This window comes from Netta rufina, assembly GCF_964035555.1.
Source record: "Netta rufina genome assembly, chromosome: 13".
Classification (NCBI taxonomy): domain Eukaryota; kingdom Metazoa; phylum Chordata; class Aves; order Anseriformes; family Anatidae; genus Netta; species Netta rufina.
In genome coordinates, this window is record NC_140136.1 from 14,351,057 (window position 1) to 14,423,145 (window position 72,089).

Sequence of the window (72,089 nt, forward strand, 5' to 3'; positions counted from 1 at the left end):
TTTACAGATTAATTTAAAATATTTTCATCATTTGAATTGTAATTGCATGCCACGTTTCTTTTTATATGACAATAATTTTCACTTGGCCTTGAGTTTCCTAGCTAGAAACATTTATTTATGTATGTATTTTAATTAAATTCAGGAAAAAGGGAAGATAAGAAAAGTTGTCCTCAAACGTAGTTTCAAATGCTGGGTCTTCTTATCCTTAAATAAATTGCAAATCACTTTCATTGACAAGGAGACAAAACAGTGTTAAGTTTTGTTGTTTAATTGAAGTTAACATCACATATTCAAAGTCTGTAAGCTACCAATACTCTGGAGCTCATTTATAAGGGCCTTCCAATGCATGTACTACATCCCCTTGTGAGGAATAAGTCAGACTATTTGGTACTGTAATATTTTCAGCTGATATTAATTCTGTGTTCATTTTTTCCTAGGATGACTATAGGAGCACCACACCAGAACCTGTGAATTGTCGTCTGGCAGGGACTGGATAAAAAACTTGTAAGTCAACTGCCAGCATGGTGTGCAGCCACTATCTCATGCTGGGCCGTAAAGGCCAAGCTGACTGCCTTTTTTTTTTTTTTTTTTCCTTTTTCTTTAATACTTGAGTGGTATCACCTGTAATAAAAGGTGTTCAAGGTATCTTGCTTGCCAGCCCTGAGGATTTATAGCAGGGTCTTCAGCAGTTTACTAAACTACCCTTCCAGAAGACTCAGAGTTTCTCATACAGCTTTTTTCTGAGTTGAATAACGGTTTTTATTGTGAAAGCATAGTGACCTTTCAGCTGGAAGCTTATACCTTCTTGAAGTAGTTCATGATTACACAGTGACTTAGTAAACAGGAACTATATAGTGTCTCTGCTTATATAATTTGTAGATAATCATTTCAAAAAGCAGTTCTTGATGGTTTGTCACAGAGGAAATGATCATGGAGTTGCTGATCTTAAGGCTGCTGACTTCACTGATGCTGTTAACTAGAGTACCAAAATTCAGGCCTTTTCTTACCTAATGAGACTTGATTCTGCTGTGCCGGTCTCAACATTTTTCCCAGTGAAACCACCAGACTGTTTTTCAGCAGAGCAATTTTTCTGTTTCATTGAGAGAAGGGAAATTAATATTATTCTCTCTGCTCTTTTTTTGGTTTGTTTTCACTGACCAGTGTGTACCCAAAACTGTAATCCCAAATTCTATTTAGCTTTGTTGCAAGCAGGTAATTTTAATCCGTTATTTAATGGAAGATAACAACATTGTCTCATGTAAACGCTGTAGAATTCTAGATTACCTTGTTTCATTCCAGTTCATGTTTGCATCAGAGGGCTCTTAAGCTTTTGATGGCTACTCATACTATTTAGAAGTAACAATCAGTATTCATACTCAGAAAAAAAAAAAAAGTCGATTATCCAACTTGAAATTTTTATCTTGCAACCCAAATACTAAAAACCGAAGTTGATATGGACAGATAACTTCTCATCTTTAAATATGGACCATCTACAAGCCAGAAGAGTCATTGTCTTTAGACAAAAGAAATATTTTGCTTCAATAAAGTTGAATAGTTTCCTAGGGCCAAATTCTCTCCTAAGACATTTGGATACAGTTTCCATTCCAGAGAGGGGAGTTGCCAGTATATGTGGAGAAGCTTGATTTTTTTTTTTCCTCATGGGGTACAATTCTATTGATTTCATGATACTAAACTAATCTGTAGTGGCCAGAATGCATTTTGGTACCCAAAGACAGACAGCTCCTTGCCAAACCTGCTTTCACATGCAAGATGAGAAGTGCCCAGTTTAATTCTTCCTCCTGAATAAACATGACTGCAAAAACCTTAACTCTTCAGGCAAGCTTCTTATAATCCCCGTCTCCTTTTTCTAGAGAGTTTACTGAGACCAGAGCCTTTCACTCAAAAGCTTTAGAAAGTCGAAAACAGGAAAGAAGACAGAAGACTCAGCATGAACTAAGTTGCTTAATGGTAAGTTCTCATCTTGCTTATCTATATAAATTTCTCTGTTCCCTATCAAGTAATAATTTTTCCACCTGTTTTCTTGGTGGACTCTAGATTATTATATTGTACTTACAAACACTAATGAGACATAAATCAGCCTCAGGGTGTTAAACAGAAAATGTTACTATTTGGTCAATTGTTCTGCATTCCTGTGAGAGAAAAAGTATTGCTGGAAATAAGACAGTGGACTAAGTGGAAACACCAGTGTGTTTCCAGCCTGTCAGTGGTAATGCTTCTAACATCAACAGAAATGCTTTCTAAAATCTCAAAATTGGTCTACCTTGCCTACCCACAGAAATTGCTAGTAAACCTCACAGACCTCAGTGCGATCATATTCACAGATGTACTAATTTTAGGGCTACTGGAAAAAAAGAATCTCACCCTTGATCATAGAGATAATCATGAGTTTTGAATAGAAGAAAATGTTTTGTTTCTCCCCCAAAACTATCAGGGCTTTTACTGGTATACATAGTTAAATGAAGATACATCGTTGTCTTTCTTAACTGAGCAAAAAGACACCAGTAAAAATGTAGGTTATATGAAAAAACACAGAAGTATTAGAAGTCTTTCCACCTGTCTGATCAATGCTAGGAGGTGTAATTGTTCTGGCTTTCCCCAGAGGTGGTCTAAGTGAACTGAGAGACCTGTAACCTCTTGGCAGCAGTCACTCCACAGCACGGATCCTCCTTGTTTATTTCAAACCCCACCTAATTGAGAGTAGACCTATTAATTGTGAACAAGGCACTTTCTCTCTTGGTTGTTTCTCTCTTGCTCATTACTCATTTTTCTTTCCCCAGGTGACCTGGGGGTTGCTTTGTGAAAAAGGCAGGACAAATTCCAAAAGCTAGAGAAAAGGTTCTTTTGAGTACAGGAAATTCTGAAATAGTCTTATCCTCTTCCTCTGCTCTAGGGATTATATCCTCCCAGAGACTCCCATACATTTTGAGAACAAAACTTCCATCAGCACTGGACTGACTTGTCACTGTACACAGATTTCTTGAATAAGGCTTATTGCTAATCAAAATTCTACAGAATTAGTTTGAGTTGATAGCCCAGAGAAAAATGCATGAACTGTTCTCTAGAGCTTTTTTCCTCCGGTGATTACATAACGCATTAAGAAGGGATCCTTTTACTTTCAAGGCTAGCTCTCAAACGCAGACAATAAATAGCATTATCAACTATTAATTCATCTTTAAACGCCACGCGAAGGCTGCCCTATGCGAAACGAAGGCCAAGATACCCAGCCCTGGCGCCAGTGCTCTTTCAAATGTGAAGGCCAAATTGAATTTTGCTCCCTGAGGGACGAGGGGTTGAGGGGCAGGCATGCCCAGGGCTTTACAGCCCCTGCCGCCACCCAGGCGTCCGGCGGGGCTGCCGGGGGGCTGGCAGACCCCACTGCCCCCAAGAGTGGGACATAACAATGGGGCAGCCCTGGCTCCCAGGCCCTGTTTCAGCAGCAGGGACACACTTCATCTGCCCCGGCAGTCTGCTGCCTTAGCAACTGTCTGCTTTGCATGTGGCTGGAAATACGCTGGGTCTAGCTGGCGTTCAGCTCTCCCAAGGGGAGTATTTCACTGCTCGGCCCCTCCAGCCCCTTTTGTGCAGTCATGCTTCCCGTCTCCCTCGGGCTTGCCTCGTTATTTCCGAGCACTTCACAGCCAGAGCAGGGAGCGAGGCGGAGAGGGGCAAGCCCAGGAACCACCCCGCGGCCACCCCCAGCACAGGAAGCGGGGACAGGGACAGCTGCCGCATCCGTGCCTGGCGACAGCTCCTGTAGAGGCTCTCGATGTGCTTCTAATTAAGTCGATGCCTTTAATTAAGCCGCTGCCGATGGGTTGAGGACCGGGGCTTCCACCCCAGCCGCCCCCCGGGCCGGCCGCCGCCCTCCCCTCATGGCTCCCGCCCAGCAAATGGCGGCCAGGCGGGGGGGGCGGTGAAACCCCCCCGGTGCCGAGCCCACACCGCGCCCCGCCGCCCTCAGGGCCCGGCTCCTATCAGGACACCCCCTTCTTCTTCTTCTTCCTCCTCCTCCTCTTCCTCCTCGTCCTCCTCTCCCTCCTCCGCGCCGCCCCCGGCCCCTCCTCCGCGCCCAGCCCTCGCTGCGGGGCGGCCCCGGCCCTCCCGCCGGCCCCGGGGGCGGCGGCCGCCGCTCCGCCTCGCTTCGCTTCGCCTCTCCTCGCCTCGCTTCTCCTCGCCGCCCCGGCGCTTCGGAGGGGAATGGGTGGAGTTGAGGAGCGCGGTTTCCTGAGAGGAAGTGACCGCACGGGGCAGGAATGCGCCGCCGGCTCCGCGCCGCGTCCCGCCTGCCTGGCCGCCGTGCCGCGGGGAGCCCCGGCAGCCATGCCGCACTTCACCGTGGTGCCGGTGGAGGACAAGCACCGCGCCGACTACGACAGCGTGGAGGGGCTCAGCTGGGTGGACTACCGAGAGCCGGCCGCCGCCCCAGCCGCCGCGGACTCCTACGACACCGTCAGCTCCGACGGTGAGCGGCCAGGGCCGGGCTGCGGCTGCCGGGGCCGCTGCCGGTCCCCGGCGGGGCGAGCGCGGTTCCCCCGCCCGGCTCCGCCTCGCCGCGGCACACAAAGGCGGCCCCCGGCTGCTCCGGCACCGCCGGCCGCGGGGATCCTCCCCGGAGATCCTCCCCGGGGAGATCCACCCTCGGGATCCACCCCGGGGGCTCCCCCTCGCTAGCCCGGGGCGCCGCCGTTATCGGGCCTCCCGCAGGCGATGAGGGTGCGGGGAGATAGGCGCCGATAGCTGCGGTCCCGGGGAGAGCAGGGATGGGGAACGCGGCGAGGGCACCGCTTCTCCTGCTGCTGGCACCCCGAGGGAGGCTCCTGGCCAGCGAGGGCTGACACCGGGCCCTGGATGCTACAGCAAGTGTGTGGTGGCGGGGAGGCTGCGCTGGGGCAGAGCTTTTTGTTAGCGGTTCGTGCATTCCGCTTGCAGAAGGGAGCCGTGTCTCGGGAAGGGATCTGGGGCTGTGAGCACCGTGTTTGGTTATCTGGGTAACTGGTGGCAGCGCTCAGCCTGCCGTGGTGTTTTTTAGTGTAAGTGCAGCGAGTGTTTCCAGCCAGCAAAGGAAGAACACTTAGATGTGGAGAGCGGGGCGGTTCTTCTAAAAGGTTATTTCAGCTCTTTGTGGTGTCTGTAATGTTTTCTCTGCTTTAGTTATGTTTAGTCTTGTAGCCTTTGCGAGGAGGATCTTCCCATGGGCTCAGCACGTGAATCTGACTTGCCCTCTGTGAATCACGCAGGATTCTAGGCAACAAAAGAAAAATCAGTAAACACCTGGCCTGCTCCTCCTTGCCTGTGCAGTCAAACCTTTCATAATGCAAATGTTATGGGATGCACGATAATCCCTAAAGGGAGCCTGCGCTATTCAGGCCTGCGCTCAAGGAGAAAAGGGTTGTTTTGCTGAGTGATACTCAGATGTCATGAGATCAATATCCAGTTTCTGGCTTGGCATTCTCTTTGGTTCTCTGTGAATTTGTTATCCAATCTCCAATATATACTTTGTCTCTTTTTTTTTTTTTCCCATAGTTCTCAAATGAATTTTAGATTTCATATAGATCTAATGTCTGTTATGTTTGCTTTTTTTCTAGCATGCACGTTTTGGGCTCGTGGAACGCAAGTGTCCTTCCTGACTTGTCAGTTTTCACAGACAAGTTGAGATGCTAGCCCTAAAGGCTGTGTAGGGCCTTGACTTCACTTTATAAACAGGTGTACTTGAAGTCCGGGTTACTTGACATATAGTTAATGTGTATGACAATAATAGATGATTTTTACCCATCTGAGCAGGTTGTTTCTCTGCTCATTAGTTTTGGCTGGTAAGAGGGACCTGTGGAAGCTGCTGCCGTGGGGGATAAAGGAAGGTCAGCTCAAGCTGCCTGTTGTCTGGCTATCAGAGTGCCTGTAGGGTGTGGGCAAGCAGCGCACGGAAAGATGTTCAGCTCCCTGTCCCAGTCTGCTGGTACTTGGCAAGCTCTGGTCTCTGCAGCACACAGAGCCACGCTGCTGGAAGTTAGCTCAGTCTCTTTATTTTAAAACCGATAAATATCTGGTAACATCTCCATTAATGTACAGTAGTTAAGTCCTGTTTCTGTTTGAACTATAACTGTCTTCTATTTTTTAATTTACTTTCACAGTAATTAAGTGTTGTTTCATATCCTCAGGGTATGCGTATACAGATACGTTTCGTACCTACCTGTACTGACAAGAGTGTTCTTCCCCACTGCCTTGTCGATCTCCTCCTAGGCTTCCTGGGTTTATGGCTCTGCAGAGGGGAATCTAAACTCCCCCCCACCCCGTGTTATTCTTGGTGCTTCCTTCCGTATCCTATGCAGAGAGCAGGAGCCTCGCCTACCGGGGGAAGAGTCGAAAATAGGACCTGGTAGGGATGGGAAACTCCTGTTGGAGGCCAAATATCTTACAGCTGCTTAGCACCTGCATTGTGGAGCAAAGAGGGGGACCTTCCAGAGCTTTCTGTGGCAGCAGATTGAGGGACTCACGGTGGGACCGGTTGATGTTGGTGATCTCTCTGATTTTAGATAAGGTAAAGTTTGTTTGACTTAAATGCAGGTTGTCAGTTCTGGGTTGTGGCCCCATCAAAGTGCACATGATTCATGTTGGCACTGCAAGAATGCACGCAGAGCTGCCCGAACAACGCCAATTGTCCAGGCTTTATCTGCAGTCAAGTAGTGCCACAGCCAGTATAAGGGACTGCTGAATTTTCTTCAGGGAAATCTTTAAGTGGCTTGCTACTCAGAACATTATTTCAAGACATTTAAAGACTTGTTTGGGTTGCTCAGTTGATTGGGGATGGGTTAAAGTGACTGAGTAATGATATGGCCCTTCAAGCCTGTGATTTATCACGGTAATATAACTGCTTATAGCTGGTCTCTAGACGCAAAGTAGCTGATCTGTTGTTCAGATACTCCTTGCACAATGTCGTAAGCTTACAATTCTGATGGATTCTCATTTCCCTCTGACCTTCTTACTCTAACATTTTTCATGGTCTTGTTTGTGAATGCTTTTTCTCTGAGTTCTGCATTATTTGGGATATTAAGTGATGTGGTGTCACCTAAGCAACACAGAGGTGAAGCCATTCTGCAATAAGAATTTCTCATCAAACCCTTGCATAAGACAATATTGGTCAGTGCATAACAATTCACCCTTCCCAGATAGCTTCACTGCTGGCTTGTGAGTAAAACCAGCATTTTTCTTCTAAGCAGGTCCTTCCTACAGTTAGTGCTTGTAATAGAATTTGACATCTTCCATTTAGAAAAAGAAGCACAAAGAATTATCCTGTGATCCTATGACAAACATGTGAATCCTGCTTTATGGTTTGACAGGGATGAGAAATGTGAATTTGGCATCTCTTCAGTCTTTGAAACAACGCAAGCGTGTTAGCTTGGGTACACAGAGTAAGAAAAGGGAAGGGGGCACTGAATAGTGGTTAAAAACCCTACAAAAAACAACTAAGCTTTGCTTTAACAGGAATCTCAGCTTTACAGTGGTTGCACACCATGTTAACCAAAGTACAACAGCGTCATGTGGCCCAAGGGAAGTTATTTATCCTCCTGTGACTTTTGTTTGTGGAAATGAGACACTAATCAGCTTGGTGTCACTAACCAACCTTGGTCAGCTGCCACCCTTGGGTTTTGCCAATGAATTGCTCTGCTTATGTTCCAATTATCACATGGCTTTCTTTCAGCCCACGGTTTTCTAACTAGACTTGAGACCTTTTCCTCATGCTTACAGTCTGCATCGGTACGTACAGCATCCTTGTGCAGCAGCAGGTTATGCTGGTCAGTTTTAACAGGCTGGTTTGGAACCGGAGTAGATGGATGAAGGAGGTTCTGCTGTGAAAGCAGTGAATTTTTACTTCTTCCCAAGTCACTGCTTTTTAATATGCGGTAACTGAATAGTGAAGGTTTTAAGTTGTTTGCAAGAGTTGAATTGAAGCTTGCATAAAGTATATCTAAAGATACCTTTAATGGAGATGCATAAATCATTCAAAAATCCCTCTGCAAAGCTCTTAATTCTTATACATAAATGTTTTGGCAAAGTCCAGAGACAAGATAAAATTAGTCAATAACAAATTAGATATTGCAGCTAAACAGCAGTGATAAAAATATGTGTCCAAATATATTTTAGGTTCTCTTAAGTTCAAACCAGGACTTGTGCTAGTAGCACTGTGGGTAAACGATGCTGTTACAGTAGACATAACAGTGTATTTTTGCATAACCTCTGTAACACGTGCATCTTCAGCGTTATTTCTGTTGCCTCTAAACTGTAGAAAGAAGTCATGCAAGAGGGGACCTGGGGAGGAGTCAAGGCAGAAACTCATAACAGTTTGGGAGAAAAGTCACTTGAGAAGAGAAATACACCAATGTCAGTCATCTGTCTTCTCTGGTGATTTGTTCACTATTGTCTGATGAAAATGATACAGATTTCTCTGTATCTTATTCAATCTAATTGTATTTTGATGAGGAAAGGTGGTTTTGTTTCTTTTTTCCTGTTCTGCCAAGCTTTGCATCACATTTTTCTTTCTCTGTGTGAATTTGGAGATTTTAAAGGTCTCTCATGAGTGCTGAATATGTTGGTATTTGTTCTTTTTATTTAAAAGTGGTTTTGAGATACTTTGACCTGAGTTATTACCCTCTACTATAAACATAATTAGGATACACAGCAATTGTTATCATTGGAAACACGGATCCTGAAAGGGGTCTTAGCAGCAGTTATCCTTGTGAAGCCCAGTATTTTTTTTCAGCTTGTGCAATTGGCAATTAGCACAACACAGATAGCAGTGCCAAACTCCAGCGTGCTTTTTCAGTATACAGGTGCATAGATAAGTGGCCTGTTGCTTCAGATAAGAAAAGATAAGCATGTGGAATGTGAAAAATGAAAGTGGAGAGAGAAGTGCTTTGTGAGATGATTAGCTGTGTATAACACTTGGGTGGGGGAAAGGGATTGCAACCTGAAAGCAAAACCATTTCTCTGAGATTTGCTGCGAAATCTGGTGTGACTTGTTTTCATGGAGTTCCAGGTGGATACCTCAAGTTTCTTGATCTTTTTTAGTAGCGTGTGGTCTTGTCAGGTTTAACTCATCCATAAAAATCCTTGCCAGGGAAAGAAAAGATTCACATTACTCCATGAACTTTTAATTTTGCTAAGCGTGTCTCTCATACCTCCAACTAGTGCCGTGATTAAGACAGAGCTGGTGAGGCAGCAGCTGTCCGGCACTAAAGGGACCTTGGTGCTAGCTGCCGGCTGCCAGGAGACTTTAACTAAATATAGAAAAACATAGCCCTTTTTGTGGGTTCTCTGGTATTTGAGTTATTTGGAAAAGCTCAGTGAAGGCTGTGTCTAAGTAAGCTGAAGGCAACTCCTGTAGCTGTGTGTGGGTCTGTAGGTCGCAAAAAATAAGAGAAGATAGGAAAAAAAAAAAAATAGCCAACAACCATCTTTTGTAGCTGCTGACATTTTTGTGCTTAGGAGAACACCTGTATCAGAAGGCTAAGCAGCTGTACATGAAAAGACGTGGATTTTCTATCTTTACCTGCAAATGCTTGCTCCTTTTGACTTGCTGAGCTTCAAACTAAGTCTCAATGAAGCTCTTTTTCTAACCTTTTTTTTTTTCAGTGTGCTGGAGCTCTGTCTTTTATTCAATTTCTGCACTCTCCTAATGGAATTCAGATCAGGTTTTGGGTTTCCTACATTGTATTTGTGGTACCTGTCTCTCTCACAAGTAAAACTGATTTGTGTTGTTTATTCCATTTGCCCTTGCAAATTTCTGCAGCATTTCACTTCCTTAAAGAAAATAGTGACTCTTCCTTTCTCCCCCAGTCCTCGGCTACAGCAAAATGAAAGAATACGTTTCTGCATGCTCTTAACTGTAAAGTTTAAATTTGACTTTTGCTCTAAAGTTACATGTGGAATGGTGACTAAGTAACTTTGCAGCTTCATTGAGGAGGAAATGTAGCCAAACACACTAAGTGCCATTCACTGAAGTAGAAGAACAAAAACTTGGAAGAAAATCACTCTTGGTGATCAGTGCTTTCTTTTTAAGTGCATGTAAGAGAATGGGGACACACAGTGCCACAGAGAGAGCAAGGCTGCATTTGGTGAGTTTTTCCATTCCAAGACCAGGTTAAAAATTTACATCTGCTCTTGACTACAATGTAAGAAATAACTTAATATGCAGACTGATTTTGTATTTCAGCAAAATTGCTATTACCAATCCACTGGTGCAAGACTTACTTGATCAAGGGTTTTGTATCTTTAACCCATTGGTTAAAGTTTTTTTTCATTTGTTTTTGGAAATACTTTGTTATATGAGCTACAGATAACTAAAAAAAAAAAAAAAAAAGGCACCATTTTAAGACATGATCTGAAGCCTACTGGAATTACATTTTAGGAATGTTTGTGTTGTCTTCAGTAACCTTTGAATCAGAAATTTTGGATGTCGTGCTGTACTGAGCTGATTTGCATTTTCACAGTTAAGAAAGTTTCAGTATTTTTGCTGTTTGATTTTGTAAATCCCTTTTCCTGCTTATTTGCTTTCAATAGGCATCTGTTTAAGTGATGCCAAGTGGTCCCTTAGTGGTGAGTAGTACTATCTTTTGTTCATTCAGCTGAGCTGCTTTGGATGACTTCTTTCAGTATACTTGGATTTTTGTCACACATGGAGAACTGCATCTTTCCCGCTGGCTGCTGTAGTCAGTGCAAAGACGACAAAACCTTCTTTTGATGCATGTAAAATAACAACACCATACACCAAAAACACCAGCAATATCAAATATTTGAGATACATTAAATATGTTGTCTTTAAATATAAAATAGCTACATGACCAGGAAAAATACAGATCTTATAATCCATGTGTGGTTAGCTTCTCTTCAGGGTTTTGGATGTGATAACATCTTACATGCTGTTATGTGGCACGGGTCCCCTCTCTTCTGTCATCCAGTGCACACCTATCCAGAGGTTGTTCTGTTGGCTGCAAACTGCCTCTTTGTCCTGAGTGGCCCTTTCAAACTGTCTCTTTTGGGCCATAAAAAGAAGTTCGTGAGTTAAAGGGGTAGGTTTATTTTTGTGGTAGGTATTAGGTTTGGCCTGGAAAAAATAAACCTTTTTTTTTTTTTTTTTTTTTTTTCCTCAGCAGTCTTAATTCATGTCTGAGCAACAGAGGTGTTGGTTAGGACGGCGCTAGGAATTCTTCCCCCCCCCTCCAATATTTGCTGAAATATTTGCTGCTATTAAAGGTACTTGGTGGAATATTTTGAATCATCTTTTGATCTTCATTCTGCTCTGTAGAACAGAGAGGTGGGGTTAGATGTGCAGGATAAAGCACTAATTGACCAAAAAGAGCTTTGGCTCCATTCATTAGCTTATGGATGAACAGGGAAGGTTGATCGGTTGGCAAAACTGCCAAGTTAGCTGTCTTTGCTCATGGGAGGCAGCCTAAGACTTGTTGGAGATGTAAGTGAAATGGCATTTTGCTAAGCAGATGGTGCAAGGCCAGTGCCAGGCTGTGCAGGGCAGCTGGGGGGAGAGGTGAGGGAGAAGATGCCGGTGCTAGCGAGAGGACAGACATCATCCCAGCTTTGTCCTGGTGGTCAGAGTACAATGGCAAGAAGCTGGTCTGCTTAGGGCATGCCATAACAGCATTTCCAGAGCTACTCAGGTTCTGGCTTTGCCTGATGTCACCTGGAAATGTGCCCCATGGGTCTATCCACTTGAATCCAGAACCCTTAATTTGCCTCCCGAGTGACCTGTGTTCTCCTAGTAGCCGAACTCCCATTGACTGCCACGTGGTCTGTCATATAACTAGGATGCAATCCATTGATCACTTAGAAAATTAGAATCAAAGCTGCAAGCTGATGTTGGAAGCTGGCTTACAGGGAACTGCAGCAGAGATTGTATAACAAGATCCTGGGAGAGGAGGGATGACGCAGGCTGTTTCGGACAGAGGCATGCAGTACTACATACAGATTCAAGCTAATTACGCCTGAATTAAACTGTATTTGTTTTCTACAGCTTATTTGCTATCCTTCATTTTTCCTTTTCCAGTATCCAGCAATTTTTTGTTTGAAAAGTTTAGAACAGCATCTAGTCTTCACAGTTATCTCCTTACGGTAAGGCAACAGAGTGAACGTTTGCCTTTCACTTCCGTGTCAAAGGGAGAAAAGCACTCTTCTGGTGTGCCATTAGAAGCTGCCCATCTGCTGAGTTAGGGTAACTCCTAAGGAAACTTGTTAAGGCTTGCTCTTGCATACTTTAAATTGCTGATTGCGGCAGTAAAACACAAATCTTATGCCCTGGAGTACAATTGCTTTTCATAGAATTATCTATAGCAGTGCTACCTTGTGTCATGACTCTGTCTGTGCTTGCAGGCTGAGCAGCCCTGAGCTTAATCACTGTGTGCAAAGTCCACCTCTGGATTTTCATGGAGGAAGTCAGGTCTGGGTTGGGACTTGGAGTAATTCAAGGTGACAGTGTAGCTGCTGCACCCTCTCTGATGGAGAATAGCACATTACTGTTTCTCTTCTGCTTTCTACCTTTGTATTCAGGAGTTTTGCAGTCCTGATCCACCTTTAAGTAATATATCTGACTTCCCTTTCACTGCTGTTGCCATAGTATATATTTGTTTTCAAACTTGATGCATAGGATATAAAGTAGGGGTTCCCTAACCGATTTGCAAGTCTCATTTCAGAACTTACTGTTCACAAACATTTTCTGCTTTTTTTTTCTGTTCCAGTTATCACTGTTCAGTCTGTTGTCTTATGATATGAAGTGTTCAGCACCAAAACTGGTTTAGGGTATTCTATCACCTCCCTCCAGGATCCCTTCCTTTCCCTACATTCATAATTTGTATTCTTCACTCTGTACTGGGACATGATCTCCAGAGCAGAGCTGTTTCTAGAGCATCATCAGCAAAACCTTGCCAACCTTAGCCAAATTCAATTCCTGCATGAATGTAACTTAAATCCAAGTTATATTGCCCCAGCAGAAACAAACCATTTACTTTTGATGTGGCTATATGTCCCAGAGAATGTAGGGGCGATGTCATGGATTAGTTTCAGGGGCATTGCAGCTGGACGTGTCAGGAAGTCTAGCTGAGCTTTATTTGCTACATCCCAATGCTGTCTAACCAGACGGCGGGATGATTATCTGCCTTTTTGTACAGTGCCCTTTAGTGTACATGCAGGGAGCTTTAACGCTGTAACTGAAGGCAACACGCAGATAATAATTTTAATGGTGGTGCTTTGCCCTTGCCCTTTTGAAGACACAGTATCTTTTGTGGTGGAAGCACGTGTTTGGCAGGTAGGCTAAGCTCACTTTTAGATGTCCGTGAGTTTCCTCTGACTTACCTTCTGTTGCTTGTGCTTTATTTAATTCCTGACCAGTGGAGCAGAAGCGAAGTGATCCCACGTTACCTGTTGCCACACGAAGAATTTCGGTGAGCTACACGCTGTTCTTATTTTGCTCTGATGCTTTTGCAAACTGATAGACTTCCTGTAAAATGATAATAAAAGCCACTGTGGCTTTTCCAGGTATTTGGCTTTGTGTTGCTCTGTGCTGCGTTACACAGTGTGCAGTATGTTGTGCTATTTTGGAAGACCTGTGAGCTGTTCATAATTGTGTGTTTGAATAACCGCAGTTTGTTATTTATCCTATGTGTTATCGTATGTGCAATGCCAGAGTGCTCTCCACCCCCAAAAATTTTGTTTGGGATGGAGTGACTTCCTTTGTTTAGAAAGTCTCAGGCTGAATTTGATGTTTTCAGAGTTCTTTAAGTAATGTGACCATGGTTGCAAGTGAGTTTTGGACATTTGCAGCCCTTCACGCTGAAAGATCGACTCTTCGTCCTTGGAGCATATACATGCGTACATCTTTTTTGTCTTTCTCCTTTTTTTCTTTCCCTTAGTTTAAAAAAAAAAAAAAAAAGTCTCTTGCATGCTCTGTTTTCACATGGAACAAAGTCCTACTCAAATGCAAGAAAAATCTAATAGTTTCCACTTTCTGTATGAGTTATCTGACAACAAATAAAGCATTCAGGAGTTCACAGTAAACTGACAGATAAAATAGATATCTTCTCATTGTCTTCTAGGAATGGATAGTAAATGTCTGTTACATTGTGTAGTATGTAATGTGTAATGTATACACACATTGAAATTCTCAAAGTAATTTAAACCTTTAATTGAAACCTTTTTTCAGTTACTTTCTGTATGTCTGGAGATATTCAGCACTCTTGCTTCCATCTCCTCCAGTTCTACTTGCTCTCTGTAGGACATTTTGTGAGCTGGTGACAATACTGACTTAATGGTCACTGTTCCAGCTGCTTGTTCTCACTTAGTGGCTTGTGCAGTTGGCTTTTATTCTTGGTGTGCTTTCTTTCTAATGTATGTTCATCTTTCTTACTGCACAGACACGCTTAGCGGAATGGGTACAGGGCTGGAAACCATTTCCATTTTTTGATATCAGAGAGAAAAGTGAATTGAATATCCCATAGAAGCTGTATGCCAGACTCGTAGACGTAGCTTGGTGCCTTTCAGAGAAATTCAGAATGTATTTTAGCATTTTCCCTGCAGAAAAACATTCTTCCTATGTTTTGACACAGGGCGTGTCTTATCTGAGATGCCTTCATGCATGCGAGGGGACTGAGTTTCAGGGAGGATAGTCGTGAGAAACGATTTGGAGTTGTTCCACATGAAAGAACCTCTGAAGTGGATTACAGTGAAGTACAAAGGTTGTTTTTATAGTGTTTTTCAGCTGGCGATGAAGAGTTCTACATTATGAAAGCTCTTAAGCAACGTGAGTTCCTAAATCCATTTCTCAAAAGTGACTTGGCATTTTTAATCGCCGAGGCGTTCTTGGTGGTTACAGCTACTGGGTAATGTAGATAGTTTCAGTGTGGTATGTGTGGTTTAAGGACCTCCTTCTAAACAAGCAGAATGTATAGCGTTCTGGTAATTATGAACTACTTAGAATCATTAAGTTAGTATCTGCCTCTGTATCTTATATAAACCTCCATTTCATCATACAGATGCTGTGTGTATGTGTATGTGATCTTCCATATGATTCATCCACTAATGGGTAATCATAGTAAAAAATTATTGAAGATGGAAAGAAATACATCACTGTTTTCACTTGAAGTGCCTGGAGGGCAAACGTCACAGAGCAATACTCTTCACGGCATTAGCAGCTTTAAAATGCTGTCTGATTCCGCACTCAGCAAGCAGCAGATCTGTGGCAAACGCTTTTCTGAGTAAGTGTGCAAACAGCTGGCAAAGTGCCTCTTAGATGTGGCTGGATTCGGATTTCACGAATAGCATTTTCAGTGAGAACTTGACATTTGTATATTTTCTCAGTGTTGAAAGGATTATAATGCCAGGAGTATATCAATGTTGGCTTAGCTTTCTCTAAGAAGCCCTCTTGCTTCCTGAAAGAGATCAGTCCCACAGAGCACTGCAGCCAGCAGTCAGTTTGTCAGAGGTAGGAAAAGTTCTTTTGGGAATACGATATTAAACTTGTCTGATCCTTAGGACTTCACAGAGAAGGCGTTTACTAGAGCATGTGCTAAGAGCAGAAGGAAGAATAATGGTAAACCAAATAACTGCAAATGGCAAAGAGTTACTGCTGAAGGGTAAGTACTTCATGTTGGTGTTAATATCCACAAAGGATTACACTGTTATGAAGCTATCAGCGTATCTTTACTGAGGAGTAAAATCATTGCATTTTCTGAAACAGGGTTATTATTATTAAATTGCTAAATCCTCTGAGTTGTGTAGTGTAAGTCAACTTGTTTGGTAAAGCTGTTCCCTAATGTAGTTCTGCAAAGTACAGTGAAAGTCTGATAGTAACTTCATGGATGTTTATTTAGGGAGAAATCAAAGATCTCTGCTTAGCTCTACATCTAATTCTTTACTCTGCTACAGACAAACCGTAGTCTGGGTTGTCTGGGTAAGCTTTGGCTGTTTCTTTCATGCAGAGCACAACCAAAACTCTGAAGTGTTTTAGAGGAACTAATATATTATCAACAATATGGAATTTTATTTATTTTGGTAAAACTATGCTTTGTGTAGCTTTTGCAGATGCCAAAGCTGTTGCTGACTGTAAGCATGTGCATGGTATCTGCAGAGTAGCGCCAAAGAAACACGCTTTACTTGTTGGGTAAAATCCAGTAAACGCAAAATTTTAATGACAGTGGTAATCCACAGTGAAGTAAATGCTATGTGTTAGTCTTAAAATGGTGAGTGAGCATCTTACGTTTTTAAAATCCCCATCCACGTCAGTAGTTTGGCCCTAAGCTGCGTTTTTTGATGGAAGCGTGTGTCTGGCTGTGGTATGTAGGAGCTCAGTGCTGTCAGTGTAGCAGTGATAGTTTGAGCCTGTGTTTAAAGTACAGAGGGTCTTTTTGCTGCCTAAAAGCTGTCCAGGTTAAAATAATCGATCTGCACTTTCATTCTGCTCTTCTCTCCTCTCACAGAACTTATTGTTGTATGGTTTGGTACCTAGTGTGCCTTTTGCCTTTATTTTCATAAAATCCTGGGCAGCCTGGGATTTATGGCTCATGCTTTCTGCCACCTGCAGTGAAAATCGACTCAGTGGTCCAAGGTCTTAAGTGAACTGGCATTAACAGTTATCAGTTATTTCACTGCCAATGCATGCTTTGTAGTGTGAATGATTTTTTTCTCACTTGATACAATGCGGTTTTTTTCCAGTTTCTCCTATTTCTGATGTAAACGTGCTCCTACTCAAAAAGGAAAAAATAAACTGAAAAGAAACCCAGACAAAACAACAACGCACTTAGAAGCAAACAATAAAAGAATAACTGAAAATTTAGCAAGGTTTTCAAAATACTTTGAGTTTTTTTTTTTTTTTTTTTTAATCTGGGAAGGTCTCTATAAACCTTTTGCTATTGCAAAGCAATGAAATTCTCATTTTCAGTTTTTGAAAAAAACTTAAGCTAAATATTAAATACATACTAAAAAGCTATATATTAAAAGCTGAATATTACAAAGTGTCCTTTGATTTATTTTTTTTACATTTTAAAAAAATCTTTTAGATAATATTGGTTACTTTGTAGATAAAGCGCAAATAAATTAATATTCCTTATCAGATTTGTGATGTGAGCTGCCAGTGCTACTTCAGTGAATGAGTTTATAATCAGAATTTGTATTTAAAAAATGTTTCTTACTTCTGGCTAGCTGTGTGCTGTCCATGGAGAAACAAACATTTTTAATAGGTTGTCTCTATTACTATTATTTTGAATAAGATCTCTTTGGACTATATCTAACATTGGATTAGGATTTTTGCGAAGTAGTTGATCATGAGTGATTCAAGAAAAGAACCCATATCTGAATTTTATTTATGAAATTTACGGGTTATAATCTGTGCAAAAACAAAATATATAATTGTAAGTTGAATTATTTGTTATAGTTCCCAAATTCTCTAAGAAGGAGGTTTCATGACAGTCCTAAGAGCAGAAGTTTTGTTGAGCCCATGTGAGGGGCCACATAAGTAAAGAACATAAACAGATTTAGAATGTATTTGAAGTGCTGTCATCTGTGTTTTTCTTAGGCTATCTAAACATGGTGGTCTCTTGATACACATCAACAATACTCTAGAATGCTTTGCTGCCAAATGTGGAGATATCAGGGTTCTTGAACTACTAGGAAAGGCCAAGAAATTTATTTAGGGCTTTCTATTCTTCAGCAATACTCAGTTCTGCAAAACTTTACTGTCTCTGCTAAGAATGCTATCTGAACACTGCACAGCCTTTTCAAGGGAACCACGTTTTATCTTAAGATGCAAGTGTTTGGAAAAGTAATATCACTATTACCATCTGGACAGTGCTTTGTCAAAAAACTGTGTTACAACAGTTCCTTTTTGTAAAAACAAGCAAACAAAGAAACAAACAAACCCCAAAGTATAATGAAAATGGGCCTTGGCAGCTTTTTGTGTTAAAATTTGATCCTTAAGGCTGTGAACAGATGTCTTCATTAAAATGTGTTGACTAATGAAACTATTTGGTTCTGCAAGAAAGAAATACTTAACCTGAAAATAATGTTTGCATCAATCCCATTGTTTCTGCAACTTTTTCTGCTGTAGAATCTGCTGTAGAGTATCTGTCTTGTGTGTATTCATTTGCTTCCAGATCTTGTGAGAACAGTAAGTCTAGCAAACTTATTTTGTTTTATGGGCAAAAATTCAAACTGAGTTCAGGCCTCATGATCTCTTGTATAGAAGTTTGTGAAGATCCTGACACACAAAAATCTACAAAAGCCAAAATGGATCATCCAAAAAGAACAAACGTGTTTTCTTCTGGGGGATCAGCTTTGCATGTCTTCAATCTTTAAATTAGGTTTTTAGTGAAGTTAAGGTTCTCTGCAGCAGTGTAATTTTCAGCATGCCAAGATGTATGTACAGGAGACATAGTTCAGGGATCTGCTAATTCAGCCATTTGTTTCTGACTGAAGAGCAAGCCGACACGATTAGTTGAACATAACTGCCTACTGCTCAGAGAGCTGAAATTAGGTTAAAGGAATCCCTCAGCAGCTGCAGGGTTATTAGCCACTCTACCTTTTAATGTTCAAATCCAGTGTCATTTGTAGATGGAATATTAAAATATGATGGAATATTAAAAAATATTTGTAAAATTTTATTAAATCTTAGATTAAGTTACATTTATTTATTTTTAATGTTCTCTGTGCATGAAAACCTCTCAGCCTGTCCCTCACTGTCACAGGCTTTGTGACCAGCGATGCTTGTAAAACGTGGTGCTAGCTGCTTTGCAGCCGATTTCATTACAAAAATATTTTTACTGTGGTGTGCACGAGGGAGGCTGTGCATGCACAGTGCAATTACAAAGAAGATATTAGCTCCTACGCTGCTCCAGAAATTCAATTATCTTGTGGGGAGGGTCACAGGGTTTTCTTTGAATGTCTGGTTTTCTAGTGAATCTCTGCTCAGAGCTCTGTCCCTGAGCAAAAGGGATGTAGTTAAGGTTTAGGTCTGAATATCTCAGGCAGGGAGCTGCAGGAACGCTACATATCATCGTCACAGGCTGTATCAAAGTACAGCCCTCTTGGGAATCCTTTTTTAACATTTTAAGCCTAACTGCAGCTTAATTTGCATTACTATATTTTTCCTGTTATTGGTGCTGGCTAGACGAAAGCCTGTCCATCCGTGCCTTCAGCACGCCTTAACTTGTCACATAGGTAAAGCCTCCATAAGAACTAGTGAGTATCTGGCTTAGTCATGTCCAAATGGAAAGATCTGAGGGTGTTTTAAGATGTACTAATTTCCATTTATTTAACCAAGCGTGATGAAGAACGGGAGTGGTAGTTTTCTTTAAGGGAGTTCAGAAACTGACGATAGGGAACAAAACCTCGACAGGTCGAGTCACGCAGCCGCTCCTGCCGGCTTCTCCCAGGGATGATTATCGTCCTAGTCTGGCTGAGTACACCTTACCACTGCAAAGCTTCCTGGTCTGCCTTTACAGTAGTTGTGCCGTGCCTAATTGTTCAGCTTTCATTTATCCTCACTAATCTGGCTTGCTTATAGTTGTTTTAAAGTAGGTGTTTTGTCTGTAAATTTCCTTGATTCCTGGTGTTCATCCCTCAGCAAAGAAAACAGGATGGCTTGCAGGCTTGCACAAAAGGCTTGCACACACGGTGCTCTAGCAGGGGAGCTGGCTCTCTAGCCTAACCATCTTCCAAAAAGAAAGCAGTTTTGTGAACACCATCCTCTGTTCTTTGTCTTTTTGCTTTTTTTAAAGACAACCTAAAGTTTTTGGAGAACACAGTACAACCAGCCCACAGACTGTCTGGTACAGTTTTGCTACCGTGTTTTTTCCTGGCAATAAGATAAAAGCAAGGCAAAGGTTTGGACATGCATTTATCATTTTATCCTATCTCCTGGGCTGGTGTGTTTGCACACTTCCATATATGCACAGTCGGGGTGTTTAGGTGGCGTTCCATGGAGCATCTTCGCTATTTTATGGAACCCAGTTGAACCACACAGTGAATGTTGTTCTCTAGACCTGTGCCTGTACCTGTGTCAGGGAGCCTTAAAAAGTGCAGGGATCTACATGTATGCTGGAGATTTAGCCATACTGCATAGTTGTAGTGGTGGCTGTAAATAGAATTATTTGGTTTGGAAGAGAATTGGCAGCATTCAGAAGTTATTAATAATAACTTAATAATTAAGAACCCTTAATTATTGAAACATAATGAAGACTGAGAAGCAGTGAAACAAGTGAGGAGGAAACATTAGCCTACTTGGCGTACAGCTTTCCTATCTCACAAATTGAGATTAATTAGGGACTAAGGCAAATAAATTATTCTCTGTTGCAGAGTATATAGCTCCCTCTTTATGAAATGTTCCTTGCAAAACAATCTTGCATCATGAAAACTAACATCACATAGCTGCTGTCCAAGACCAAAGGCCTGATAACTAAGAATGTGGAAAACTCTGCCCATGTCACGGGATGGTGCTCGCCCAGGAGACTTCATGCTTCAGAGTGTAAACTGTCCTCGTGAGAAGCTGGGGCGAGAATTCCCCAGAGTATCTTTCCGAGGTCACCTCTGCACTCTTCCAAAACTGATGGAGATAACAAGCTCTTCCTGTTCAAGTAAGTCTGTGTGAAGATGCTGCTGTTGCTCATTGGCAGACAGAATATACCGTACAAATATTTTATTGCAATATGTGTCACGCTGTGCTGTACTCTGTTCTGTTGGAGTGTGGTCACCTGTTGATTCTTGTGCGATTCTTGTTGAGCAAATGGAGTCATTCACCATGGGTTTTATTCCTGAAATCAGGAACAGAATATAGAAATAGAGAAGCTGAGATTAATACCTTGGTGTTGTTTTACAACATGTATGAAAAGTAGAGATTACACCAAACATACAACTGTAGTGAAGGTGATTTTGGCTATCATTTAATTAGCCATTTTTAACTATTCAGTGTACTACTCTACTCCTCTTGATGCAGGGCGCATCTCTGTAGCACCCAGATCCATGTAATGGTGAAATTAAAATATGTTCTTTGAAAGAACTTGAATGTAAACATACAGTGCCAAGCAGTGGAGTATAAGTGACCAGTGTTTGAGAGGGGGTTTAATGTGGTATTTTGTTGGATTGGTAGAATCATGGAGTTTGAAAATTCATTATTATTTTGAGTAGCTGGCAGTAATCCATAATCTGTACGTACTTCCAGGATAATGGAGCTAGTGCTGTGAATGTGGTAAAAAGCCAGCTGTATCTCTCTATCATCTGAACTGTTCTATAGAGAGAAAAGCGTGCCCTAGCAATCGCAAAAACAATGCTCTAATTCCAGTCACTAGTGTTGCTGATTTTCTTTCGCAGTTAGCTTTGTTTGAGCTTCCTGTGTGCAGGAAGATGTATAGAGCAAGCACACCAAGGACTTAAATTCAGAAGGGAAGCCAATGGGAAGGAATTTGGTGATACTGGAAAATGCAAATGGTGACTGAGAGAGGAGCCAGGTGCTCTTTCTGAGAAGGACACAGAGCTTTTGAAGAGACCAGTGATGAAAAATGTACTGCAGTAAAATGAAGATCCATTTAAAAAATAATGCCACTTATCTTGATTGATCTTAAGTCACTGTCTTTGTGTCAGGCTTAGGGAGAAGGTATGAAGTAATGTTTCTTAACCAAGGGCAAGTTACACTGATGACAGTAATGAGAGGCTTGGCATTTTGAAAGAGCAAAGCAATTGTCATCTTCTATAAAAATCTGGGATTGGATGTATGAGCTATCTTGACAACAGTATGATTTTTATACATAAAAAGAGAGAGATTGTGTAAGCATTACAAATGATGGAACACCCACTATACTTTTTTTGAAGTGGTAAACTGCTTCTATAAGCTAAGAACAAAGAAAATTACAACAGCAAAGAATTAATTTAAAAATCACTGTTTGACTTTTTTTTAAGCTTTGAATTACCAAAGCAAGTAAAAGCAAGTATATAGGAGATAAGAAGAAGGAGAGGGGGAAAAAACAAACAAACAAAAAAAAACATGTTAATTGTGACCCTGCTACATTTGGTAAGTGTAATGAGGAGCTACTGCATAGACCAAAGTTTTCAATTTTTGTGGTCAAACACACCCCGCCTATTTTCAATTTCATAAGTAAAATCTATGGCAGATGACTCAATTTCCTCAGCAAGACTTGCAAATGTACTTTGACCAAAATAGAATAGAATGGACTGCAGAATAGCAAGCAATATGAACTGCAATAAAATTGGTCTAGTACACTCCCTCTGCCAATGAAAGACCTAATGTTTACAGAAAGCAAGTAGTTCTTACCATTTGTTTAGTAAGTATTTGTCTTTATTTAAATAAACATGTTATTTTGATTGTGGTGTTAAACCTACAGATACTTTTTTTCTTAGTCATGCAAAAGTTTGACAATATACAGCAATGTGAACATCCCTTACGTGTAGGTAGGGTCAGCAAATAGGCTGAGACAAGTGCAAGGCAGCTGCTAATCCACGCTTCGGTGTTAATCCTCAGAGCAGTGAGAAAAGCAGTAGGCATGTAAAAACAGCCGACTGCTATCTACCAATATTTTCAGTCTGCTAAGTGATTACTTCCAGAAACTTACAAAGACATCTGTTGTTTGTGAGTTTTTCCCCACCAGTTTTGCTCGAAGCACCTGTGAGCAATTTCCAGCAAACAGTGCTTCCTCATGTGCATTGCTTCCCTTCAGCAAGAATAGCACTGAAATTTCTCATATTATTTTGCTAGAAACAATAATGTTGGTAACGGTGGGGTATGTGCTGATCAGTGTGTGTAGGGGAGGAGTCTTCTACTTGCCTGCCCTGTTAATTTTGTAAGTTGATTCAGATCTCACAATGCAGAAATAATTACACTTCCATGGTATTAAAATAATTTAGCATAGCCTTGTTGAATTGATTACTTTAATCAGTGAAAATATGCACCCCAAAATCCAGCTATTTAATCTCGTTTTTTTTTTTTCCTAGTCAGCGTACAAGGCTTCTTTAACTTGCCATCTTTTCATTTGAGATAATCTGTTTTTCCTTTCATTTTCAGTTTCTTTAGTGGTTACTTTTTTTTTTCTTGGTAAATAGAGAGAGTATTCCTTGGATTGACCTTCTCTTAAGGAGATACTTTTGGAAATCTCTTTAGTTTCTGTTGGCTGAAAGAGGAGGGAGTGAAGAGTTACAAGCAAAAGAAAGGAACTGAAAGGAATTGTTCGTCAAGCAGATGATAATGGGAGCCACATGTCAGAGAACTTCTGATTACTGGAATCGACTTAATTTTAAATTTTCTTAAATTTATTTATTTTTTCATTTGGCAGAAATTATTTTGTACTATAGTGCCCTTTTTTAATTTTTAAATTTATACTTTCTAAAGAAAGTTTCTGCTCTCCCAGATAATCTTTTTATTTTCATGGTTTGTTGCATATGTGAATGCTTTGTTTTTACTGTACCTGCTGTTAGGTTTTAATTTAAAAGCGTAAGAGGACTCTGAAGAATGCACGGTCTGTTTAAAACAAAAGTGGTAAGGGTTCGTGAAGTCTGTGTGGTTTTATGTCTAGGACTTCGTGGGCGGCGGGGTGGAGGAGCTTTTTGGTTGATATTTTCCGGTATTGTAGCAACAGAGTTTAGTTTTTGAATTGTTCAGTCTTACTATATTGACCCGATCTGTTTGGACATGCTGCTCACAAGTTACTCTCAGTGTTAGGAGAGATTTCCGGGTGCAGAAGTACTGTATCTCGACTTGTCACAGTTTGGTGTAAGGAGTAGTCATCTAAGGAAACGTTAGAGAACAAAGGCCCAGCTGGGGGTTAGCTGGGACCCTACTTGTACGTTTTGCTTTGCAGTGACTTTTTAGTCTGCTTTGATAGAAACTGAGGAATAGAAAGAGCAAAACCTCCCCTGACAGAGTCACGTCTCTGATATCGATATCGTGGCATAACATTAGATACTGAAAGAAACGGATTTGGTTGAACAAACAAGTTTATTCCCTGTGGATTTTTTTTTTTGTCAAGGTTACAAAGTTTCCTTGGGATTTCTCTCTATCTTTTTTTTTACCAAAATCTGCTTCGTTTTTCTTTGCAGGTCATGGCAACCATAAAGAAAACAGTCCTTTCCTCAACAGTTCAGAAGCTGGCAAGGGAGGTGATTACTATGACAGAAATCTGGCCTTGTTTGAGGTAATTTCTAAGTGTTTTTCAGACTTTTGATGTGATTTGTGATCTTTTGAGCTGGGAGGGGTTGAATATATATTATTTATCATTCAGTGGAAGGTAGAGCATTGCAAAGATCCAGGTGGATTGGTATCTAACTCTCACTCAGTGGGAGTCTGGTATCTAAAAACCTGTCGGTGTGTTTAAGGGTAAGTCTATAACGCAGCAAAGTATAATGGTACCAGAGGTGACTTGAGGAATTTAAATAGTGAAGCTGTGGCTCTGTGGGCTGAGCAGTGTGGAAAATGAGACTCAGCTGATTTGCTGTGTTGAGAATCACTGCATTGTCCTGCAGGAGTGTGCCTAAATTCAGGTATGCGAATTAGCCCGGGTGTCCTGTATTACACCTGCAGTATATCAGTAATAGGGATTTCTTCACCACTTGTGGTTGTGGGTATGTGTTTGCTGTCTGAGGTAATGGTGGGACGTTCTCTGGGATGGAATAGCTCAGATACTGCGGGGCAGAGAGAGGTGACTGGTTCCATGCAGAAGTGAGGAGGACCAGACTCCTATACAGGAGGCCATCTGGACCCACACCAAGCCCAGCAGAATCCTTCTTCTCATTTCATTGGCACTGCATTAAGTGAAAATATCTCATGGTGTGCTAAGACCAAGCTTCTAAAAAATGTTTTCAGAAGCTCAGGTTCTGGGGAGTGGTGCAGAGAGTTTATGCATGGCTCTGCAGCTGCTTTCCAGCTGGGCTCCTGAGTTACTGCTTCCCAGTGATCCTGGTTAACTACACCCAGCCAGGCTGGCCTCTGCAAAGTCCAGCTGTGTGGCATAGAGCCTGACATGTATAATTAGCCTGCTAGATAGCAACTCACCCTGGAATTCCTACAAAAGTGTTTGCATGGCAGAGTGCTTGAGCTAAAGACTTGGAAGCATGCTCCCAGCTCCAGTGTCTCATTCCTCCAAGGCACAGTGATTCCATGACCAGGATAAACTGGTTTGCAGGTCATGGTTAGTCTGCCATTTGTGGCATTAGTGCTGCTACTTACATGCCCGCCTCCTTCCTAAGCAATAGCACAGTACCACACCAATGCTGCAGGCTGTTTCTGTAGTGCTAAAGAGGAGGAGGAGCAGGTAACACAAAGGCTATGCTGCTCAGCTGAATGGGGAGCACATTACTCCAACCAGGTTTTTAAAGATGGGAAATGTTGCATCTCTAGGAAATCTCATACATAAGATTTGTGGAAAGAATAAGAAAAGGGATGCTTAGCTCATGGCATTACCTTTTTACTGTTTGGGGTCAGTTTCTGCATCAGCTGCAAAGCATTGATCCTCCCAGAAACTGTTCATGACAATACATGAAGATATGGTAGAACTTCAGACAGTCAAATCTTTCATAATCAGCTTTGATTTTCTGTGTAGAAAGCTGTTTCTCTTTGCCATGCATTGCTTATTGTGCAATTAGACATGTAAGGCATTTCAGCTTCAGAGAGAAAAGGGAAGAGAATGACTTTGTCCTACTTTTGTTTCTTTGCAGGCTAGCTGTTTCATTGAGCTGCAGATTTTCTTTTTTTTTTTTTCTTTCTTTTTCCTTCTTGGTCTGAGGAAAGTATGTGTTTGCATGGGGAAGCCACTGGTTTGTTCTTGAAATTACTTTCAGAAACAGAGGTTGGATGGGAAGAATCTAAAACTGTGAGGCTCTATACGTATGGCTTCTGGGATTTTATCTAGTTCCACATGAATTAGATTACACAGTTGAAAAGTGTAATAAAGTGATTCAGAATTCACATGTGTGTGCAACGACTGGACTTCAAGTATTAGACTGGCTTATTCGTAAACTTGAATCTTTTAAAACTATATCTGTTGTTGTACGTTAATGTTAGAGATTCATGAAAGGCACATGTTCATTTTTGTACAGTCCTGAAGCTCAAAGTTCTGCTTTATTGCTGTAAATTGTGTTTTCCAGTACATAAGGAGAAGGGTGCATACAGTGCATACGTGTTGCTATGGCCTTTTCCTGTCAGTTGCTCTCATTTCAGAAATAAGCCCTCTCCTCAGTGGTTCATGCACAATGAAATATTCCATTCTCCCCTTGTTGATTTTACTGGTGTGTTCCTTGGCAGCCTCATGCCAAGGAAGGCATGACCCCACCTCCTCTCCACAAATGCTGTGGCTTGCAGAAGCTGACTTATTGCTTTCTTCCACAGGAAGAACTCGATATACGACCAAAAGTGTCATCTCTGCTTGGCAAGTTGGTCAACTACACAAACCTTACCCAGGGTGTTAAGGAACACGAAGAAGCAGAAAGCACCGATGGCTCCAAGAAGAAAGTATCAAAAGTAAGTAAAAATTCTCTCTGTGGCCAGCTAACAAACTGAATAGTTCCCTATGTGAATTTGGAGAGCTGGATTCCTTTACACTTTATCTTAACTTCTGTAGCTGTGAGGTGCTGTGGCAGTGTTGCCAAGAAGACTGTAGAACTCAGTGGTAGGTAATCAGATGGCATCAAAAAATGGGAACTGATCCAGTGGTTGAGGAGGGTTCGCTACTCTGCAGTTATATACACTTGGAATGGGGTTAGGTAGGGTAAGCTTTTAGCTGTGAATCGAAGTACAAAACAAACAAAAACCAACGGCTTTCCCTACTGCTGTTTGAGGTGCTGGGTAATATCAGAGATCTCTGCAAGCCTGTTAGGTATGACACAGGGCTTGAAGGAGACAACGCCCTTAAAGAGTGGTGGGTGGAGGTCAGATTGGACACCCCAGGGCAGCTCAAGTGTCATTGTGGTTGATAGGCTCTTAAGCAACTGAATTCCACCCCGAAGGATCTGCAGTTAGATGGTTAGCCCATTTGGGCTGGCCTTGTAATAAGTAAGTAGAAGGTGAGGTTGGATTGTTGGTAGTTTGATTTCTATCGCAAGGGCTATGTTCTAACTGCTGTTGTCAGTGCTCTGGCAGTCAGGCAAGTGTTTTAGTTGGTGCTAAAACTAAGTGGTAGGGCTGCATTTTATGACACTTGCAGGCCTGTCAGTTTTTTCAAAGGAAAGTTTTCCAGAAAATGAAGATAGTGTTTGAATTCTACAGATTTCATAATATTGTCCTGTCAAAATTTTTTGATCCATTTCAAAAGGAGATGGAAGTGATAATGCTGAAAAACAGCACATTGTTCTCAAAGAGAATGCACATTACGCCATGCTGAATGCTGGATTCCAGCTCTCTTGCTCACACTGTTTCCTTACTCTGCTTGTTTAGTCAACATGAAGCTTAAAGTTCAGTTTTATCTGGGACTAAAGTGCTGCAGTGTTGGGGTTAATATGACATTGTTACAAGACTGAGTGAAGGTTGTGTAGGTGCTGTACTGCATTTCGGTACTTCAACCTTAAATCAAAAAAGTAATTTAAACTTTTTAACTGTAAGTTTCTTTTGCATGATATTTGTAGTATGCTAATTATTGAGTCTGTGTAAAGTTTTTACCTTGACATTGCTAATATGAAATCTCATCTGTATCTCTGTTTTAGCATGCTGTTGAGGGGAATAAGGTGAGGTATCTGCTGTTAACTTGGTGATATTGCATAAGCTAAAAAAAATATTTCCACCTCTTGTTACCAGAAGCAGATTGATTGTTATCCTAGCAAAGACAGAGTGGAAGGAGATGCAATAGGCAAGTCCTTACTGTTCAGATAAAGTTCTAATCATTTTTGCTATTAGTTTCCTTACTGATTGCCCAGGGAGGATACCAGCGTATGATGCAGTCTGATCTGAAAGCCAGTTGCTTATTTCCCTGTTGAGAAAGAATTAAGAGAATTTGGTGATGCAGTGTAATACTGGTTAAGACAGTATAGCTTCCTATGGAAGAAACTCAGCAAAATAACAGTAAAGTGAGAAGTTGTTCTAACTCCTCAGTAGAGTAACATGTAAAGTTTGTTAGTGTTTCTGTGTCTACACATGATACATGTAAACACTTAAATATTTTGAAACTGTTGACGGCTATAAAAAAAAAAAAAAAGAAATACTGTCCTCATGAAAGCTATGCTTCTATGGTAAAATGCACTTTGGGCTTCTAATTGTCTAGAGTTCTGTCTTACTATGCCCCTAAAATGTGTGTTTACAGACTTCTCAGATTTTTATTTTTTTTTTGTCGAATGAGTTGGGTAACTATTCCAAAAGTGATAGTATTACCCTGTGTTAATATCTCAGTGTTTTTTGTGTAAACACTGCTGTTTCCTTAAGTGAATCTTTGCCTAGCATGTCTGTCTCTGAGATAAATTACATCAATTGCAATATCATAACAGTACTTTGAATTTCTTCTCCCTGTCTTGCCATAAGCAATACAAAAGTTTAAACATCTCATAGAGTATAATGAAGTCAAATAATAACTTGGCCAATAATTATATCATTAAAAATGGGAAACTGTACAACGCTGTGCATTGAAATTATCTAGCCACTGTACAAATGAGATTCTTCCATGGATTTTCAGAACTTCTTAAAACATTTGGTTTTAGTCATTTTTGAAGCATGAACTGATGCACTGCTGACACCCTGTTCTTCCTATCTGAGCGTTAGCACGGGAGCAGGTGGCCCATATAGTTTATGAGTGGCAGCTTTGGTAACTGACTCATTGCTGAATGTTCTCCTGGGTTTGTTCAGCTGATACATGCCCAGCTAACTTGACAAAAGGTGAGCTGCCTGTCCTGTTGTGTTACTTACTGAATTGGCATCTTATTGACAAAAACTTGAGCAAGGAGGGTTAGCAGACTCCAGATCTGGTATTCAAAAATTGAAAGAAGAAAGCAGTCCTTTCAGTAAGTGAATATATTTCTATCTGAGCTGGTAAGGCAGGTCTCTGAATGAGAACTCCTTTGTGAGCTGGCACACCACTCTCCCCCCGATCAGATCCTTTCAAATTAAAGAGGAGAGCATGAGAGAGCACACACAGTTGTGCACACGTAAAGTGATGAAATCTCTGAGTGGTGGGTATCAAAAAAATGAGATCTTTCTTCAAATTTTAAGTTTAAATGAGTAGATAATGAGGTGCTTTGCCTTGTTGAAGATCATTGTTATTGACTCCTGCTTTCCAAAGTGACAAGACCAAAACAGATTTGTTATTTCTATGAACTCTGGAAAATGCCTAATCCCCCTTCTAATCTCTTGGAATAATTAATGCAGAGTTTGTGGAAGGTACAAGTAAAGATCAGGACAATTTCAGTGCAAAACAGGTCAATATAAATATATTACCCTGCTTCAGCATTCCCATCAGATATTTTTGATGGTATCATCCTGTGTTAGATATACATCAGAAAAAAATTGATGCTACTGCATTGTAACAGGGTAGAGATTTGGGTTGCTTTTTCTGTGTTATAAATACAGTCTCGTATTAAAGCACTTAGTAGTCACAGTGCTATAAAATATCCCTTTCTCATGGTGGAAATTAGATTAAGTATTTTAGCTCATGTATTTTTAACAAGGCAGAGCATTTCTGTGCTGCTGTTTGTCCTCATGCTACAGAGCAGCCCCAAGAGCTGTCATTACTGATCAATGTCCCTGAGCCCTGCAGGCAAGTGCTTTGATGACCCGTCATACTGGCACAATGGAAATAATGTCCTTCAGCCTCAGATCAATATTTGTATCAATTATGTGTCTGCAGCTGATAAGAGAGAATGCCACACATGCAGAAACATGATCTGCATCACTGAAACTGAGATTTTTGAGATTGTTCTGTCCTTTCTCAGTTGAACTAAACTAAACCAGTGTTTTTCAGAATGCCTTTGTTTTATTTCCGTTGTGCAGCCTGGGTTATTTAATTAGTTTCATTTGACAGCTGCAGAGGCTGAATGTAATGCCCTTCTTATTTCAGTTTGCATTCTGTTAAAGCTTCAGTACTGGTTTAGTATCACTTACTCCAATTAATGTTGATTAAAAAAATGGATAAAAAGGGTTAAGTTGCTGAAGATTACTGGCGTTAAATATTTCTCTGAACAAGCTGGTGCAAGCAATATTTGTGCATCATTCATTTCATGGCTGTATTTTTTTTATTCCACAGGGTAAGAAAATACAGAGTAAACTCTTATGCCTCAGGTGCACTTAGTAATGCTGTGGTTTGGGTTTCATCTGCTGGCAGACGCTGGTGCATCTCCTAGGCTAGGCTGCTGTGCTCTGCAGTAGTCTCATAGCTATGCAATTAATGCGCAGTTCCTCTGTGGCTGGAGCTGGCTTGTCACTTGATACACAAAAAGGGCTTCTCCAGAGGGATGGGGAAGGGATGATGAACACTAGAGCAAAACTGCCAAGTAGAACAGATAAGAAAGAGCTGAGTGAAGGCAAATTCTTATGCAAATGAAACAGATGTTGAGAGATGTATAACAGGCTGAAAACTCACCTGCTTTGCTAGTGCTTGGCACACTGTATGTAGAATATACAGCTGTGCTGCCCCTGCTGTGTAATGGCAATAAGTTGGGCTTCTGAGGAAACAAGGGTGGTATTAAAAAGAATAGCCTGAGAAAATTCTCCTCTGCTGAGTCATTGGAACAACTCATTTCAAAATCCTTACCCTGATCAAAATACTTCTGTACAAGTGTCATTTCTGGTAGTATCAGAAGACAGCAATTCCTTTCATCCTTGTACATTGTTCTGAGAAAGCTTTCAGTCCTGTAGGGTGGTAATTTTTGTAGAAATGGCAAATCTAGGGACTTCTTTGTACTGCATTGGAGCAGCCAAGTAAGAGCGCTCTGGATCCATTCTGACCCTTCTGGTCCTGCAGGGTAAGCCCATTGCTGACCACCAGCACACAGTCCCATTGCCCACTTTATTTCAGGAGGTTTAGCTTCAGTCACAGAGGGAATTCAAAGCTGACGTAAAAAAATTAAAAAATAAAAAAAATTGGTTAGCAGTTCCTGGTATTTCTAACAATGAAATGTTGGGATCCTGTTCTGAAGTATGGCTTTCTTTCATCTCAGACACAGCAAATTACAAATGCAGATGGGGAAATTCCAAATTGTAACATGCAATTGCAAGTTGCACTGAATTCCTTCGGATACTTATTTTAACCTGGTGATACTATAACCACTGTATTTTCTAGGATTTTGCTTTGCGTGCCAAAATATACTTTTGCCTTACCTTAGCTAATTCATTCTTTCCTAAGTGAAGGCAAGGCAAGAATGAAGTTAGCTGCTTTATTGCTTTGATAGAAATATGCATGTCCTAAGTACCATTGCTTTTGATTCATGACTGATATGTTTACAGGAATGCATGTTATGGCTTCTTACTTTTGCATTTTGTTACTGCTATGTGGAGTCAAATGTCAACAAGTTTTGTTACCTCCCTTTAATATCCTTGTCATTTAGGTGATTATATATGGGTTTCTTTGGATGCTGCCCGTTGGTAATATGGTTTGGAATTCAAGTTTATTAATGCAAAGAAGTGTGAAAAGGGATGAACCTTTGAGAAGTTAGGTTCCCCCTATGTTTCAGCATTCTGTGTGATTTTAAATGAATAACAAAACCTTAAAATATGGAAGCAATGAAATGTCTTGGCAGGAAACCACAGAGATTTTGGACTCTGAATTGCTGCCAGTGCCAGGTGTGCCAATGCAGGGACCACTTTTATTCCTTGAAACTAAACCTTTCCCAGTGGCACTTCGATATCGTTGTGTGAGACCTGACTGTCCTTTGACAATAACTATTGAGGCAAAGGAGAATTCTGGAAGATACTGTGTTGAATGCCAGTAGTGTGCAGTCACTGTGAACTCACGTAAACAATTTTCATTTTCACAGTCACTGTCAAAAGCAATTCAGAGTCTGATGCTACTATTATTTAAGTATAGGAAAGGTAAAATCATTCCTTTTATATGGAATATGAAAAAAAAACAAAAAACACAAAAAACTAACACATTAAGATTGCCTGTAGATTGCTTCCAAATTGTTTGTGGTTATAACAGCACAAAAGTATATTTTCCAGGAAGCTAATTTATAAACTCTGGGGAGTAGGGTAGGTTATGTCCTACTCTGAATCTGCAGCCCTCCCCTGGTTCCATTCTAGAAACTCTGTGGTTCTGCAGTAAAACAGATGAATATGGTTAGCTGTTAGTGACTAGTGTTAAATGCTGAATATAATGACTTCAAACATGAAGATGTGATAGGGTCAGCATCTTGTTTATAAATTGAGGGTTTTGGTGTTAGCAGTTTGCTTCATGTTTTGTGGAAGTGGAGGATAATAGTACTTGTGTGTGCATACTTTATGTTTTGCAGATTTTTTATCATATAAAAAACTGAAGTTGTATGTTTTTTGATTACCTATGCTTTGAATACCTCCAGATAATGAATGCCAACATACTTTTTTTTTTTTTTTTTTTTTTTTTTTTTCAGTCACCCAGCATGGGCACCCTGATGGGGGTGTATTTACCATGCATGCAGAATATCTTTGGGGTTATTCTCTTCCTTCGGCTGACATGGATGGTAGGAATGGCCGGAGTTCTCCAGTCCTTCCTGATTGTATTACTTTGCTGCTGTTGTGTAAGTATATAGCTAAAATAACACCTGTTACATAACACCTTTGAAACTAGTGAGAATCTTGGAGAGGCTGCATTGTAGCTGCATGTGTAATGAACAGCCACGTTTTTGTAGGCATGTGACTTTTTTTTCAAATTCGTGTTTGATCGTATTTCTAAACTGGCAAACCATTTCTAGTGTAGATACAGTCAGAAAAATGGTGTTCGTTCAGCAAAAGGCTGTTTTATGTGTCCATCTTAGGTCACGGCTGCCTGGTTTGCTGGACAAGCCTTTGTTGGAATTTCAGCTCTGCAGAGGGAGTGACACCTGCACTCTTTTATCATGCCTTGTCTGCAGACAGACATTGTTTGACCTGATAAAGCAGCCATCTCTCAGGCAAAAGTCTCAACAGCTTGATTAAATTCCTGCTCCCCTTGTTTTCTTTCAGATAATGACCTGTCAGGGCAGAATAAATAGAAATACTGTATTGTTTGTTCCCTGGCAGGTTTACTCTAACAAGGAATAAGTTACAATTTTAAAAAATGTTGTTGACACCATTGCTTCCATTTTCTTGTTCTCACAGACCATGTTGACAACCATATCAATGAGTGCTATTGCCACAAATGGCGTTGTTCCAGGTAAGTGTAGTTAGCAAACTACTACTAAAATATGGTTTTAATCCAGAGAAACTTGTTTAAGCCAGGTTACAAAGCCTGAATTCATATCTAGTATTTCATTTTAATATCATTTAGGCTAAATACTATATATTTTTTTGGTTTTACTTACCACCTTACTAACAAAAAGATGCTTTAATTTAAGCCCTAGAAAAGCAGATACACACTGTAGTTTTGGTACATTCTTTTTGTGATTGTTTAAAAATACATAACAACCAACAAATGACAATTTTACCCTCTCTTTTCTTGTTTCATAGCTGGTGGCTCCTATTTCATGATATCCAGGTCATTAGGCCCAGAGTTTGGTGGAGCTGTAGGGCTGTGCTTTTATTTGGGAACAACATTTGCAGGAGCAATGTATATCCTTGGTGCCATTGAGATTTTATTGGTGAGTAATACTGGGGCAGCCGTGCTTTTAAGGCAACTGGTAAATAGAAATACTGCAGTATTCCTGTCCCGTATTCATATGCACGTTCACATGTCAGACCAGAAGGTCTCCAGTTCTGTAGTGCTAGTGTTGCACTTTAAGAGTTACATGCTCTGTGGGTATCTAGAATGCAAATTCTCATGGAAATGTGGACAGAAGCATGACTTAATCAAATATATGTGCTCATCGTTGATAAAGTTGTCTGAGTTGTACTACTGAAATAGAATGAGCTGTTACCCTTTGACTTTTCCTATAAACTGAAGGTTCCTGGTGAAATTGGAGAGTGATTTGCATTTCTTGTATAGGGACAAGATCACTACAGTAGTGTAGACAGAGTTGTGGTTCTGTGCTCCTTCAGCTTGCTTTCTTCTTATTTCAGACATATATTGTGCCACAAGCAGCAATTTTTTATCCATCCGGTGCCCATGATGCATCCAGTGCTATGCTAAACAACATGAGGGTGTATGGAACTGTATTCCTCATCTTAATGGCAGTGGTGGTCTTTGTAGGTGTGAAATATGTTAACAAATTTGCTTCCCTCTTCTTGGCCTGCGTAGTAATATCTATACTGTCCATTTACGCTGGAGCTATCAAGTCCATCTTCGATCCACCTGAATTTCCGTGAGTAGTATTTCTGGACTGGGGTGGGGTGGGGGTATAGCTTTGACTACAGATTTGGAAGATGGGATTCAATAGAAGTTACTTAAAACTTGTGCCTAATATGTTGTCAAAGCTCTTCTTTTTTTGTGTGTCTGAATTATTTCAGATTTTTTAGCTGTATATAGTAGCACTGATAGCCTTCTGCCTGCAGAGCTCATGGAATAGAGACTCCTTGGGTGAAAACAAATGCATTGTCACATTCTTTAACTGCTTCAGTAGAGCAAAGTCTCGTGAGTGTACCAGATTGATGGAGGCTGACATTCCTCTGCTTCCCACAAAGACGATCCATTTAGCCTACGGCTGCTGAGTTACTTTTGAGCAAGGATTGGGCTGGGTTATTTATGCAGCCCTTCTCAGCAGAAAGCAGCGTGGCAGCTCTGTTTTGTGCAGGCCAGTCAGACGTGATGTGCTGCCTTCGTGGCTGGAAACTAGTGGTGTGATGCTGCTGCTCCCTGAGAAACAGAGCATCTCTCAGGAATGTGGGAGGTGTGATGGGGCCGTGCTGGAGCCCCAGTGGAACTTCCCCTTGGTTTGAAGGCAGATTAGTCTACTGTATGAGTAGCTCTGCTCTGAACACAGCGCACGCTCCTTGGCATGTTAAACGTGTAATAAGGTTTCTTAAACTCAGCTGGAGCAGCGGTTACGTGGATACACGTGTTGTACCAAAAATGCAAACGATATTTCCTGATACTGCTGACAAGAAAAGAATGGAATGGAAATAGAGGAGTTGAGTCTGCGTAATTATTCACATTTCAAAATGTTGTGACCATAAATAAGCAGTCACAACCCACAAGTGCTCCCTTTAGATATTTAGGGCCCAATGATTATAATATTTTACAACAGCAGCAGGTTTACGGCAGTAAAAATAAGAGTGTCGTTACCTCCCCCTCATTATCTCTTCTATTGTTCTTGAATGTTCCCTATCTTTCTTCCTTGTGGTGTGCTCCTTTCTCTTTTGCTTCAGTAATCAGATATTGTACTTATTTTTAATACTGGAGGAGAAGGCTTCTCTGAAGTTACAATTCACAGGCTTACCAATCCTAAAGGAATGGCCCTATCTCTTTCATTTTCCTGGCTTTACAGCTTGTTGAGGCCTGTGAATCAATGTAACTTATTAAAATGTCTGAAAATAATAAACTTTTTTATTTTTAAGTCCCCTTTTGGGCATTTCCTGGCAGTAGGAGGAGAGGCTGAATGAACTTTTCAGTGGCAGCAAGCTGTAATGTTGCATCACCCTCTCTGTGGAACCATCTTTGGAGATGCAGGTTAAAAATCTCCACTGCTGGGATAAAGCTGTGTTTGTGGAGAGGTGAATCACATCAGGAACTGGATGATTTCAGCAGTGATGCATAGTATCTTCTGACAAGAAGAAACTTTGTTTATTGGGACTGAATTGCATGTTTCTAATTCTGAAGCTAAAAGCTATCAGGGATTATTTAAGTGCTTCTGTACAGAAACTGGTGTAATGCTTTTCTAAATATTTTTAGATCTGTGAAATATTTTCCATTCTTATAGTTTTATTTAACTGGAAACTAAAATATTGCTTAATACTTCACTTCCTTTGTTTAAGGTAAATTTACCACTGACATCAAAATCTTTGAATCACTCTTATGTAGCTTGCTATACCTCTCCCAGAATCAGTGAAAAAGTAGCTTTATATTTCTGACTTCCAAGCAAAACAGATGCCTAGTTTCCATCGTGCTACCACCACCTTTCTGAAGTTGAGAGTTAATGTAGCAGACTAAAGCCACTTGAAGCTTCCATGATAGGAAAGGCAGCTGATGGGGAAAGATGTATTTCATTTTCCGGGTGCCATGCAATTATACTGCTTTTTACATTTCCCTTCCAGGATTTGCATGTTGGGCAACAGGACTTTGATAAGAGATCAGTTTGATGTTTGTGCCAAAACCATAGTTAAGGATAACATTACCGTGGCTTCTAAGCTTTGGGAGAACTTCTGCCACAATACAAACTTAACCACTGAGAACTGTGATGAATATTTCCTACTAAACAATGTCTCCGAGATAGCAGGAATTCCTGGAGCTGCTAGTGGTATTTTAAAAGGTATGGATTTTTTTTTTTTCCCTTAAAGAGGAGGCATCCAGAGCAGTTGAAACAGTTCCCTGGTGGATCGGAAAGAAAAATGGAAAAAATAATATTATGGCAAAGAACATTATCTTCAATAAAGAAACCAAAGGCTTATAATCCTTAAAAGAGCAGATGACACATAGCTCTTGATATACAGTACTTGTGTGCTGTAAAACTAAATTTGCCTTGCACATCTCATAATTTCAGTCAAAAGTCAACTATAATTAGAGCTATACTAATGTGAGTAAATTGTTACAATTTTTCAAAACTCTTTGTAGCTATGACTCTCCAGTTTAGACAGGTTAAAACTATGTCCTGAAGGATTAAGAACACTTGTCTAAAAATTAGTTTAGCTCTTTTGTCCAGTCCTGTAAATAATACAATTGAAAAGTGTTCATTATTGAAATGAACTCTGGACAACAGATGTTGTGTGTAGGTGCTGAGTGCCTGTTTGCACAGGAACTGGTAATCTAATTACTAAAGTGGACTTAGCATTTATTAGTGCAATTTCAAATCCCAACCATCTAATTTTATAATTCTTCCACTGTCTAAAGGACAATTGCTTTTCTCTCAGTTCCTCAAAAAGAAAAGTTTATGTCCAAAAATCTAGTTAATGTTGCTGCTTTGGATTCTCAGGAGTGTGTGGATATCACAGTTAATTAAAAATACTCAGAGTAATTCTGGGGGTTAAAATAGATATAAAGTTAAAAGAACGTTACATTTTATAATTTTAAAGGAGAGAAAGTGCCTAGACCTCTGTAGATCATTCACATATATTTATTTTTGGTACAGATTCCCTTGAAAGCATGAAACAGAAACTTTGTCATGTAACCTGCATGTCTTAATTTGTGTTGATCACCAAATTTCATGAATTGCATTTTTAATCATCAGTTTAGACTCATTATAATGAGAAGTTTGAACCAAAATAATGCTTTTCTTTTCTGGGATGTTTGAAGACAATTTATGGAGCAATTATTTGGAGAAGGGAGAGATACTGGAGAAAGAACATCACCCATCTGTTGATGCAACAGGCCAGAAGAACAACCTTCATCTATATGTGCTTTCGGATATATCTACTTCATTCATGGTGCTGGTTGGCATCTTCTTCCCGTCAGTGACCGGTGAGAATACTGGGAAAAGAGGAGAGGGCATCTTGGGTTTCTGAGGTTTCTTCACTCCCTTGATCTTGCATCCAAAATTTATTTTCAGGCATCATGGCTGGTTCAAATAGATCAGGGGACCTAAAAGATGCACAAAAATCCATTCCTGTTGGAACAATTCTCGCTATTGTCACCACATCACTTGTCTGTATCCTTTTAAAATTCATGGAGTCCTACTGTGTTATAGTTGACTCACTTGAATGATTGTGTGTTTGATTTGTGGGACTGCTTTCGGGTGACTAAATTATTGTGAGTATGATTGGTTAACAAAACCAAAAAGGAAAGCACTTCTTGGGCTGAAAGCATCTGAATTGATATCCTGTTGTTTTCCAATAAAATCTGGGTGTGCAGGTTTTCAGGCTGGTTGAATATGGGTATATATCTAGCTTAGGATGTTGTGGACTGTTAAGTTTAGGGAAAGCTTTAAACACAGATCACAAATTTTAAGTCCTTAAAAAAGTATTTTTAGCTTAAATGACAAGAAGGAGCGTATGCTTTCTTGAACATTTTAAGGCAAGACAAACCAGACTTACACTAGATGCTTAGCACACACCCCCAGCTGGCATGTGTAGAAGTGTTACAAACACTCGGTAGCGAGCTCCATGTAGCTATGAATGACTTGCCATTTCCAGCCTGTTTCCACTGAGACTGGAGCACCTAATTTGCAAAATATGAGGATGTTCCAGATCGTATCAGATTTCCAGGTGCTGAGTGTGTACTCGCAGGAAAAACCTTTGTCACAGTTGAAGATGGCAGGTTAAACTCTTGAGGGCTTAGGACCACAGAAGCTCTGCTTAGAAAAGTCTTTTTTTAATCTCCTCCCTCCTGCTAGAGGGATGTCTTCAGCTTCAGGTAGCCATTGAGATCCTAAACAGCCAATTATGAAGGGGTTTTCTGAAGAAAATGAACAAAAAACCCACCCCTCCAAAAACAACCAAACAACAAACAAAAAACATATTATGAGCAAGACCTAAAAATAAATAAATAAATAAATAAATAAATAAATAAAGAGCTTTCTGAATAAATCCCACCCAAAAGTCAGCTGGCTCAGAAGGTGCCTCTTCTGGAACTTTTGCTGTTTGGAACCTGTGTTTTTTTTTTTTTTTTTTTGCCAAACCTTGCAAAGCTGCCAGTCAGAATCCCAGCTCACTTGTCTCAGCTTCTTAGGAGCGCAGGCGTTTCCAGATGTTACTTGGAACTGACTCCGTACCATAAAAACTGTTCCCTCTGCATGTAATACTTATTAAAACAGGTTACAGATGTAACCCCTGACTTTAGTGTTATAATATTTATAGCTCAAAACTTTTTTCATGAGCGATAACGTTATACATAGCTATTAATACGCCACCCAGTGGAAGGCTCACACCATAATTTTAAGGAGCAATCCGTTTTTCCCCTTTTATTATTCCTTTTATTTCATAATTACATTTTGGAATTGGAGGGTAGAGCTTAGAATTTAAACAATCAAACTAAAATCACAAGATCAAAACCTTTACTGGAATGCCAGAACTAAGAAACTTGAATTATTTTATATTCCCTGATGCAGAAATAGTACAGTTTAATAATAAACCAAATATTCAAAGATACATTGGTGATGTGAATGCTGTCAGACTGGAAAATGAGAAAGTGCAAGGTAATAGTTAGCTGTACATTCAAAATAACTTCAAAGGAAGTGGTTTACATGTAAACATCAATTTGATCTGCTACTGTAGAACAGAAATTGGTATTGAAATCTTTCCTACTTCTCTCCTTCTCTTGTATTTGAAGGTATCTCCTCTACTGTAACATTTAAAGCAATCTTAGTTTAAAAAATCAAAGCTTAGAATAATAACTGTTTGTCACTAACAGTAGAAGGTATATATGAGCAGTGAGGTATTAATTTACTCATCAGCTTTGCCATGTGTTTTTGAAGATGCTGCAGTGCAAATGCTGTAGGACAGAGGCAGAGATTGAACTTTTCACAATACTTCTTGTTTTTATCTGCCATGCTTAAATAAATACTACTTCCTTAGCATACTCTGTACTCAAGACTTCAGTTGTGTATTATTATTTGGAGCCTGCATAGAAGGTGTAGTCCTGAGAGATAAGTAAGTAACCATTAAGTTTTCCTGCTTCAATGCTCTACTTTCTTTTTCTTTTCTTTTTTCTTTTATTTTTTCCTTTACTTTTGGATGCCTTTCAATCTGTAGGAGTGTCTGATACTGGTTTGTGTTGGGTGTTTTAAACATTAAAACTTTGATTTTTTTTTAAAGAACTGTGTAATTCCAGATGAAAGTATGGAATCATAATTCTGATAATAAAACAAGAATTTTATTAAAAAAATGGTAGAAAACATTTCAAATGGCTTAAATCAGGTTGCAGACACTTCCTACGTGTGTATTAGAAGTAACTAAGATCGTTTACAAATTCCTGTATTTCCTATTGTAGAGAATATTTAATAGTATTTAAATGACAGCTTAAAATTGACCAAGAAAATCAAATATGAGTATCAAAATACTTTTTAAAACATGAATGTCTTGTTCCTCTCTGCAGGTACGGCGACGCAGTGAACAAGAACTTAGTGGTGGGCACCCTTTCATGGCCCTCGCCGTGGGTCATTGTGATAGGATCCTTCTTCTCTACCTGTGGAGCAGGTTTACAGAGCCTTACTGGAGCCCCCCGGCTGCTGCAGGCAATAGCAAAGGACAACATTATTCCTTTCCTCTGGGTTTGTACATTTTCTATTTTTTTAATAAAAGGCATTCTGTACGTAGTTACTAACTAACCAGTTACTTGACTTTATGCTCTTGGAAATTAGATCTATTTATTATTAGATCCATTAGATCTCCTTAGCTTGCCCAGTGTTGAAGTGAAGGTCTATATTTTTTTTTAAGTGCTTTGTTTTCATTTGTTAAAAACTAGGAATATTTTTGAAGGATTTTGAATAAACATATTTGGTAATTTTATGAAGAAATCTAACATCTAATTCAGTGAAGTAGAGAAAGCCATTAGAATTTTCTCCTTGTTCAAGAAGAAAATACATAGGAAAGTTACTATTATCTAAATGGATTTATTTTTTCTTTTCATTTTAACTTTGAGATACTTAGAAGATATGTTTAATATCTAATGATAAAAGCTGAAAATGTTTATGTTTCTTCAGGTTTTTGGCCATGGCAAAGCAAATGGTGAACCAACATGGGCTCTTCTGTTAACAGCATTAATTGCTGAGCTGGGAATCCTTATTGCCTCCCTTGACATGGTGGCTCCAATTCTCTCAATGTAAGGAACAGGGTGGATGCTATAAAAACAAATGAACAAAACCCCCAAAATATGCTTTTTAGTTTTACTATCTTGATTGATTTAATTGTCTTTTTTTTTTTTTTTTTAATTTTCTGAGTTCCACTTTTATTGTTTCTGTGAATTCTCTGACCTGTGGCTCTATATATAAATCCATTTGTTTCTGCTTTGGAATATTCTCTGAATAAAAAGGTTTTTGGTATGGGTAGACTGCTACTTCATGCAGGAAAATATTATTTTTAACACAGAATGATGTAAAAGATATGGTTGATGTTGCAGATGCACCTAGCTTGATCCAATTAAAAGTTCTAACTACTTTATACTGATATTTCAGACTAACGAAAATTAATGGGTAGGCACACATAATATTTTGACTAAATAATTATTGTAATTATAATCTGTAAATGTGTATGCTAAAAAGTTTGTTTGTTTGTTCCTGCAGGTTTTTCTTGATGTGCTACCTCTTTGTTAATCTAGCATGTGCAGTACAAACACTTCTCAGAACTCCAAACTGGCGGCCCCGATTTAAATACTATCACTGGTAAGCAAAAGGCCAGCATGTTCAGTGCCTCGTCTGTGATCTGCAGCATGTGTTTGGGGAGAGCCCTCTCCATGAAGGCTGTGAACATGTCTTGCTTCTCTGGATATTGGTTCTAGACAAGGAGACATCAGTGTAATATTCTTAGTGGGCCAGACACAAATATTTAATGGGATGAGAGTTTTATTCCTACAACAGGATACTAAAACTGTGGAGTACGAGGGAGATTTAATGGAAATATTATTTTGCCAGTTCACAATAGACAATTTTGCCAGTTCACAATAGACAACTTCAAAGAAAAAAGAACAAGAGAATAATTGAAGTTACTTACTTAATTGCTTTTCTGCACTACTACTCACTAATATCTTTGCTTTTTCTTTCAGGGCTCTCTCATTTTTAGGCATGAGTATTTGCCTGGCACTGATGTTCATTTCATCTTGGTATTATGCTTTGGTAGCTATGCTTATTGCAGGCATGATTTACAAGTACATTGAATATCAAGGGTAAGTATTAAATGAACAGAAGAGCGTAGGAAGGAGATTGGATCTATTATTTATGAATTATCTCCAGCCTTTACGACAATTAGTGAAGGAATGGACACTCTCCAGAGATCTGAATTAGAAGGTTTCCCTTAGCAATACTTTTTTTATTTTCTTCTCTCATTGTTTTATTGCGTCACTGCTAAACAAAAGCCCCTGAAATCTCAGGGACATGCTTTTTTAAGCCCCTGAACGTGTTTGGTGAAATTTGTGAATTACAGGAAGCAGAAACCCTGGTTATGGTCTTTTATTTCTGTTATCACACACAATTACCTCAGGCCCAGAACACCTGAAGGCCGCCATCTTATTTCAGTTTATTTGACACAAAGGTCTGTCTAGAACAGGCATTGAAAAGCTGATTATGCAGGTTAGGTTGCCTGAGATGGTTAATATGTGATGGAGTTTGGCTGTGGTATGGCTGTATAACCTGATTTTAACAAATGATGTATTAAAATTCCTTATTCCAAGTTTGATTATGCTTGGGAAACCTCTGGAGCAGAGTGTTGATTACAAATTAAATCCAGGAAGGTGGTGGTGTCTTATAGATTTGACTGAAATATTTGCATTTTGCTTCTGTGATATGTATCACATACATATATGTACCTGATACATGTGCATGTGACACATGCTGTATCAATCCATGAAGAATGGATTGAGAGCAGCCCTGAGGAGAAGGACCTGGGGGTGTTGGTTGATGAGAAGCTCGACATGAGCCAGCAAAGTGCACCTGCAGCCCAGAAAGCCACCCTTGTCCTGGGCTGCACCAAAAGCAGCATGGCAGCAGGATGAGGGAAGGGGTGGTCCCCCTCTGCTCTGCTCTTGTGAGACCCCACCTGGAGCCCTGCTATCAGCTCTGGGGTTTGAGCACCAGAAGGACAGGGACCTATTAGAATGAGCCCAGAACAGGGCCACAAAGATGATCAAGGGGCTGGGGCCCCTCTCCTATGAGGAGAGGCTGAGGGAGTTGGGGTTGTTCAGCCTGGAGAATAAAAGGCCCTGGGGAAACCTTACAGCAGCCTTCTAGTACCTAAAGGGGACCTACAGGAAAGCTGGGGAGGGACTCTGTCACGGAGCGCAGTGATAGGACAAGGGGAAATGGCTTGAAACTAGAAGAGGGTAGATTTAGATCAGATATTAGAAAGAAATTCTTTACTCTGAGGGTGTTAAGGCACTGAACAGGCTGCCCAGAGAAGCTGTGGATTCCCCATTCCTGGAGGTGTTCAGGGCCAGGCTGGATGGGGCTTTGGGCAGCCTGGGCTGGTGGGAGGTGTTCCTGCCCATGGCAGGGGGCTGGAACTTGGATGATCCTTTAAATGCTCGTAAATAATTTAAATGCTCATAAAACTGAATGATGGCTAAATGATGTCCTTCACAGTGCAGAGAAGGAATGGGGTGATGGTATCCGGGGTCTTTCGCTCAGCGCGGCAAGATACGCCTTACTCAGACTGGAGGAGGGCCCTCCGCACACAAAGAACTGGAGGTACTCATTTTAGACTAGTAACGTGCCCTGTTGTGTTTATCTTCTTACATGTAAAGTTTTAACGGGATTCCAAACAGATTTTGGGAATCTGTGCTTGAATCTAAATGCCAAGAAAATAAATAAATGCAATACATTGATATCATAATATAATATCAAATATATATATAAATGTAAAATCATAAGTGGAAATTGGGGAAACTGTAAAGATGGCTGAGAGCAGAGGGCCGTTGTAATTTGCACTGGGGGCATGAAGAAGTCGCTGCTATCATTCTAGACTTAAAAACTGGAAGAATAACCTACATTTCTCCCTCTGGCTTTGTGTCAAGCCAGATTACAGAATCCTCCTCACAGTTATGCATTGCAAAATTCTTGTTAGGCTCTGAACAAGAGGACAAGCATCTACCTTAAGAATTCTATAAATCTTTTGGAACTTGCTTAACCATAGCTTGAGAGAGAAAGAGAAAATAGTGTAGCAGATGTGTAATGATATCTTAAGGGACGGAGAGCAAGTGGGATCTATGTTTAGGTAAAAGCATTCATGTTTCCCAATGTTTTGGCTCAAGACGGATCTGCAGGGACAGGCTTACTCTTCTGAACACAGCATGTGCTCTACTTGTGCCTAACAGAGCCTTGAAAAATCAACCATGTAATAAAACACTAATGCAAGTCTCTTAAGCTGAGTACATGAATGGGTTTTATGACTGTCAAAACAATACAGCAGAACAATTCCCTCAGTGCTTCAAATCAAGAGAAAGAAAATATTAATTAAAACCCTCCAAATGTAGGAGATATAGAAAGAGTGTACTGTATCAGGGCTAATATTCAAGCACAATTAAAGTATTGAAAGAAACAGTTTTTTAGAAGTGCTTTTGCAAAGCATTAATACAAAAATGCATTCCCTTTTTATTTTATCCAGGCCTCAGTTGCTGGTGCTTCTGAAACTTGATGAAGATTTGCATGTGAAATACCCTAGATTGTTAACATTTGCATCCCAGCTGAAAGCTGGCAAAGGTTTAACTATCATAGGATCAGTGATCCAAGGGAATTTCTTGGAAACTTATGGAGAAGCCCAGGCTGCTGAACAGGTCAGTGCTTTAAACCAATTCCTAAAGGAAAGAGAGGAGTCAGTGGGCAGGTAATGTAAAAGTTTAATAAACTTTTGGAGAAAGGCGTATCAGTAAGACTTCCATGAAATACAGTACTAGTTGAGTAGTACTACTTTTGTTTGGTAAAGAGCTTGCAAAAGTTTCAGCTGCCAGTTGTAGCTTTGAGAACATAAGATAAATGCTTGCAACCTATAGAAAAAGCCTCTTCATTTATAAGAAATAATAAAAAAGCATAAAGCTCTTCATTTATAAGAAATAATTGCTGTGGGAGTTTATACATGCTGACTAATGGAGGGAAGGCGACTATTTAGTTTCTGAACACACCAAGGAACATTTCAGTGACTTTAAATTGTTAAAAATTTAGCAAATGTGCTGTGTTCTTTTCATCGCTGTATGGTGGTAATTTTATCACAAAAAGCGTTAAAGGGTAGTCTTGAAAATTTGCTAATAAATCATTTCATCTTCCTTAATGTGTAAAACATGACGTCATAGCCCTGCTTACATCTGTGCAGCATCTGCCCATCGTTGTTGTTTTCCCTGAAGGGTTTTTGTGCAGGAACACGGTTACAAAGGAAAAACTAATTCATAGGCCTGTGGTTGAGCGAGTTTATTTTTTAAACAAATAAAGGGCCTGGTATTCTTGTGTGGGGTGTTAGTGGTTTTTGAGTGGGGGTTTAGTGCTCATATTTGTAAGTTGAATATAATAACACAGCAAGTTACATAGATACCTGAATCTGGAAATCCAAGGGAAGCTAATTAAGTGTATTTAGTAAGTCGGTTGTTTTAAAATTAGAGAATGGAAAGTGAGATAGGAACACAGATATCACTAACTGCTACAATTTTTGTGTGTAAGAGATTATTACACAAACAAAAAAGCTATCTTTCTATCTTAGAAATAATTATATTTGGAAGGGAACCTTATGTGTTTTCAGCAGATATTATATACAATGAGTGTATGCTCTCTCTGCTGTTTTATTAAGGAAAGCAGATGAGCAGAATCTGCTCATCCACTTTGCCTTGCAATGTATTGTACATGTGGACATACGCACCAAGATTTTACACTGTAATCAAATGACAGACCAAGACATAGAGTTTCTCTTTGTTGTGAGGTTTTTCCTTGTCTGTCTTCCAGACTATTAAAAATATGATGGACATTGAGAAGGTGAAAGGATTCTGTCAGGTAGTTGTAGCCAATAAAGTTCGAGAAGGAATAGCCCACTTGATCCAGTCCTGTGGGCTAGGTGGCATGAAACATAACACGGTGGTTTTGGGATGGCCGTATGGCTGGAGGCAAAGTGAAGATCCAAGGTCATGGAAGACATTTATAGGTGAGTTTCGAAGGTTCTGTGTGATCAAACATTGTGCACCAAGATGTTTATTACATACACAGTACGCACTGGGGGTTTCAGCAGAATTCTTGTGAAACTGGTTTTATTTTTATAATTTTTTGTTTCTACTATTGATCATGGATTTATTCTTGAGCTGATGGAGCTAAGTCTTAGAAAATAAGTGCAATCTTATAGATTTACATTCCAGTGCTGGGGTTGTGGATTGTTTTTTTTTTTTTTTTTTGATTTGTTTTAAATAAATGTGATAATCTGAAGTCTTTAGAATTGCATTACAAACGGAGTGAGTACAGCAGTTGAGGCAAAGTTTGTGAGGGAAATAAAATCTCGTGTGAGACCAGCTGATACAGTTGAGGAGAAAGGGGAAAAAATATAGCTATGCTTTCAGGCAAAGCAATAAGCAAATTTCCTGTAGATGATTTCTCACAATACATTTGAAATACGTTTGAAATATCACTTGTAGCTAGGAGGCCCATGAAAGATCTCCAAAGATTAATTTAGCAGCTAAAGTTCATCTTTCTAATGAATGCTTAAAAATTACAGAGTTCAAGGGTACTGTTCTTGTGGCAAACTATAATTTCTTTCCTAGATAATCTCTGTCCTTTCATAGCTGCTAATCTATCCATTTTAACTGCTGGAGCTAACACTGTCCTGCTATATCCCTGTTGTTGCCCTGTCATCTCGGATGGTTCAACTACTTAACACAGTAAAATTAGAACAAAGCAGATGCTTCCTCCTTGCACTTAGCTTTGAGGATTGCAGCTCTTATTTCAGACATGAAACAGGGCTTGTGTTCCTGTAAGTTTGTTTGATTCTAGCTGCATCGTTTGGCCTGACCTGTCCGTACAAGTCTTTCTGTACTTCTTTTCTGTTTAAGTGGTGACTTTTACAGTTTGCTGACGTTTGCCTAGTGAGTAACTTTTAAACCGTAGATCACTCTTGCAGAATCAGAGTTAACTGTTTGTTCTTCCCCCATCTGGCAGGTACTGTTCGTTGCACAACTGCAGCCCATCTGGCTCTACTGGTTCCCAAAAATGTGTCTTTCTACCCCAGCAACCATGAGCGTTACAATGAAGGCAACATTGATGTGTGGTGGATTGTACATGACGGGGGCATGTTGATGCTTCTTCCTTTTCTACTCAAACAGCACAAAGTAAGGAGCTAGAGAGACTTTGTTACCAACCACTTTGTTGTGCATTAGTGTAAAGAAAAAAGGCTCAGGAGCAGAGCTTGTGCTGATTTAAAAAAAAAAAAAAAAAAAAAAAAAAAGCAGTTATATCGGTAGTTTTCTGTTTCATATAGCAAAGTGTTACTGGTTCAAAGGTTCTGAGAATTTATGTTCCCTCCCTCCAGGTTTGGAGAAAATGCAAAATGAGAATTTTTACTGTGGCTCAGATGGATGATAACAGCATCCAGATGAAGAAGGACTTGGCTACTTTCCTTTATCAACTCCGAATAGAGGCAGAGGTAGAAGTGGTAGAAATGGTAAGAAATTTGAGCCCATTTTTCACTTTGAGGGAAAAACGGTGGTGTTTGATTATGACTTGATTAAAAGAGCAAAACGTATTTCTTATCTCCACAGCACAATAGTGATATCTCAGCATATACTTACGAGAGAACTCTTATGATGGAGCAGAGATCTCAGATGCTGAGGCAAATGAGGCTGACAAAAACAGAGAGGGAACGGGAGGTATGTCATTTGTGGCTGATTATTATGGGCTGCTGAGCTGGATGACACAAAGTTCCTTCCTGGTGGTGTTTTATATAGCTGCTTCTAAATTTAAGACCTGTGCTCTAAAGCTATAAGGAAATTCTTCTAGTGTAGCTTTTTGTTTCCCAAAATTGCATATAGTCATTGAATAGCCTGGCTGCACTTGCAAACCCATGCTAGAAATCATTTGGTTTTGGGGAAAACAATGGCAGTGCATATAAGCTGCAGAAACAACTTGTATGTTCTACTTTGCAGTGTAAATGATACTCAGTGACATGAGGATGTAAGTCTCAACCCTGTTTTAACTTTGGTTTTGCTTTCTATGGGATGTCCGGGGTTTGTCTCGATTTATAGAGTATCCTGTTTTCCTACTGAAGATTTCGTTCTAGTTTGGACTATGAGCCTGCACCTTTCATAGCCAAGCTGTCTTATTTTTGTGCATGCATTTGTTCGACTTTTTTATCATCAATTTTGAGTCAGACATCCATTGTTTCAGACCACATCACAATGTGACATGGAGTCTTTTTCTCGTTTTTTCTTGTATATATGCAGACCTAGGCCTCTGTTAGTCCAAATTCTGCATGGCTCACACTCACCTAAACAGTTTAAAGTCAGGTTGGTATGTAAGGTTATTAGCTAGGGCAGATGCTTGACATCTGAGCTGTCCTAGACACTAAATTGACTGTACAGAATAAAGGATACAACAGAACAAAAAGTTTTTTGTTGCTTAAAAGAACCCCAGATGGCAAAATAAACTAAGTTCACCTTGTTGTTCGCATGTCCTCTAGGCTCAGCTGGTAAAAGACAGACATTCAATAGCACGACTGGAAAGCTTGTACTCAGATGAAGAAGATGAGGGGGACCCAGTTCCTGAGAACATTCAGATGACCTGGACAAAAGAGAAATGTGATGCTGAGAAGCGGAACCGAGGCAGTGCTGTGGGAAGCTTTAGAGATCTCATCAGCATTAAGCCGTGAGTCTTGTCAGAGTCAACAGTTTGCACCTCCTGACAATCAAGTTGTGCTTTGCATTTCTTGTCTTGTCCCTCCTAAAGGTTGGTTAGACTTGTGCAATAAGCACTCAGATCAGACTACTGAAAAGACAGCAGTTAGCCTCCTGAGAAATCTCTAACCGATTAAATGTGGCACACATGCCTCACTATTTTACTTGGTATAGTTGAGTTCTAAACTGGAGATGTTAAAGCCTATTATAACTTTCTTCCTGCCTCCCAAATACATCAAGATACACAATTTAAAAAATGGATTAATAATTCCACTGATCTAATCACAGTTAATAGAAGACCAGTAATTTCACTGATCAAATCACAATTAATAAAAGACCGATAATTTTGCTGATCTAATGTGGAGTGTGGATGTTAAATGCAGCAAGGAAGAGGCTGTGGAGATGGTGATGAATGACTGTGAATAGAAGATATGTTTGATTAAACCTCTCTAAGATGGATTTGCTTCTGAAGGAGCACTGACATATAACAACAGCCTAAATATTGCCAAGTGTGCACCCTTTAGAGCTGGACATAAAGCTCTATTTGTGGCTTTGAATAAAAATGTGTGAATGTCCTGTGACCTCTCTGATGTATTGCATCTTACATAAGAGTTCACTTGGCCAGCTTTGCACACTTGGCAAAGTTACAGATTTTTCTTCCCAAAAAAACAGTGACAATTTGAATCGGCTTTAGGATGAATCATATATAGTTCATATACTGTAGAAATTCTGCTGAAATTGGTGTTAACTACCTGTACTTTTTCCTCTTCCATGCTTTCAGAGAATGGGAAAACTTGTAAGTTTGTTATTTAACATAGAAGTGCCTTAAGATGGTTGAGAGGGAAGACTTCATTTTCTCAACTAAAAAGCAGGAAAACCATATGTAATTATTGAAGAAAAGAAAAGGAGTTAGAGTTGAGCAGTCTTAGTGGTTTTAAAGGGAATAGGATTAGCCACTTAAGATGAGTATCATTATAAATAGCGTGTAACAAACCACAAGTTATCCTGACAAATCATGAAAGAAAACAGTTACAGGTCTGAGCCTATTTTTTTAAGTAGAGAATGACATAAGATATGGGAAACATTACTCATTTAGAGAAGCTCTCATTCCACAACACTGCTATGATGTTATTTCTGGCAGTTTCTGGACACTAACAAACAGTTTCTCATAGCCTACGACTTCAAATGACTGGGGAGATGCCAAGTTTAAATGTCACTTTAGAGAACACCAAACCTTTAGTTTTCAGTTACTTTTCCAAAATTGTACATAGTTAATAACAGTACATTGTCTCTGGTGCTGGTTTCTTCCTTACTTCCTGTAAACATAATTTGGCACGTCTCCTTGTTGTCCCTGGCTTTCTGAAACTGATGTGGTAAAGACAGAGGGTGTCCTTGCTCTAAATTAAATAACATGGAATAACAGAGAGGTAATTCAAAGTGGATAAATTGTGTTGTTAGTATAACAAACATTAATTGTACCATTGCATCTTCTGTTCTCTGTGTATATAAAATATGTAAAATATATATTTGCAAACCTAAGTATTTGGAAGAGCAGCAAGGTTACTAAAAGCTTTAACTCATAACATGTAAAACTGCATCAGAAAAACTGCATATTCATCTTCCATTTGTTTCTACTAATACCTTGTTTTAATGTATTAAATTGAAGAAAAAAAGTGGAGAATACTCAAAGCTGCAAATCTATTCTCCCTTTAAGTCTATTTCTGTTCTGCTTTCCTTTTACAGTACCAAAATAATGGTTGATTTCCTTTAGGAAGGAAACATTCCCAGGCTCAGAATCCTCAAAAAGATACTTTTCAGTTCTGTTGCTACATGAATTGATGTTATGTGATGATATATTCTGAAAAATTAATCCTGTACCTACATTAACCTGGATTCTTAAAGAATAGAGGCTTGTGAGATCATGCTGCATCTGTAATGTTCTCTCTCATAACTTTTGAATCACGTGGCTGCTCTAATTAGAAGGCACAACTGAAATTTTAAAGATCATAAGTTTATCTTGCAAACAGCCAGGCACAAAGGTTGATTAGTGTCCCAGTGAAGAAGAGGTTAAAATTGATGGTAAGCATCAGTAAAGCACCACAAGCAGGCAGGCATCCAGCCACTTGTAGCCTATAAATCTGTAGGAAGCCAGGCTTTCTCTGGAGATGTCAACTGCTGTGCAACACAAAGACAAATCCACTCACGGAGTGTGTGGATAGAATGAGGGGCTGCCAGCCTCCTGCTGGGCTTTGATGGGTCTCTGAGTTTTGTGGTACTGAGCCATGAGAGCTCTGTCTGTGCCCCCCATGGGAGTGAGGGCATCTGGAGAGGGCTGCCAGAAGTGAAGACGGCAGTCTCAAATGTCCTTGGGCAAAGGTGTTTTTAACTTCTGATGAAAGACTGTAAATCATCTTTATAGAATGTGCTTGTAAAGAGCAGCGTAACACCAACAGCTGGAGACCTGACTCCAGGGATCTTAAAACCAATGGGCTGGCGGAACCTGAAGATCTCTGTGAAATCTTTCTAATACCTTCAAAATTGTTTGAAAAAAATACTGTGTGCTAATGCTTAACAGGGTTTTTAGGAGACTTGGGGTATGCTTTTAAGGACTTCTTAATCTCAGTTTTCAGGGTTGTGTTTCTAACAGTACGTCTGAATGTGCTTTCTCCGCAGGAACCAATCTAACGTTCGAAGAATGCACACAGCGGTGAAGCTCAATGAAGTTATTGTTAATAGATCTCACGATGCCAGACTCGTTCTCCTCAATATGCCTGGTCCTCCAAAGAATACCGATGGTGATGAAAACTGTATCCTTTCAGGCTTGAAGTTGCTTTGCCACAAGTGGTGTCAGGCCATCACATGTGACAAGGTTTCTACTGAGTGGAGAATCCTCGCCTGTGGCTGCTATATAATGATTGCTTAAAATTTGCCACTGGTTGCTCTGGAAGCCTTGAAATCAGTCCTGTCTAAATTCTTTCTTAATTTAATTTACCAACTCCTTGCAAAGTTTCACTTTGGCAAAAATGGCATAATTCGTTTGTGATTATTTTGCCATTACAATGGTTTGACAACATGTAACGTGGTTGAGGGCAGAAGCAAAAAGGCCAACTCTGAAAGGCGTATGGACAATGTTATCCTGCGTGCAGGGTTAGTTAAAGGCTGGGCATCTGCTTGTGGGGATGAAGTCCATGACACTGACTTGGAAGTTAATTCTCAGTAGTGGAAGTAGGCAGTGTTTAAGGAGGCATCACTGCAGTCCGTGCTCTGGGTAGGGCAGTGTCTGAACTTGAGTGAGCTTGAAGAAAATTTACGAAGCTTGTTTTTATCCATTGGATTCCTCTCCTACTCTGCCTCGCCCTCCCCAAACCCCAGAATTTATTCAGAACTAAGTAGTAGGTACAAGATTTTGGGGTAGTATGTTCTTTGTATTGTCTCCCCGATGCCTTTGTGATGAAAGCAGTTCATATTGAAAAAGAGCAATATTTCTGAAAATACATTAGACTAGAGTTCATCTATGGCTCATGCTGAACCATGCACTAACACAACTTGCTGTACTGCTGACATGCACAAAAAAGTAGGTTTTGTAACCGCATCTGAGTCAGTCTAAAAGCACTGATTCCTCTTTTACATAGTCAGAGGCAAAAAAGGGGGGAAAACTGAGTCCTCTAGGGATTTTCTTAAGTGTATCTTTCTGTTAGTAACATTAAATTCTGTATATAAAATAATTGGTTTGATGCATTTATAAACAACTGTCATTAGTCCTATGCAACGGCCACCATCTGTATCTGTTTAGAAAGATAAATACAGATATGTCAAATTTTCAAGGAATACAGTTTAAACTCAGCTCTCATTTGGCATTTCCCAGTGAGACATTTCACAACACAAGCATGTAGAAATGCATTCAGCCACAAGTAGCATATGCTAACAGTTGGAAAAATTCCATTTCCCTAAGTCTTTCAAAATTTGCATGTAGGAAAGTTCCTCTTGTCTTGGGTTGTAATAAGTACAAACTAGGGGGATTGTTCAGAGATCGCTTTTTTCATTGCCTACAGCATTACAAATCCAAGGTTTTACTACAATTCTGTAAGGGGGAGCTAATCACTGTATTCTGGTTTTGACATTTCTTTGTCCTTGACTTTACTGAAACAGACATGGAGTTTCTTGAAGTCCTGACTGAGGGTCTGGAGAGAGTATTACTTGTCAGAGGAGGTGGCCGAGAAGTCATCACAATTTACTCCTGATTTAGTATAAGTTTCTAATGCTGGCCTACATTTACCTTCTTGGTGATAACGGACATTCCAGTTTTAAATGGAGAAGAAAAAAAAGGTTTTTTGCCTAACTTTCTCCTCATCCAGTCCTGATCATTGTCTTTCCATTTGCAACATACATATCTTTTGGGATTGCAGTATTGTTACACCATCCAATTAGCAACATAAATTAATTGTGAAGCTGCCACATTATTCAGTTTCTGCTTTGGTACTCCAGCATTTGTGCATGTAGTTTTACCATTAAACCTTTTTTTAGACAACACTGCTATATGCAGTATTTTTAGTAACTGTATGTAAAGTTAGGACATGAAAGCCAGTTACTGTAAAAAGATTTAAAAAGCTTTTTATATTAGGTTTGGGGGGATAGAATTACATTATATAGCAGCTAGTTTCTGCTGAAGTTCAGCTATAAAGCATTTTCTAAGAGCACACTAAATTGTAAGAGAGTACTGAAAAAGCTTTTGTTTTTCTGGGTTTATTTCCAGAACTAAACTCTCAGTATTGGATAAGAATTTATACTTTTAATACATTTATTGATAGAGATTTAAATAAATTATGTTGATACAGTTGAAATTATGTATGTAGCTTGCTACAAATTGTGTTGCTTCTGAGACTTGAGGTTCTGTGAGGCCAGATCCCTATTTATTTTTGTATTTATTTGTCAGAAATATTGGGTATGCAGATGCAGGCTGCTTAGGAGTACAGAGATCTCACAATAAATTTGGAATGATCAATGGATTGAAGGACCAGTCCTGTGCAGTTCTTCCATGCTTTAAATTTCTTGCAGACCATCCATCAAAGTACATTGAGCATGTTGGAGTCCCGTGTGTAGAGCCAGGCGCTATGCTGCACGCACAGCGATGGGATTGCACTTACGCAAGTACAGGGGACCTGCTGCTTCATTCTATGCTTTGTGTCCTTAGAGGAAAAAGAAGAAAAGATGACCCTTATTAACCAATAAGTCTCTGGATTTTGTCAAGCCCATCGAGTTGTACTTTATGTACAGAACATTCGTATTTTTTCAATAAAACGTTGCATACACTTTGAACCTATTCTCTGTTCTGTGTGCTGTAGTGAATTCCTTAGGAATCCTGTATTTTTCCTCATCTTGCAGAATTACTGTGGTCTGATTTCAGTGCATCTGCACAGGTGCATCCAGTATGTGCGGGGAACGTGGTGCAGAGGTGTGATGTGCTGAGCACAAGTAGGGCACTGTGGAGTTGCCAGCTTCGTCTCAAAAGCCCAGTGCTGTGCTAACGTGAGTAAAGGCTCCTGGGGTTGGAGTTACTGCCATGTACTAGCTGAATACAACTCCATGCCTGTGGACTACAAAACAAACAAGCTGGTACCCCCTCAAGATTTCTAGCTGTCTGGAAAAGCAGTAATAATAAAGGACAGTTGTGAGCTATCCTCTATTGGAAGGATTTAGTAGTATGGTAAGAAAAGGTGGGGATTGACACGTTTCCCTGACCCACGTGATCCTGCTAGTTGGTATGCTAGTTCTGTCAGCTCTGTCATGATAATCTGCCTGGTTGGTTCCTTTGACTACAGCAGGGCCAACTGTAAGACAGAAATCTGAAAAACTAGACAGACTTCTGTCTTGAATAAGAACATTACAAAAAAAATGTTTTTATAAGAGTGTTATAGTTGAGGCCTAAGTTTGGTCTCTTTGAAGAACAGGACATACCTGAAGGCAGGATGGTATTAGTACATACAAGACCCCTTCAAGAGTACTGCCAGGAAACAACACTAGGGTGTGCTCTGCTGGATGATGATTATTACTACAGAATCATCTAGGTTAGAAGAGACCTCCAAGATCACCCACTCCAATCTCTGACCTAACACTAGCAAGGCCTCCACTAAACCATATCCCTAAGCTCTACATCTAAATGTCTTTTAAAGACCTCCAGGGATCGTGACTCAACCAATTCCCTGGGCAGCCCAAAGAAGAACAGTCTTTGCATTGACCAAGTTTTGAAAATGAAAATTCATTTCACTCACATTTTAAAGACAATGGAAAGCATTAATAAATAAAAAAGAAAAAAGCTCTTGTTTGTAAATAGTAGGCTACTTGTAAAGAGATCATTTTTACATTTTCAGATGACTGATTAACAGTAAGTGTACAGCAACCATGACAGCACTTATTTGCAATTATTCTATAGAAATAATAGGTTACAAAATCATTTTTTCTAAATCATTTTTTCTCTTTCATGGATCAAATTGTGAGATATTAACTATTTTCTTTCACTAAATGTGATCTTATAAACATGCTGAGAAACATATACCCTTACTCCTTATGAAATGTGCATTTGGATGATGACTCCATCTCATAAAGGGATTTCAGTGCCACCTGCTGCCTGACCTAAGTAACCTGTTTGTAGCTTTAGTATGTTTTTAACATGATTGAACGTCCTTACAGATACATTAGGTGGGGTTTTCTGATTTTGTTCTATGCAATATGGATACAAAATAATTCAGCAGTGTATGGGTACTAAGGATTTAGGAGGCTCCAATTATATAAGGTATCTTTATATTCAGTGGGTTCAAAATAAGTTCCTCTGACATGCAGTTTACATCAAAGTGCAGAGTCAGAGATTGCATGTTGGTGAAAACTGGAAGTAGCATGGAAGAAGCTGAGAGAAACAGAGCGCTGAGCTTCTGTAAGGTCATCTTCCCTTCCCGTCCCTGCTCTTGAATGCTTTTTTTGTTAGGAGATGAGAACGTTGCTATTAAAATACAGCCAGGTTAAGCTGATACAAACTGCCTGTATACAGAAGCATATATACCTAAAAACTCCATGGCATAATTTTTTAATAATTAGGAACGCTAAAAAAAAAAACAAAAACGTACTGTAGAACAAATAAGGTACTTTTTGCTTGCTTTAGCCTTCACCTTCAGAAAACTAGCAAGCAAAAAAAACTTGCAATCAAAAGACGGTTTTACTTTCTGTGTGGACCTGTAATGTTACTCTCCTTGTGCAGCACCTTAGCCTTCATAGCACTAAAATGTTCTAATTTTTTTTCTCTCTAGACACTAAAATCCACAAGAGGGCACCAGGGCGCCTCATTTGGTGGTTCCCTGGGCTTGAAGAAATGCCACAGCAGTTACCCAGATTATTTGTAAATTGATGTTGAGTGGTAATTTCTCATGTTATTCATTTAAACGGAACATCTCTGAATTCTTGATGCACTGATAGGAAATGAAATGTGATAAATTAAAATATTTCAATTTAAACAATACATCCTCCTCCCCTGCCCCGTTTCTCATTTTCTCATCTGCGTCATCCATAATAATGTTTGCTTCTTCAGTAGTTCCCCTGGGACAGAAAAAACTGCCTCATGCTGTGCTCTAGAGTTCAAAAGTTCTCATTCTGTTCTGGAGTAATTATCCCCTTACATCGCTGCTGGCCCAGGTTTGCAGGCAGATCCTGCCAATACCAAGCCTGTTTTCCCCCTGGGAGAGGCACCACATCATCCTGGCTTTGCCATATCAGACAGCAGCACTCAGAACTACGGTGCAGTCTAGCAGATGATGGATTTTTGAAGAAAATTTCCCTTAATGGTCACATGCTACGTTGCAAACTCTGGCAGCTCTTTGAAGAGAATGCCCCCCGCCTATGGGAAACCAGCAATAGTTGGCAACTTCTGTCCAAAGTTATCTCATTGCCCTGAGAACTATGAAGGCAGACCTCTCGCTGTTGGGAAAAGCGTCAGAGCATGTCTCCTTCTCCAGCAGGGGAAGAAGTTTGTCCCCCAGGCAGTTGCTGCCTGGCAGGCTTGGCACTCATTTCTTCTATCAGTTCCTGCAGCAAGCCTGTCCTGGTGCTTCAGGAAGGGCTGGAGAGCCAGCGTGCTTCCTGTGCGTGACAGGGTGAAGTTGGGCTGAGAAACGTGTGCTAGGGTGAGCAACCAGGACAATTTCAGAAATAAGGGGAAGCTGGCTAATGCTGAGTGGTGATGAGAAGTGCCCCTAACTTACCTCTGCGTGGTGTGTCGGAGGCTCTCTCATTTCCCTATCCCATCCTGTAGAACACCCAAGGCAGTCAGTACCTGATGAGGTCTGAGGCACTACAGCTTGTAATGATTTCTACTATTCCCTGGCAATGCCAATAATATCGACAGCCTTACTGAAAATAGGTGGCGGGATGTTTCCATTGCCCACAGAAATGGCATCACTAACAGGTTAATAGCAAAGTCAGGCAGAGGTCTTGAACTTGTAGAGGTCTGACAGTGAGGCTATGATGCTGAAAGCAATGCAATAGGGAGAGGGAAAGATTATGCTGTAGAAATCTCCTGGGTTCATGGGATCCATTATTAAAGAATTGTACTATGTTACCAAAGAAAGTGTTTTTTACAGAACTGCTAGAAGAAGAAAATACCAGCTGGACCACCAATCTTCTAGGTGAAGGTAGTCAGAACCTATCACAGGGTATTCTGTGTTAGCTGCAAAAGAGAGATGAAAGCAACAAACTACCATTTTGATGCATAAATATTCAGTGCTTGGATAGTATTAATCTGTTTCCTTTCATCAAACCCAGGAGGTGCCTGTTGTTTCTGCTGTCAGATACACATGCAACCCTGTAAGTATTGCTCAGTGTTGCTCTTAGCTCAAATCTAGGGAATTTCATGAAAGGTTTTTAATTGCCATAACTCGCCACTGCTGCTGGAGGGAGCCTTGCCTGTTCTCTTCTTCTTGTTTTTCTGTCTTCTCCCTCTGCCTCTTTTTATGCATCCATCCAGCCACGTAGCAATGGGATGGGACCATGTCTGTGGGACCAGCAGTGATGTTCTGCACATTTAAACTTCTCGTTAAATTGCAGTGTTGGATGTGAGATGAAAGTTAATTGTCTGGCAAAGTCAGTCTTCATAAAATGATTCTTTTTAAGAAACCCCACAGTAGACAATTCACCATATTTGTTCCCTGCCAGCTCCAAGCTGGGAGGTGTCCTCTTGCTGTAGTTTCTTCCACTGCCAATAAAATACTGCTGCTAGCAGAACACAGTATCGTCCATCCCCTCCAGATGTACAGTCAGCTCCGAGGTTCAAATACAGTAAGGTACTGGAGGGATCTGAAGGATGGGTGTCGGTGTAGGGAACGTACTGCTACACAGCTGGCAGGCTTCTTTGTATTTTTGTAAGGGCTGGGCTGTCCTTGGCACTTCTGCAGGAGGTCAAGGCAGTGAATCTGAGTGAAGGCGAGTTCTTCCTTCCAACCAGACCACTGATGTTTCAAAAAGTGTTACCTTAGAAAAGCTCTTCCCTCCAGCAAACTGAAATGTAAGAGCTGAGGTGAGGCTCTCCCAACAAATACTTGTTGCCGTATGACTTAATACAAGAGGATCCGTGTCTATTATACGGACTGCAGCTTACATCCAGCTGTTGTACATACCGTTTTCAACGCTAAGATGTGCAGACCCTCTCTGACAGCATAGTCCTCTCCCTTGTTTATCAATGAGCAAAACCATCAGCCAGCAGACCATGGGGTGCTTTGCAAAAGCTGCCTGCTTTGCATAGTGACATATATAGGATTTTCTTGTTATATATCTGAAACAATTCCCTAAGTGTAACAGTAAATTTCATTCTGCTTTTAAATGTATGGGTATGATTAAATACCTTGATCCGCTTTCCATTAGACTTAAAAAAAATAATGAATACATTGCTGAGGTTTAAAAAAAATTGCCACAAAAACATTAACTATCTAAATGAGATATGTAAATTATCCCCATCAAAATAAGCTGGCTACAATCAGGAACAAATGTATTTTTAGTTGGTTCCTTTCATGTCCTTCACCAGCGTCCATACAAGCTGTTCCCACAATATAACTCTTTGTGGCTTATCTGCTCTTTTCTCTTTCAAGAACAAGTACAATTAGCTTCCTCAGAGGCCAGCTGTGCTGGAGTGAAGCATTGCGCTGTTTGTTGTTTATAGACTTTAAACTAGCACAACTCCCACCTCGTCAGAATGGCTTCAGCTCTGGTTTTCATAAAAGTGTGCTTGGCTGGGCTCTCTTCTTTACCATTTGCTACAACTTGCTTGCATTTATGGAGATATTTCTCACCTCAGAAGAGTTTATTGAAGTGGTCAGCCATGCCAGCCAACTAAAATGAACAGACTGAAAATGAAAAGCAGATGAACTTTACATTTTCTCCTGCTTCCACCCTGTCTCTTAGGTGGATTCAGTTCAGCTCTTATGCCCTGTTTTTAAACACACTTAAGCTAAAGCTGTGCAGCGTCCTGCAGTGACCACAGCTTAGCAGTAAAGTTGTCTCCAGAGTGCTGCATGGTTAATACAATGTATTTTTTTTCTTAGATTTTGAAAAACATCTCTTTTTAAACAGGCATGTTTTACTCCTCGCGCCTGGGGACAGAACACACCCTTCATCTACTTTTTTCTGCCTGATAGCTGTTATGTCAGTAATGAATGGAAACTGGCATAAAACGCACATAACTGAGGGAGCTCAGGCTCCGTAAAATCAGGCCGTACATCTTAAGAATGCATATTGTGCGCACAAAACATGGTCTTGAAAGTCAGTATGGCTACATCCTAATATGGCTAAATCTGGTTCTGATGTTAAACCACAACAGCATCTTCTGCTGCCTCGTGCAGTATTATTTCTGCCTTCCTGGATAGTCTGTACACTGGGAAGAGCCATTGGGAACTGCCGCTGGGAAAAACAGCAGCCCAGAATGACATCTTTGGAGAAAATGGGTTATTTCAGTGAGAGTTAGAGGTTGTCTTTAATTCTGAAGGCTCCTTGATCCCATGGATGTAAACTTATACGCAAAATCAGGGAGATGAATTCCAAGTTCAACCTCTGCTCTAAAGCACATGTCAATTTTTAATTTATATTAAAAAATGCTGCTGAAAACTGTGGAAGACAGAACTAATTACTTGAAATGTGTCTCAAGCTGTAAGGACTAGTACTTGCTGGGAAGGAGGTGGAAGGACAGGTGTGTGAAAGGAGAACATCAAATCATCAGTTCTAGGCTACATAACCTCCATGGTTTAATATCCCTGTGCATTATCCCTCAACCCCTGGCTTTAGCTTTTCCTTGATAACAGGAGTGGTCATTCTCCTGAAACCCTCATCGACACAGATGCTCTTAACTATTATTTCTGACCTACGCAGCGACGGTAAGTCAAAGAAAACTCACTGGGAGGCTGAACATAGAAGCAGTCTTACTCCTGTGTTTGTTCACCTCTGTCAGCGAAGTCTGCAGAGAGAAAAAATCCTGTTAGAATTCACAACGTTTGTCTAATTGGACATCTGTGATTATGCCAAGAGTCTAGTAGAAGTATGTGTGGGGTGCCCTTTTTCACACTGCAATTCAGTGCTGCAGGCATTGCAAAATGAATAAATTTGTGTATGTGATTTTATAGCTAATAGAGCACAATGTACCAGCATTTTATCAAGTTACATGTAGTGGTTCAATCCAGTTAAAGAGAGGTGGCTCTTAGTGCAAAGTCTGCGAGGAGGGAAAAGTTACTCCTGTAATCTCTTCAAAGTCTAACACGATTAAGAGCCTGACCCTTCTCACACCAGGCTTAAGTATCAAAATCTAATTAGAATCCAGTTACTAACCATATTTCCACAACGAAGCCTGGGTACTACAACTTGCCTGTCAGTATTTTTAGGGAAACTCGATGTCTTTCAATTGGGCAAAAAGTGGCAGACTTTCTAAGAAGCGGAGAAGGCAAATTAGAAAAACATTTTCTTTTTAGAGTCAATAGTCCCACAGATAAGAGGTTTAGAGGAAAATGTGTACATACTTGGCAAAGTTGATCTTCTCTTGATGCTGACATTTCTCTTCCTTTATGGGGTATCTCACAGATACCGAAAGAGGCCAAGAAATCGATCTCACCTTTGTAACTAAAGAATTAAACTTGCTTCAAACTCAAATGCCCAAGTTGTTTTAGACATTGCTATAATCAAACAAGCTTGTGTCTAACACCCATAAAGACACCCCCAGCCTGCTGCAGTAGGGTACCTGGCCTGTGACATCTTCAAATTCCTGGGAGACAGCAGAGCTCTCAGAAGTTGTGGAAGTCCTCAGGAAGAAAGCCTCAGATGTCATCGTGCTGGGGTTTAATTTGGGAGTTTTAAAGGAACTCTTGGTGTTCAGTTTGAAATCAGAAATTCCACCAAGTGCAATACTGTGGGTCTGAGGCGCCGGATTAAAATGGAATTTGGATGAACATGCTTCTGGCTCGGGAATCTCTACAGGTTACTCAAGTACCACAGAAAAAGCTAAAAAGAAACCTTAACTAGGCTCAGGCAGCTCTGCTAAGCCAAGAGAAGAGGCTAGAGCTTTTCTCATATGGAACTCCTCTTGCCAGCAGAATTACATTTGAGTTGCATTACTCGATTACTAGCACAAATGCACGATTCTACATACTGTTTGATTTAACACTGCAAAACAAACAGGAGAGCAATATAAAAATCCAAATTCTATTTCAGTCAGCAGGAATATGAGACATAAGCCAGGCTTAGCAGTGGGGAAAATCCCCATGCTTTTCAGTTGTTGCTGTTTTTTCTAATAAACATTACAAATGGTGTGAATAGACACCACTTCTGTTACTGTCACTGGGAAAGTGACATCTTGCATGTCCTATCTCTGCAGGTATGACTTATCTTCAGCAGCTTTTAGATACTTCTGAGAGCCTACTGAATTCTGAGAGAATGTGGATGTGCTCAATATGCTGACTTCATGCTTCTCAGGACATGCAGTAGGAATAGGAGCTCTGGGAGTTTATGCAATTTCTTGTTCACAACTGGAATTATGTAATTTTATGTCGCTTATTCTTCCTCATTTTAAAATGTGGTATTTGTGTGCTCGCTGAAACCTCCATGCAGTTTCAAACTGAACATGTGCTTTCAGGAAGAAGCTTTTTTTCCCCAGAATTGGTACATTTCTAATGAAAGATCTTTTAAACAGAACTTGCCTCATGCTCAACATACTGCTATGATCAAATGTGAACAGATGGATTCAGGATTGCCATTCCGTAACATTGTTATGGGCCTGGATGCCCCAGTTTGACTTAATTACATTTAGCTCTCTGCCCAGCCGGCATGATGTTAAGAAAAGGATTCTATTCTGTAAGAGACAGATCCTCCTCTACTTCACATTTTCCCTTTTTGGGCCTTCAGTGTTTGCCCTCCAGTACCTCCTCCACATTGTGTGTACACACACTTTGAGACAAAGGCTTTTACAGTCTGGCCTTCAGGTTGCCCTTGGCATACTGCTTGGCTGTAGCTCCCAGCTACTCCGGATGTTTTGGACCATGATGGTAACAAAACTCATCGCTAGGTTATTATCAGTGATCCAGAAACGAGTCCTGAGTACCCAGAGAGGGTACATGGGGGCATCACAGGTAACGCAGAATTCCTTCTGCCAGAGGACAGCATCTGTAACTGCAAACTAGCAGGAGCAAACATGCTGGTGCATCAAGCTATGGGAACCTGATGCTTTTACCTGTTTCTCAGACTAGAACACATATTATTGTAATCTGCCTGGTCTTCCTTTCACCTGTGTTAACAAAGAAACAAGAGAATGACCTGAAGAACACCTAAAATCACTACCTGCCTCCCTGGCCACAGATTGGTATTACTGAGCCTCACTCCCACATGCAGGTGTGCTCACACCTTTTACATTAGCAATGTGGCCAGCAGTGACAGCCACTCGCATCTGCAGAGCTTCTAATGAGTATTAATAGCACCTGAGGGAGGAAGAGCCTCCTTTTTTCAAGGTTTTAGCTGTGTTCTTGGAGTTTCTGCCTTGTGTTAACTACAGTGTACCAGGTAGGGGCTTTTGTCTTGGTTAAAATGGAGTCTCATGTAGCTGTTTCTGCCCTGGTACTGAGATTCTTGGGAGCAGTATGCTAGCAGCATAGTAGCTCCATCTGCTTTCAGGTGGTGAGCATATTCTGCTGCTTTGTCTTTGGAAGTACTGGTTATGGTCTGGGGCTTGCAAAGAACTGTCTCCATTGCTGTTCCTTGAGAAAACAAACCCTACTTCTCACTGTGTTAACTTCTCTGGTGCTTGGAAGGCTTGTGGGTAGTGTGATTTGGGATTTGGATTAGCCTTTCTCTGGTAGGTAGCAGTCCTAATAATCTGCTGCAGTTACTTGTTATTTTGATTTGTTATTATTATCTTTGAGCCTTTTAACTTGTAAAACTGGTCACTTAATCTCAGTGCCAATGCACGTCTCCTGGGTAGTCTTGATTGTGAAGATACTAAGTCTTGAAAGCTTTGGTGAGATTTGCTGGCTACTGTAAACAAAGTACCTGTTCTCTTTACCCTTCCTTTGCTCAGTGTTTGCAGCCTACTAATAAGACTGCTTTTGGGCAAGGAGATAGCATGTTGCTGACCAGCCCTCCTCAGCACCATCTCTCTAGGAGTTCCAGAGACTATGCACTCTTATGAGTCTTTCAGGGTAAATGAGATTTTTATCTTTATGTGAAGGGACTATCTTAGAGACAACTGATTAAATGTTGGAAGGACTTCTCTGATGCAGTGACACTCTCTAGAGGATCAGTTCCTAAATCTTCTGAGGTTATGAGAACAGATATCTGCACTGTTTACTAGCAACAGTGTGCTAACAGAAAGCCTTTATTGTGGGCAGATTTTCCTTTCTGAAGTACATACTGGAGACAATGAATCTGACTAGTCAAGAATGCAGATATTATACGTAAACAAGGTGTAACTACTGAGCAGAAACACTGGCCTGCCACAGTGGTCTTGAAATGGTGCTATAGATAACCTGTATGAAATCCAAGGTTTGACTGTGCTGTTGTAGACAGCTCAGAAGAGAGAAGAAAGAAGCTCCTGTCTTCTCTCTCCCTGAGAGTATTGTACGTGGTCTTGTATAAAGTTACTTTGAAATAATCTGTTTCTAGAATTGGACCCCATTTGACAACTTGCAGGCTATTACCTCTGATAACTGCCAAATGATCAGTCTGCTTTGCTTTCCCTTTTTCTCTGTACCAATAACAATACTACTTGTGTTGCATGGGGAGGCAGGATTCCTTTTGCTGTCACCTACTCTTCTCACGCAGCCAGAGCTTGTCTTCCTTTTGTTTATACGAGAGGACTTCAGCAAGACTCACACAGTAATTGCAGCTCATGAAAAAGCAGTCCCCAGTTAGAATCACCCTGCATTCCTGTGCCCTTCAATCAGGAGCTGTTGCAGTAGCCCTTTGCAGCTAGAAGTAAGCAGGAAGGGTTGCTAGTATACGGGGAAAGGCTCCTACCCAGCTTCGTTTTCCATTTAAAAAAAAAAAAAAAAAAAAGCATGGGGAATGTCCTTTCTCTCAGCATGTCACAATGATCTCAGAGCTGTACACCTGTTCTGCAGTGCAGGCAGGGATATGCAGAGACAAATGGTGCATATGCAGAGCTTTTACTGAAGTATTCTTTGGTTGCCCTGCATAAAAGATTTGGCAAGCAAATAGCTAGCTGGTGGTTACAGCCTGGAGGAGCAGCTCCTCTTTGGCAACACGAGGCATGCAAGCTAGTTCAGAGCGGCATGAAGGCTGTCACAGATCCCTGAGCTACCAGCAGTGGTGCCCCCTCCTGGCTGCTTCTGCTCTCCTTAAAGAAAAAGCCTTACCTGCAGCATGGACTTCTGTCCGTGGCAGTTAATTCTTCAGAGAACTTTAAGCGTGTCTGTGTTTTTTTCTTTCTTCCCTAGAAGGACACCTGCAGGACAAAGTGTTGTGTATGAGTGAAGTAAATCTAGACATCTCTCTGCAGTCCGATTAATAGGAAAAAATAATTTTATAGCTGAACAGTAAGAGCAGTGAATTGAAAGTGGAGCTGGGATATTCCAAGCCAGCAGGATTATGTCTTCTTTACACTTGGTGGGGTAAAACTACCACTCTTCCAAAATACATGTTTGTAATGCATTTAGGAGTGTGAGTACCATAACAAGAGCTGGATGAGAGGCAAAACTCACAGTCCTGGAGCTGGTAGTACTTCGGTCTTGGGAAGAGTGAATGTCTGACACCTGTATGGTTAACAAGGTGGGGATATAATTACTAATGTCATTGAATTAAAGGTATTAAATCAAAGAGCTAAAGGAAGGTGGAAGACAAATTCTGCTCTCCCTTTTTACAAAAGCAGCCTATCTTTTCAGTATCTTAGCCCAGCTGAGAGCTACTGAGCCTATTGTCAGTGGGCTACAGTCAGAATGTGACCAGCAGGGAACGTGCTTCTGCCGAGTGTGGATAACTCCCAATTCTGCTGCTGCCTACAACCTGGAACTAAATGATGGTTATGTAGGGTGTGGAGGGGAAAGCAGGGCTGCATTTCTGTGTAGTTGTGTAGTGTTTATTTTCATCTCATTACCTCTGTGTTGAGGGGTGAGGAGTGTTTTTTCCCAACAAAGGGAGGGATGGGATGAAGATTGTATTAACTGCAAGCTTGCAGTGAACGTGGATTTATAACCTCCTGTCTCTCACTTATGGAGCTTGCTTCTTTCCTAAGAAATCATGATGTAAGTCAGAAATGTGAAACTAGCCTGGCTTCTGATAGAGCAGGAGGCAGCACTAAGCACCCTCACGTGTTGCTTGAGCACCAAGTTGCCTCCAGGAGGCTTGTAGGTTTGTTCTGAGTGCCTGTACTACACTTCCCTGTACAAAAGGATTCTTTACTGCATGACAGATTTCACCAATTCTCAGACTATGCTTGCTCCACCCTTTTCCTGAAGTATCCAAATATTCCCAGGAGTACTTTTTGTCAACCACAGTGACTTCTGTTCAGGCTTAGCCCATCTGTGATGTTCAGGTAACAGTACTATTACCTGTCCAGGATACACTGCTATACTAACCTCAGTGCTAATGAGATGATGGGAGAAGTAGGTAAGATAAAGCACTGTCCTTCCCTGCCTTTAGGAACTTTGTGCCCTACAGAACAGTGGAGAGTCCTGGGGGAGCACTAAAGGACAAAATCCAGAGCAGTGTCTGAAGAACTTCATGGAATGAGGCTTTCCATCAGCACATATGTATGTTTGCACATATGTATGTTTGTCCTTTTCTATATTAGTGTTACTAGCAAAATAAGCTATTTCTTGTCCTCGCAGGAGTCTTCATATTCCACTGGGATTACCTCGCAGCTCATGCCCTGAAATGGCAGAGATGCAGTCTCTGGGATTCTAGACTTGCAATGACCGGCTCTCTTTAGCTGGGGAATAGCCTCAGTTCTCAGAGCACCAGAAATATGAAGTAAGTGGCTCATAAATTGAGTTTAGAGCAGCAAGCATATTGGTCTGCCCTGAAGTTAGTACGCTACAACTGATGGTAGAACCAAATTAAATTTAATCGTTCTGTGAGTGTGGAGAAAATAAGATGTGTTCCTTTAAAACTTGAGGTTTAACTTGCTAAAACCTTGTATCTTTTCTTTTTTTCCTATCTCAGTCATTAACTGAGATATGAGGTCTTGCTCAGGAACACTTTCCCAGCCTTCTAATCTCTAACCTAGATTTATTCTTGGTTTATAGCCACTTGATCTCATAACAAAATTGCCCTTTAGCTTAAACAACTCTTCGCCCTCACTAGTGTTTTTGTTCCTGTTAATATTTGCAGATGACAAGAGAACCATTGTTTAGCTTTAATTCGACTGTTTTTCCTAGGCTGGCAAAGGAAGAGAGAAGAGAGCACAAGAACTCTGTAGAAGAGAGTTCATGGTGTGCATCAGCTTAAGAAGAGATAAAAATACTGGTAAAAACGCAAAGACTGACTTTACCCACATCTTAGCAACAATTTGCGAAGTTGACCTGGCGTTTGGCACTAACACTTGACCTAGCACTTCAGTATGGAAAAGCAGTAAGGAATATCCATCTGATCATGGTGCTGGTGAGCCTTCTCAGCAGCGTGCGTTGTCCATTTTTCTCTGCGATTCTGTCTTGGTCTTAGTCCTTGCAGTTGCTGCTGTTCTGCTGAGATTTATGAAAGAGGTTTGATGAGCCATAAGGGAATTACAAAGGATTTAAGATGAAGCTTCTGGAATTGAATGTTCCTTCTGCCATTCAGTGGTTGTAGGAACAACAGGGGTATGCATTCCTCCATTCCTGGCGAGATAGCAATGACCACCTAAAAGTAGGGAGCCTGCAGGTTATCTTTCTGCCTATCTGATGGGACTAGAGCAATCTGCCCAGCCTGCTGACAGGCTTCAGCTGGCAACTTTTACTTAAGGATGTGCTATCTCATTTATCTAGCTGAGTTTTTCATGCCTTATTGTGTTGCCAGGATCACAAGAAATAGCTGCTGTGTCACTGAAGATTTACTGTACATAGCTGTTCTGCAGGGACACTAAAATGGAGAACTGGAAATAACTTTTCTTTCCTACAATAGACTCTATCATTCGACAGTGTAGTAACCAGCAGTCCTTTGCTTGACTAACCTCCAAACACTTATTTCATAATCTATTCCCATGTTAGACTCTGTGCAACACAAAGGAAGTAAAAGGTGGTGAGCTCTGGCTAAATACTCAAGTTCTAGCCTGTCTTAAACAACTCTACAACAACAAGCATGCCTCGATTGCTTTTCCAACACTGGGCAAACTGTACAGACTTGCTTGTTTCTTGTGAATGTGATTGAGAGTGTAACTGCACTAACTTAAATCATTCAGCTGAAAAGTCTAGACACAAACAGAAGGCATCTATTTCAGAAGACTCAAGCTTTTCAACATGCTGCACAGCCTATAAGAAAAGGATGAACTATATTATATATCTGCTATAACTTGGCATTACTTTCTCTCACAATCTATTTCCTCATGTTGCAGTGAGCTAAGGAGAGTTATTTTTTTTCTAACCCCTGATACATAATAGGTCTTATCAACTGAACATAAATTTTAAGCAACCTCAGAACAGCTTAATAATTACACTTACTGTATGAAACTTTCTAGCACTCAGAAAACTTCACAATATAGATTAATAAAAATGGTAAGCCATGCGCTCTTGAATGAGGGTGCATAACTACAGACCACAACCAAAGCTTCTGCTCCTTACTCTTTAGACAAGGCATTTCATATTGAGGCAGGCGAGAGCAAAACTTTTCTCTAGTTTATGAACAGACAACAAGCTGTCAGGGTAGATGCCACTCAGAAAGTGAGCTCAGCGAGTGAGGTTTTATTTTCTTTAACTGAATTGGAAGTATTGCCTGCTCAAGCTATACTCAATGTTTACATCCTTGTGAAAAGGATTATTCATGTGCACCATGGAAATGGTGCTCTCGGAGCATGGAACTAGGCCTATGTTCTCATAGCTTGTGTGTAGGCACAGTTCTGGTGGCTGCAGGCTTTCCTAAAGGTTTGTCTAAAGAGAAATCATATTAGAAGGTACAGGTGTAAGAGTGAATATAAAGTTAATTTCTCTTGCAACACTTATTCTTTGAGGCCAAGACTTGTAATATTGTAGCACAAAATATACTTTGAGACAAGACAATGCAAACAGCAAGTGTGAAGGCCACCTTAATTTGAATTGTTTGCATAGAAAGGCATAAGTAATTTTCCAATTTTCTAAATAATGGATTATGCTTTACTGATTGCTTGATTATGACTCAATTAGTAAAAACATTTTTCTGAAAAATTGTACTACTGGTGTTTTCCAGCATAAAACCATTTCAGAAATCTGATTAGTAAGGGGAAAACAGTCATTCTAGTTCTGCTGATGTTTGACCAGAAGCTTACCAAATTAGACAATTGGACTACTGTTACTGATGGATTTCCAGTACTAAGTGGCTATTTATCATCTTGCCCTCAGCACTAAATGCTACTGAGTGGACACTCTTACATCTGAAACCCAAGGCAGGCCTGCAAGCACTGAAGAGAAAGAAGTCACCCCTACAGTTCTTCAGTTTTTCTGTATGCTGACAAAAAGGCATCTGATTTAGGCGTGTTATTTTCCAGGTATTTAAATGGATGATGGTCATTGACTTTTAGTTATGCATGGCACCTAGTTAGACAGGAATGGTTAAGAAAACAACACTAGGACCTGGATTTCAACTTGTCATCCTCTTCTTTCATCCTGTCTCTTGCTCTTTACAGCTGGTGGGAGGGAGGACCCAGATGCTGTTTACACAAAGATCCGTTAAAACACTCAAAATTGAAGAACTGCAGTCTTTTTGTTGTCATGTGTGGGACCTTCCTCATCTAAGGCAGCTTCAGAGGATGGGGAAAAGCCTGTCACATGCCTCTGAACTGGCTAAAATTCACTTGTATACAAGTAAATTTCTGTCACTGTAAGTGAGGTCCTTGGAGGCTGTCCTTCCTTGGGTGTCTGCTGGGTGACTATCTTTCCATCAACTCTGACATTTAAATGAGCATTTAGCTTTCTGCTGATCTTACCTTAGCTCAGAGCTGATGCACAGGCCTTGTTATCCCAGCAGGGCAGTCCTGCAGGACATGAACACTTGGAGTATACCTGCTGGGGTTAGTGGGGACTATAACAGGCACGCATCCATGGTGTGCTGCTGTGCCAGAGCAGTGGGGAGAAGCAAAATAGTACCGAATTCAACATTATTATTTTCACGTAACTATAGCATACCGCTTACAGGTACCTCAGTTCGGTCACGGCCCACTCCTGGGGTGGGGGAGCTGGTTGAAGGGAGCCCGGCCGCCCTCGGGCAGCCGCCTGAGGAGAAGCGAAATGGCGGCGGCCGCTGGGGCCGGGCGCTCCCCTCAGGAAAGGGCGCGAAGGCGGCGGTGCCGCGGGGCTCTCCTCAGAGGAGGCTGCCGAGATGGCGGAGCCCCAAACTTTCTCGCCGAGCCCTGCTCCTGCCCCGAAAATAAGCGGCCGGCTTTGGGTACTGGATGGCAGAGAGGGGCGGTGCGGGCTGGGGGCGCTTCAGGGCAGAGCGGGAGCCTGCCTGCGGCGCTGGGGGTCGGGAAACCGCGGGTGTGCTCCGGGAGGCTGCCAGGGCTGCCCTGGAGAGACAGAAAAAGGCACAGCCAAGTTCAAAATACGGTAAAATCACTTCAGCTTCAGGCGGCAGCACGCTTTTGCCTTCGTCCCTTCAGGACAAAAGAAATAGAGTTGATGCGTGACTGCAATACCTCATGAAGTTGCCACTCTTTCCTCTTTTACAGAATCACACAGAATCACAGAATTTTTTCTAGGTTGGAAGAGACCTCAAGGTCATCGAGTCCAACCTCCAACCTAACGCTAACAGCCCTCCACTAAACCATATCCCTAAGAGAATGTAAGAGAAGAATTTCTAGCATCATTGTTTTTGTAAGTGGTTGATTACTGGTACAGATATCCTAAGAGTAAGTAATTTCTTCAAGCAAAAGACAAGACCCTGAGGCAGGTTTGCCTATTGGCAACCTGAAGTTCCTGGGCAGATTCTGAGCTCCTGATTCCCAAATCTCTAATCTGAACTAGAGCTGTAGGTATAATTTCAGGTACAGCTGCTCACTGCAACTTCAGCTGTCTTGTGAGGTGCCATGCAGCTTGCCGTGGGCCCACCTGTGTGTTTGTTTCATCAAGCGTTTTCCTCAAAACTGCACCATGCTGCTGTGGTGGCCAAACCCTTCAGAAAGATTAAGGTGATGGCTTGAGCTCTGAACAAATATCTCACCCAAAATTAGGGCCTCAGGTATATTTGTGTGCACAAAAGTGGTGAGCGCTTAGTACTGGAATCCAGGCTCCAAACTATAGCCCGGAGTGAGGGCCTACTGTTGGATTTGGTCATAAATTAGCCCTGGCTCAACTGCCCATCAAATTTAGCTGGATAACTCTGTGACTGTATAAAACTTTATTTGTATTTTTTAGGACTACTTCAATTATTTTCTGTTGCAATGAGCCAAGAGACATTTTTTGAGACAGACTGAGTAGCTTTTTTTTTTTTTTCTTATCCAACTCCTACCCACAGAAAAAGCCCCTTGTTTCTTTCTAATTAGCAAGTTATATATAGATGAGGTTACCTTTAATAGATGAGGAATTGGGATTAGGACCTGGGCTAAGAAACTGATCTGTTGCACTTGGAATTCATCTCCTGTTGTTTACAAGTGGCTACAGCCCAAATATCGCAGGGCAGTCTGTGCGGTCCTTGTCCCTTTGAAGCTTCTCCAAAGGGCAGGAACCAAGAGGCTTCTGTTCTGGATTGTGAAATCTGCAGTGGGAATTCATCCTTTTGCTGCTTTTTGAAGAATGAGAAAAAGAGCTTTGTTCTGATCTACTTAATAGGCAAAGATTAGTAAAACAGCTATCTTGGCCTAGTAATCCTCATGCATGAGCAAATCTCCCTGACGGCCTTGTCCCCAGTCTGATCTCTGAGAAAGCGCACAGCATTAATGGCAGCGGTCTGTATCTTTGCTCTAGATGTATAATTATAAAAGTTCAGTGAAAAGGTAAATGTTTTCTGGTGAACTCACCTAATTTCATGCTGGAGAACGATTGTAACAAAATCTATGTAATAAGACTTTTATGACAGCGTGCTGCTATATGAATCGGTCTACTGACTGACAAATGTCATGTTGATTTTATATTCCTTTTAAGTAATCTTTTCTCAAAACATAGCTGAAGCTTAGTTATGGGAGTCCTTTGTAGCAGATTAGCCTCTTTGCTTGGAGATGCCTATGCTCAAGAAGTGACCTAATCTGCTGTTCTTGTATGTTCGGATATCAAAAGGAAGTAGTATATAGGTTCTTTCACTGTTTGGCTTTATATAATCCTCAACACTTCTTTGTAGTAATAAAGGCCTTTCTATTTCTGTGTGGCATATAGTACACCTTTCGGCAATGCTGTATCTACTGCAGAACATTCAAAACCTGTTGTGTATGTAATATATTAATCTTCTGTACTAAATGATGCAGTGGAGGGATCAGTGCATCTGAGCTGCTGCTCTTGCAGGTGGTATTGTACAAGAAAGCTTGCTGACAGCTCTTCAGACTTGCTCATGAGTTCCTGAAGTTTTTTTTAACCTGTTTTACTTAAGTTCTCGTCATTTAGAAAATATCATATTCTTTGGGGAGTTAGTGTTAATTGATGGTGTACTATCTGCTGAAGTTTTCTAAGTCCATCTGATTGAAGGTGGAACAAGGAAACTTAAAAAGGTGGGACACTGTGGTTATATAGCATTCCTAGTGGGCTGGTACTGCTTCTCCCCATTCATTTGAATTCATATAATGAGAACATTAACATT

The 72,089-nt window shown here is 40.6% G+C and overlaps 1 protein-coding gene across 2 annotated transcripts; it reads left to right on the forward strand.

Annotated features, from left to right (window-relative positions):
• Positions 1-4,218: 4,218 nt before the first annotated feature.
• SLC12A4 (solute carrier family 12 member 4) lies at positions 4,219-53,993 on the forward strand (the record flags this gene model as incomplete). 2 transcript variants are annotated; one of them, XM_084294691.1, is made up of 26 exons in its annotated part: positions 15,186-15,275; positions 15,553-15,653; positions 20,368-20,645; positions 24,115-24,209; positions 26,399-26,530; positions 32,551-32,697; positions 33,257-33,311; positions 33,605-33,735; positions 34,154-34,395; positions 36,284-36,498; positions 37,479-37,643; positions 37,732-37,830; positions 39,712-39,769; positions 40,215-40,389; positions 40,822-40,940; positions 41,401-41,499; positions 41,880-41,999; positions 43,411-43,515; positions 44,432-44,600; positions 45,754-45,949; positions 46,951-47,120; positions 47,321-47,452; positions 47,550-47,657; positions 48,467-48,651; positions 51,354-51,487; positions 52,830-53,993. In XM_084294691.1, 24 exons carry the CDS (start codon positions 20,474-20,476, stop codon positions 52,919-52,921), a joined length of 3,315 nt encoding a protein of 1,104 aa, XP_084150817.1. In that variant the 3' UTR covers positions 52,922-53,993. The 2 variants fall into 2 exon arrangements, with proteins under 2 accessions (XP_084150816.1, XP_084150817.1); XM_084294690.1 differs by lacking the exons at positions 15,186-15,275; positions 15,553-15,653; positions 20,368-20,645 and adding an exon at positions 4,219-4,483.
• Between the last annotated feature and the right edge of the window lie 18,096 nt (positions 53,994-72,089).